General features: G+C 38.6%; 2 protein-coding genes across 2 annotated transcripts; one reads left to right on the top strand and one right to left on the bottom strand.

Moving 5' to 3' along the window:
* Positions 1-39710: 39710 nt before the first annotated feature.
* LOC124285270 lies at positions 39711-41310 on the bottom strand. The gene is made up of 2 exons (XM_046721466.1): positions 41037-41310; positions 39711-39915 (listed from the first exon to the last, which is right to left on the bottom strand). The coding sequence occupies exons 1-2, from the start codon at positions 41135-41137 to the stop codon at positions 39711-39713; spliced, it is 306 nt and encodes a 101-aa protein (XP_046577422.1). The 5' UTR covers positions 41138-41310.
* Positions 41311-57389: 16079 nt separating this feature from the next.
* Positions 57390-58523, top strand: LOC124285269 (putative ankyrin repeat protein RF_0381). The gene has a single exon (XM_046721465.1). It carries the CDS (start codon positions 57390-57392, stop codon positions 58521-58523), a length of 1134 nt encoding a protein of 377 aa, XP_046577421.1.
* The last annotated feature ends 13566 nt before the right edge of the window (positions 58524-72089 follow it).

The following is a 72089-nucleotide window of genomic DNA, read 5'->3' as shown; positions in this document are numbered from 1 at the left end:
TCTAAGTGTATCTTCAAAGACAACAGAGGGACAAGTGAAATTCTTTATTCCTCACTGTAGTTGCTATCTTCATTGGTCCTCTAGAGAGCACAATGAAAATTTGCAGTATGTATCTCAAAAGTTTGCTGATCATTATCTGTTCTATGGTGCATGTTGAAAGTATTACCATTTGTGGGTTAGATACATATATGTAGTTGTGAGTGTTAGCGGTAGTTGAGCTACGCTAGCTGAAGGAAGCACCCATACAATCTTTCAACACTGCCCGCTCGCCGGCTTTACAATGCCCACAGACTAATGCGCTTTCGGTAACATTTGGGTTTTGTGCAGTTTGCATGGATCTTAAAACTCTATAGGTAACCTGTATCCAGGTGTAACGTGTATTCGTGTTACGTGTATATAAACCCGCTCTCGATTCACAAATTCAGTTACAACAGCCTGAGTGTAACAGTGTAATGGATACTGATACAAACTACAGAAGTACGTTAATTGCTGTGAAATCACAAGTTCGCTTGCATCAGCGTGAGAATGAGTGAATGAGTGAATTTAGTTTTACGCTGCACTCAGTAATGTTCCAGCTATATGGCGGCAGTCTGTAAATAATCGAGTCTGGACCAGACAATCCAGTGATTATCAGCATGAACATTGATCTGCGCAATTGGGAACCTATTACATGTGTCAACCAAGCTCAACGTGAGAGAAACAGTGTTGTGGATATTGGTACATGCTACACAAATACAGAGTACGGGCGCTTTGTGTCACATTTCAACTTGGCTGTTGTTGATATTTAAATGGAAATTGTATCTACACTCACCCGAAAATAAACACCATAAACAACAACATTTTCAGTAAAAAGAAATAAATTATTAGCAATAGAACGTGCATTATTCTTTTTCCTTCGAATCTCTAATCAAGCCAACAGCTGTTTCCAAAGCCATAAGTGAAATTACCCATACCATACAACACAATCCTTTGTTTCTAACCCTAAAAACAGAAGAATTCAAAGTTTACTACTTAAGTATTTCTCATTACTGACAGTGATATGATCCATATCAGCTATAGCCTTTACTGCTTTCGACATCTGCATGACAGGTACCAAATGGCTAGAAATTATCCAAGCCAAGGAGCCCTCAATGTTGCTCGCAACTGTAATTACTAGTTTTACATTTATATCTGTGATAATCTATTTGTTTTATTGTCATCCGTTGACAGGTTTTTACATTTTACTTTCAATTACTATATATATCTATAATTTGATTTAGTCACGATATGGCTGAAATATTGCCGATGTGAACTCACTCACCCTCTGGCATTTCCAAAGTCAAATAAACAGTTTTTCGGAAATTCAGAAGTATGATAAAGACAAGGTGAAAATGTAAATCTTGCAACACGACATAATATATTTCAGCTGTGGTCACTCTTTGGGAAAGTTTAATTCAAGTTCAGAATTAAGAATATTGCAAAAGAAAAATGGAACAGGAATCTTGACCTACAAAATGGACCAATTGATCAAATAAAATGCCCGACACTCACTGAACATATATATCTGAAATAAACTATTATTGCTTCAATTTTAGTCTGTCCTACTGGCTATCTCAGCAGACAGGAATATCGAAAATAGGCCAGATATCCGGCAGATATTCATTCTACATCTCATAATCCTCGGTCACTGGGCCACAACCTCAGTCATCACATAGACAATTACATTAGACAAATACATCACGGTCAGCACGCGACAGGACTCTCTGCCATGTTCTCCAATACAGCAACACGGGAAGGCCATGTTGGTGTAAAGTAGTGGGCAGGGCAATTAGGCGACATACACATCTGGTAATTAACAAACACTACGCCACGAGGAAGATCAAAGTGACTCTGTGATGATCAATGTCGAAAATATCATGATTTCCTTAAAACAATTATGGGGCTAGTAGGACCCTGCCCACATTAAAAGTCTTTTGCTAACTTCGTTGCCTAAAATGGTTTTACTTCCTCCTTCCATGCAGACATGACTCAGTATGGGCTGGTGTGGAACCTAAATGGGAAACTGCTAGAAGTATATGAAAGTGCTAATGGAGTGAGTGAGTATTATGTATATTTCGTTATGCTATTCAAGTATTGGAACTGCTGACGATGGCACTTGAAGGGATGGGTGTCAAAGATGATGAAACTTATTGTTCAGCATAAGGCATGTCTAGATGTTTTGATTATGAAAGGGGCATGGTCATGTTTCCGTGTTATTTCCGTTTTCATAACAACTGATTTGTCCTTCCATGTGACGGTAACAGTAAGACAGGATACGATCACCTTCGCGAACACATGATGGTATAGCTTTTGATGAAATGGGAAGGAAGACCATTTAATACATATGTTCATCAAATATTGACCTTTGAGCTATTTTGTATCAATTAGAGCAGTGATAATGGCTACCTTGCATATGCGTAAATGTACACTTGCTTTGGTATTGTATTTTCCCAAGGGACGCAACTCTACACAGCAAATTGCGATGCCATAGACTAGGCCACCCCTGTGATAGAGATATGATATTATCCGTCCGTGAGACAAAGCGGCAGGACCACTCTTAGTTTCGGTCTTTCAGGCTTTCCTACAATGAAAACACAAAATACATTCTGTCGGTATTAAATTTCACAGAAAGTTTAATTCGTCCATAAAATATTAATAAAAGTATGACTTCATCAGAAACTGACTGAAAACATCTGATAGAAATGTTACTTCATAAGGAAAAAAATATATAACAAGTATCTCAGATATGAACAGCAAACTAGACTGCACTGACAGTTTCTGTTCTTCAGCATTAAAATAAGGGCCACAAGAGACGTTGTTGACGTTTCGTGGAATAACTGATTATTGCAGCGCGCGAATGTTTTCCCAGCGGGCACACAACGTTGAATCAACGTTGAATTTTGGTTGTTTGGTTGATCAACCTTTCATAAACGTTGATTCAACGTTTATCATGCGACCAAAGAAAGTTAGTCGAGATTCGTTTAGTTGTCAACGTTGTTTCAACGTAAGGAACCAACAAAATGTCAACTAATTGTTTCCTTGGCAAATTTGATACATAATTCATATTGGTAATAGGTATCCAACTTAGCAACTATCATTTCGGAACATTTATTTCATAAAAGATCAAGATCGAGCTAGTGACACATATAATCTTATATATTGTTTGATTGTGCATCGATCAACGGACGGAAATATTACGTAAATCGCAATTGAAAATGAAAACATCAATGATTTTAGGTATAAAGTCATCAGTTATCCCAATTGCATTACATTTGATATTTTCCCACAAAACTGTCAAAATTGTATAATTCCCGACAATTTGCTTTCAACCACATGCCAGATCGCCTCGTTTGGCCATATCCGGATATGCGCACAATTATCGCGCGCGCAAAGGCAGCTGATCGTTGTCAGTTTACTTTGGCGAAGTTCAACGCAATATCGTTCTATTTTCAACATCCTCACGGCATGCTGGTGTTTATTTGGTAAGTATGTCCTTCATGTATAATGAAAACGTAGGAATGTTGTTTAAATCTAGCAGGTCAATGTAGCAAGAAACTCCGAATTAGGGCTCATGTTTTATCTCACAAGGGTACCGGTATGTCACGTACATGTTTCTGAAATTTAGTGGAAGCCCGTGTTTTCCATGAACTTGTTTTGTTATTTTTCAATATATTTGCATGCATATATTTGGCATTTTATTATATAATCGAAAAAAGATTTCCTTTCGTACCCATCACCTGATTTGAATTTTGCAAATATATATTTTCAAATAATCATTGAAGTACATCAATATAAGGGAGGGGGGGGGGTGTCACCCATTTTGTTCAGGGGAGCTAAGGGGGTCAGCGTGTACACACGCACTATATTTAATATGATGCTTAGAAATTATGGGAAGGGGAGAGGGCGTCTTAGATATTGTACATGACATGCAGGGTGGGGCGTCACTTATTTCGTACATACACTTTACGGTGGGGGGGTGGGGGTGGAGGGTAATTCACATTGTACATCCTTTTTCATAAAAATCATCACCCCCCAAGCCATACATTATGAACGGTCCCTAAGGGCAGCTACACAAAATCGAATAGAGTTTATCAACATTTTATATTGCATCACATTATTATGAACATTTGTTCGTTTGAATAAGTCTATCAGTAAATTATGCATTGAGCACGCTCTGAACCCTGTCAAAATGTGTAACTTCACTAATGATTCTTTGATGGGACAATTAACAAAACTGCACTCACAGACTTTCATTCTTACACTTGTTTGGAAGGGATGTGATGATTCATGTCTCTTAAAGGTTAAAATGTTACATACAAAAGAAGTAATTTAGTAAGGAACATTTAATTATGAAATAAGATATAATTTTAATGGAATTTGCAGAAATCTCATCTTCGAAGACTGGGAGGCATCAATTTTGTGGATCACATATAAGGAGCAATGCTAAGGTAACAAGTTTTTAACATTTCACTTGTTTCCAGTATATCCACCACAAAGGTTGATGTAAGAGAATAATTTGACAATGATTTCTCCCGGAGATGTTTAGTTTAATGAGCACTCCCTTGCTTGGCGCCATATTGTTTTTCGCCGTAAAGAGCTGGATGCGAGAAAGCACGCAAGAGGACATAAGTCATAAATTTATAGAGATATATAGATGTTTATTGCTGGGAGACACACTCTTCAGGTATTTGGTCAGCTGTAGAATTAGAATATGATGTTTCTTTATTATTGTCAAAGTGTAGGTTTTTCATTATTTTGCATGTAAATGTGTGTGCAGTGAAACATACTGAGATTTGGAAGAGTCTATTATTTAGAGTACAGGTATTGTTAGATATCAGCATTTTATGTACATGTTCCCTTGTCAAGATCATCTATCGAGTATATTAGAGAGAAGGTGTATATTTGTAGTGTTTTAAATCAGAGTTATTTTCAGTGTATGACCTACATTTCAATATGTTTTGGCCACCTGTCACCCCTTTGGTCAAATAGAGTAGGACTTCCATTTCTTGGAATTGAGAGTCAGAGATACACTGTTTCCAAGAATTTGCGTGTGCCAGCGATGTTTGTTTACGAGTACATTTAAGTCTTTTTGAGTGTAGATTGGAGTTGTAAGAGATGTTATTCAGTGTCTTATTATTCAGGGTATGATAGATTATTTCTGGCAGTGTAGAGTTTAATCTCATTATTTTATTGTTCATGATTCAGAGAAGCATAGTTATGACGTCGCAGATATTGTAGGCACACATAATTCATTATATAAGAGATTTTCTAAGCGTTCCTATAAGAGATTAAGTGTAAACATTTCTGAATTATGAAGAAGTAATTTATCTGAGTTTTATGAGTGTACAAATGACAAAGAGAGACAATTAGATAATAGGGAATATATTGTATACTTATGAGAGCTCATTATTGTGTCAGAACTCCATGATCCATACTTCCTTGTGTTTGGGAATAAATGGTGTTGGAAGACCTCCCACAATAGACTTGTTCTTTGACCTGTGAACCACCACCCATTTTGTTTTCTTATCATTTAATGTAAAATGGCTTTTGTTACAATTTATGACTCCTGTTAGCAAAATTGCTACATCAGTACAACTCCTATTTAATTTGAAATAATCGTTTCTGAGAATCTCTAAAGAAAACTAAATCTGACAGAATAACAACAATCTTCCATTGTTTTGCAGGAAAATGTCAAACAATTTGATGTCAAGAATGAATGTGGATTGGCAAAACGGTAAGTTTTCTTTTAAGAATACAAGGTTGTATTCAATCATCTCTGGTAATTTAATTACCAAATGCAGCATTTTCATCATGACCATAGCAAATAATATATGACAGTAAAGCATCGTCTAATTCATCCTAATTCATAGTCTAATTGAATAATCAACTTGCAATTGAGGATTTTCTTTGAAAATGTTTAAGAAAACTTCCATTCCTTTAGTTGAAAATATAAATTGTTTACATTTTTCATCACATTTTGTAGTGATGCTGTTCATATGTTCACATGGCAAGTTACAGCAGTGAAATGAACCTTTCAAGTGATTGATTAAACAAATACTTGAATCATTTAAGACAATATATCTTCCATATAAAATTATTCATGTATTTAAATATAAAATTTCAGAATGTGTCCTATCTCATGGGAATGAGATGGGAATGCATCCGAAGCAAATTTCAAGAAAGAGTTAGGCACGTTTCTGAAGTATCCACCTGACAGCCAGGCAGGGAGTGGCAGAAAGAAGAGAAGCTGTATGTCAGTTTAATGCTATATGCAGATGATATTGTGTTATTATCACAACAGAGATCACCTACAGACTATGTCATGTGTGATGTTATACATTATGCTTTAAACCACGTTTCTCGGTTTGCGTTTGTGTTCATAAAGATTTCATAAAAAGTGACTGGTTTTATGTGCTGTCTTCAGGTATAGTTCCTGTTCATCTTGGATCCCTTTCATGGTGAAAGGAATTGCATTGTGTTTATTCCGGGGTCTGTCTAATAGCTGAAATTCAGACAAAATGTCTTCTCGGGACAATTTCCACCTTTTCAAGATAACAAAACAACAGTAAATAGTTTTTCTTAATTTGGAATACTCTTTTCTTCTTACTGGAATTATACGTCCAACTGACATAAAACTTAAATGAACATTATATTGAATGTGGAATTTTAACCAAGTATTTTATCAGGTAAATATTTTTACTGCAATTTTATGTTTGAACACTGTTTATTGCAGGTAGCTTTTTGGGTATTTTAGCTGGATGCATGAGTTTAGTGCTGCTTTAGTGTAGTTTAAAGATGAAATGCGAGTCTATTAAAGGAAAGCGTAATACCTCCCAGACACAACCACGGAACAACCCATTTTCAACGTTAATAATATGTCAAACTTCAACGTTGATTCCACGTTGGATATCTACGTCTAAACAACTTTCATATACAACCACGGAACAAACCATTTTCAACGTTAATAATATGTCAAACTTCAACGTTGATTCCACGTCGGATATCTACGTCTAAAAAACTTTCATATACAACCTTTTTTCAACGTTGATAATAGGTCAAACTTCAACGTTGATTCCACGTCGGACATCTACGTCTAAAAACGTTCATATACAACCTATTTTCAATCTAATTTCAACGTTAAGGACCAACCTATTCTCAACGTTGAAACAACGTTGATGTGCCTGCTGGGTTACTTCTGTCCCAATAGGGAACTGACCATCATGACTGATCAGAAGCACAGTGGTCAGCAGGTGCCCTTTCCTGTATATTTTCGTAGCTAAAAATATGAAAATTCAACCTGAAACAACACCAGCATAGTTGAACCAACATACACCCTTTCATAAGATCAGGCCTTCTGTGTGGTGTGGATAAATACAGTGGCAACGCAAATCTGAAATTTCAACCTAAATTTTCAAAATCTCTTCTGGGAGGCAAAATGGGCACCATATAAATGTCTAAAGCCAAACGCTTTTCAACCTGTTTCAAAATTAAGATTGTATTGAGTGAGTGATTTGGGATAACGTCGTCTCTGTTATACATCTACATTGCTCTACAGCAACTCCGTCTATTGTGTACGTGCGGACATGTCTACCTGTATATTTGCATGCGTGTGCGTGTATCTATGTTTGAGCGTGTGCGTATATGTTTTGGGGGTTATTTCCAATGCGATGCAGATTTCTGGATGATTGTAAAAACTAACGAGCACGGTTTTATTGCCAACTAACCAATAATCATTATTAGAGAGAATCAGTTGCAGCCTGGCTAATCCAAGGAACGCAACTCTGTCAGTTTGCATAACCAATGATGAAATTACCTATGATTGTTTATTAAATCAAGTCAATGTGTTGGGCGCAAATAGGCCTCTTATTGGCCCACGTCGCCCTAAAACTATAAAAACAACCAACCATAACCAATGATAGTATTCAACCAACATGAATTTCAAGAGTTATTTTACGCCCGGATTCTTGGTAGTCGGGACAGAGGTACATGTTACCAACACATGTTAATAGGCAATAAGTGGGAGAAAGGTTAAATTGCGAGTGAAATAGAAATCACGAGTTATAGGTTATATATTTCATAATCCAAAATTTCAACTTTGTGACCAGGTCATATTATTATTTTGCATGTAGTTTCGTTTTCAAAAACTCAAGAAAATGTTGGGTTCCAATACCATAATTGCAGACTCCGTATCAATACTTGCATTACATCAACGAACATGTGTACAATGGTTGACATGTCGTCATGAGCAATGAGTGAACTCATCTTTTCGTCACTTTGTAAAACAGTTGGACAATAAGTCTGAACTAGTTTATCAGCAAAAATCATATCTGTCCTGGTATGGAAACGTGCATTTCTCAAAAAGAAATTATAGTGTGTGCTTATCTATGTATAATGAGTACGGAATTCAACATTTTGAAGAAAAGACTCATACTGTAGAGTGTGGGTACTACTAAAATGGAATGGATATTCCGATTCTCCAATTCAACATTATGCACTGAACTGGTACAAGTGTGCTCTATGACGTGTAAAATTGTTTTGCATTGAAAGTGTATCAGTTCATTAAGTATTGTAATCAGTAAAAACATAGAATGTCTTTAAATTAGAGATTTATGGAAAACTCATTAACTATGAATCAGTAAGTGAGTTTAGTTTTTCGCTGCACTCAGCAATATTCCAGCTATACGGCGACGGGCTGTCAATAATCGTGCCTGCACCAGAAAATCCAGTGATCAACATCATGAGCATCGATCTGCGCAAGTAGGAACAGATGGCATGTGTCAACCAGCCAACGAGCCTGACCACCCGATCCCGATAGTCGCATCTTACGCCAAGCATGGGTTACCGGAGGTTCATTCTAACCCGGACCTTCACGGGTACATTAACTATGAAGTAAAGCGGGACAATTATTTCGGATTACCCACATGGCCAGGTGTCGAGGTTCATTGGTCATTTGGAATTGTCACAATACAAAGAGACTAAGTAATTAAAAGGTTGGAGGCGCATGTAGTGGAGACAACCGAATGAACATTCCTAAATAACCTCTGCAATATGTACGTTTCATGGTGGAATGTATGCACGCTGCTATACAAGGGCAATAATCTTGAAATTAAAACCTATTTCACATCTACTGTATTGTTAAAATGACCTCACTACAGCACAATGCATGATGCAATATGCACTGAATATCATCTGAACCACACTAACTATCTTGTCTAGCACTTAAAAGCATACATTTCGGAAACATATTATGGGGTTTCTCCAGTTCACATTATGGCAGATAGCACAACAGTTTGAAGACAGTGGAAGACACCCTGTTTATACATAATTCTAGCAACGTAAAGGAAACCGTATTTCAGAATCGGCCCTCATGTGTATGCAAGTAGGCATGAAGGGACCCGCCGGTGTGTGGTCATGCAACACTATCCGATATGTCATATACGAAGAAAAGGAATAAGCACAGTGAACCAAAATGGATTTTGGTAAAATAATTGTTATTTACAATGAGTCAGACCTATCAATCCAGTTCAACGTGACCTTTGACTTGAGACGGATAAATCACTGCTGAAGCCACTCTTGCATTCTGCACAATACTTACATGATCCTTCAACAGTGACAATTGGAAAATAATGATCTAGTTGGTAGATATCTCAGTGATCAATGTCATGTGTCCCTTTGTAACATCATACCTCATTAACGTTTTCTATATATTTGTTTGTTTATGTCGTGTCCAGTAAATCATTGCCGTATTCTGGTGTCATTGACGACGTCGTCTGAGCTTCCGATGTATATCAGACAGCTACATTTGTAATTGACAAGCATTCATTTATATGCATGTTTTTGATGTCTTCACAGAAAGAGAGAGACATCTTGCTGTCCAAAGATGTGGTCATGAATTGTTGACGCCTTAAGGTTGGCGCTGTTAGAAGAATTCTCGACATAAAAGAAACTGTCATACGATTTTGTGGATTATGTTATTATCCCCCGCAACGCGTTTCGCGGGGGGTATTAAAATGGACTCCGTCCGTGCGTCCGTCAGTGCACATTTGTCTTTTCCGGAGCAGAACTCTAAAACCGTTCAATGTTTCTTCACCAAACTTGGCACATAGATTGATCTGGTGGTGTACTTGTGCCTTTTGGTAGTTTTGGAATTCTGAATAAAATATGTTTGGCGTTTCCATGGCAACAAGTTCGACTTAGACTGAAATTAGTGGTAGTGCTCTTTTCCGGAACAGAACTTTAAAAATCTTTCATTACTGTCCTTCCACTTTTCTATATACACACCTAAATATTTGACATAATCATAACTCGTAGACATAATCATGAAGAGTATTTTGCCATTGCGGGGGATATTGATGACTTTGTCTTCTTGTTGCAAATCACTCACTCACTCACCCAAATCTTTAAATATCGATCGAAATAGGAAACAGATGGAGCTCTTTCACTTGCAATGAATGGATGGATACAACGACACCCACTCATTTATATCAAACTAGGCTCATTTTGCATGTTAACTGATGGCACATGCATCATTGCTGCAATGGAAATGGTTTTATTTGCAAACGAAATTTAAACTTTTATGAAAAAGCTTAATCAGGAACAACAAAATCACACGTTTCTAACGAAAAAAGCCATAGTTTCAACTTTACTCACTCGATGATATTCCCAAATGTAAATGTTCACATATGGCATCATGATGATATCAAGGGTGAAATATATGTCAGTAAGTGGCAAGAGAGGTAGTAAAAAACGACATGATTTCTGCTTGCAAGTGTAGAAAAGAGACATGAATGAAAAAATTTTGATCGTGTTGGCAAAGGAAAATTATATGCCTCCATCAAGTTCCGAATGTTTTAATGATAATTGAAAAGGGCAATCTGTCATGTTTTATCGTAAAATAATACCAAGATTTCAACAATTTAAGAGGAAACATAGTTCAAAGAGTTAAATTGTGAATGAATGCATTCTTGTTTGATGTTACATCTGTCGTAGTATGAGAGTTGAATATCATTAGCTGGATAAAGGAAAAACATTGTTAGACAAGTTTGTGTGGCACTCTACGAAATACACTTTGGTTTTTCAATTTATGATAGTTTGTTCTATGTTTCGGGTTTAAGCATATGAGAAATATATTTGTGTATATTGCACAAAAAATCATATGCTCAACGAACGTTGTTTGACACGTCAGTAAGCAGTGATACAGCTATGTCAAACGGCATCTAATATCGTGTCTCTATGAAAGTAAAACAATAAAGCGTTCACACCAGGAAGTAACAATAGTCTCGGAACAGATTCCAAACAGCAAAACGGCTCAGCAACTGTTACCACTAGGCCGCTGAAAGGATGGATAGATGACATGCCATCAGTCGATTGACCTCCCTGAGCACCAATCTGTTTGAGTCAGTTCATACAACCAGAATGAGGACGAGGACAGTCTTAAACGAAAGTTGGGTTGTATAATCAAAGGGAGGTTATTGCCTGATAAGGACACATAACCTTGGTAATGGTTAGAACTGCGAGGAAAATATTATTGGCATAGCTTCCCTTGTAAGAGACGAACAGTGACAAAGCCATTACAATATACAGTTCTCCTTGAAACTTGTTTATACCTAAGACCAGGAATTTAGCCATTTTAATACACAACATTGCAAAGTCATTTCTCAGTGGTAAGTGATAGAGTGAGTTTGGTCTTATATCACTTAAAAACGAGTTCAATAAATGTGTGAAATATTTTCCTAGCCTGACGACACAATTGATACATTCTCTAATACCCGTAGCTACCCTACGATCCCTGCTTTGTTCTCATGTAAATGCCATGGAACTTTATACATTCATGTCTCTTTTAACAAAATTGCAAATAGAAAAATACGCGAACAATTCTACATATCCTACCGCCCTAGTTTTTCTGCTGATGGTTCATTGTAAGTACAAGTATTAGGTTTGGGTGTTGAAAGGAAATATGATATTTTGTATTCTAAATGCTTATTTGAGTTGAACCGATGATAAGTGTAAAATGCCCCGAAACATTAACAACTCTGTTTCATGAGACATGGCACCAGGAGCTGGCATCTTTGATTGATATCCATTAATCGACGCATTTGGCGAAATAGCTGACATAATTAAATTTGAAAGCTCATTTATCTCCAATTAATGTGGTTTGTCCGAATCAACCAATAAGGTGGTTCAGTGCATATACGCGCTTTAGCAGCAATTCAAAGGTGATTAATTTATTAAACGGCAATACTGTCATCAAAATGCACTTTCTAATGACTCAATAACGACTAAACCAGATACAATTCATATCTGTTATCAAAGTAAACCCAACAATAGTGAGTGAGTGAGTTAATATTTAACATCACATCGGCAATATTTCAGCCATATCGTGTCGATAACATTTTACATTGAATATGTGTATATTATAGAACCTGTCATTGAAGGACAGAAAAACAACTAGAATATCAAAACTAGATTTAAACCTAGTGTGGAAGGTTAAAACTAATAGCACTATTAGGACAATGCAAGATAAAAACAGGCTATAGATCGCCAACAACTGAAGGTAGATCACCATACTAGGGACCATGGGGACTTACAGTACCTTTGCTAGCTGCATGTACCCGAGCTGGATTTACACCATCCCTTCAGCCATTGACGTTTATACTGAGATTTAGCCATACATTAAAATGACAAAAGTACTACGATTAAAAACCTGGTAGACTTAAATTTACTTGAAATGTTTTGGGACTTACGTACCCTCTCAGGGGGACAATAATTTTACAGTACTTTAACCCCCTTTGAGGGTACAGCCACTAACAATACAAGTTACTAATCTAATGAGTGAGTGAGTGAGTTAATATTTATCGTCACATCGGCAATATTTCAGCCATATCGTGACGAGAACATTTTATAATTATAATAAAGATTAATAAAGTTAGAAATTAAAAAACCTGTTGACGAAGAACAGTAAAACTACTAAGGACAGTAAAACTACTAGTGTATCACAGATATCCATTTAAAACTAGCAATTAAATCTAAAATATTGGAACTAGAAATGACAAGACAATATAAAAACAGGCTGTATCGTGTAGATTGCTAACGACTGAAGGTTGATCACCATACTAGGGACCATGGGGACAGTACATACTAGGGACAGTACATGTGCTTCCTGCATGGACCCTAGCTGGATTTACACCATCCCTTCAGCTGTCAGCAAGTTTAGACAATTTAGCCAAAAGTTAAAATAACACATATTCTACGCTTAAAAATAGTGGTATGTTTAAATTTACTTGGAATATTTTGGGACTTACGTACCCCCACAGGAGGACGATAATTTTACAATGCTTCAACCCATTTCATCTGCATCAATATAAACAGATAGCACTCAGAGCTCTACCTGCCGATTTCGATAGTTGAGTGACGGTTGTTTTAAAGTCCAAATGTTCGACAAACCATAGACCGAGCTGCTTGTAGGACTCACAGTAATGCAATGCAATATCGCAACAATCAAACTTGAATTGGGTGCAATTTCGCGATCTGGTTCTAAAATGAACGATTTAGCCTTTTCACCAATTAACTCAAATCTCCAGTTGAGACACCACCAAGAATACTAATATTTTCTTTATTCACACCAACACCACAGTTCATATTCCGTACAATCCGAGCCGTCATGTAAATGGCGAATAGGGTTGGTGACAGCAAAGATCCTTTTGGAAGCCGTTTGGTACTTTAAACCATGGAGGTAGGACGTTATTCACACGAACATTACAAATCACCCCTACGTATATAGATTGGCTTGCCTTTCTTAAGTGTTCATGTACACCAGAAAACTTCAGTTTATACCATAACTATATCTGTTTACGGTGTGTCGAATTCTGTTCACATGTCGATGATGCAGGCGAACGTCTATTTCATGTTGTTAAGTATTTCGTAGAGTATGTAAATATGGTCCTTACAACTGCAATGCTTTCTGAAACCCTTCTGTTCCTCAACTAGTAAATGGTGGTCCTCGTTGAATCTTGTCAAACTGTTATTCAGAATTTTACAATACACTTTGCAAGGGACCGATATCACTCAGATGCCTCTGTAGATTAAGGATTGTTGGACATCAGTCATGCTGGGTATTACAATGAGGTTAATAATGCCTCTTTTCAAGTACTCATGGGCGTAGCCACTCAGAAAGCAATGTTTGATCAAACCATGAAGAATGTCAATACATACATCATTCTTGATTGCCTCAGATCGGATTGAATCAATACCTGCAGCCTTTCTCAGCTTAGCTCGAATAACAGCGGACTTAATCTCTTCTCGAGTAATGCCCCGGTTGGTAGCTGTTACGTCATCCGCTCATAGGGAGTCTTTTACTGTTTTTACGTGTGCTTCATCAAAGGATATGGAGCTGGTGTGCTCACTGTATAGTTCTTCGTAATCGTCCTTCCACCTTTTCATGATAAGTTCAGGGTCGGATATAACAGCACCATCGTTGTTAACGACTTCTTGCGTTCAGGTCAAATTACTATTTTGTCAAACGACTTCCAAAATACTGACGAGTCACAGTTCGGTAGTTTATCCAACATACACTATTTCCTTTGAGAACAGACATGTCCATGTAGGATTAGCCTTCTGTAAACGGTTGGAAGCTCGGTGCCATTGACGTTCAAGTCGACACGTTTTATCCCACTATAGCTGCAGTTCTGGACCCAAATACGTTTTGCAGGTACGTTTGTTTCATTTACGAGTATAGGCTTTCGATTTCATGGGTCAGGCATGGTGAATTGTTTCAGTGAAAAGACAAAGACACTCGTCGTAGACCGATGTGATATCGGGTTGTGTAGAGAGACGATTCAATATGTTGAATGGTATCCACAACAGTCTCGTGGTCACCGTCCTGTAGGAAGTCACTCGTAATATCTTTCTCATTGAAGCGCCGTACATGCTACATCTGCTGCCCATTCTAATATGGAATGATCAGTTCACTTATGACGCCACTCATGCACTGAGTGCGCCCGTCCCATAACGAAAGGACGCTACATGGGGTAGGTAATATATACAGTAAAAGTAGGTCGCACACTTATTGGTCAGCTTTATCCACAGAATTCCTTAACATTCAGTGTTTAGTACAGAACAATGATAATAACTCAAAAGAGAATTTTCTTAAAAACCCAATTCAACCGGATCCCCTTTTTAGCATGTTTATCTAAATCCAGTCTATCTGCCTGTAACCATCAACTATGAAGTTCTCATAATCACATTAAAAGCTCTCACACAAACCAGTAATGACATAGTTTCCTGCCAGTCTGATATAATTTCAGTTGAGTAATCATTGCCTTTCATATACCTCATACCGCAATTCCAACAGCTCAACCTAAGACTTGATGTCCTAGGGGGTGGTGGGATAGCCTAGTGGTTAAAGCGTTCGCTCGTCACACCGCAGACCCGGGTTCGATTCCCCGCATGGGTACAATGTGTGAAGCCCATTTCTGGTGTCCCCAGCCGTGATATTGCTGGAATATTGCTAAAAGCGGCGTAAAACCATACTCACTCACTCACTCGATGTCCTATTTTCTTTTATCCATACCCATATCTCTCACCAGAGTACAGAGAGAGCCCTCGGACCTATTGTCTTTCAATTCCCTTTTGTTTTGTTTTTCCGACCGCCTCCGTGGTGTAGTGGCTAGAGCGTCCGTCCGGAGAGCGGAAGATCGCGGGTTCGAGTGAGTGAGCGAGTTAAGATTTAAAGTCACATCGGCAATATTTCAGCCATATCGTGACTAAAACTAGTTCTAAATTTATAATACATACATATAAGATATAAAACCCTGTCAACGAAGGACAGTAAAACCACTAGATTATCACAGATTGAGTTAAAACTAGCTGGCATATATCTTTAAAAGTAGAAAATTATTTCTGGACAATACAATGTAAAATTGGGTTATAGATCGCCAACAACTGAAGGTAGCTCACCATACTAGGGACCATGGGGACTTACAGTGACTTTGCTACCTGCATGGACCCTAGTTGGATTTACACCATCCCTTCAGCTGCTGGCGATTGTAGGAAAAGTTTAGTCGAAATTTAAAGGAACTACGTTTAAAAATCGGGTAAGCAAACATTTAACTTTGAAAGTTTTGGGACTTACGTTAACTGATCAGTTAACAAGTCTAATTTTTTTTACAAGGCAATAATTAAATGAGAACGTATATTACTAAAAAGATCCTTCATAGTTTATGATTTGAAATATATATCCCTTGTGATGGAATATTCAACACAGTCAAGCAGGACATGCTTGATCGTGATTCTTTCATCACAAGGGATACAAAACGGAGGATCCTCACCTTTTAATAGGTACTCATGAGTATATCTAGTGTGGCCAATACAACATCGTCGCATGATGACCTCTTCAAATCTGGACTGACAACCCAAGTAGGTGTAACCAATATGGGGTTACATTTCATGTCATTTATTAATACCTACCTGGGTGTCCCACTTCTTTTGCATCACATCCCGGATGTATGTTCTTATGCCAGCTTTGCAATCAGAGTATGGGATCAGAAGTGGTGTTACAGATTTGTTGAGTGCTGCCTTGGCAACAAAATCGGCCATTGTCTTACCAGAAATGCCAACGTGGCTGGGTAACCAACAGAGGACGATGTCGTATTGGCCAGTTGCAAGATCATTATATAATTCTATAATTTCTATTAAAAGTGGATGTTTACAAGAAATATTTTTAATCGCCTGAAGGCAAGTGAGTGAGTGAGTGAGTTATTATTTAACGTCACATCGGCAATATTTCAGCCATATCGTGACGAGAACATTTGACATTGAAATTGAATATATATAGTTATTATAAAAACCTGCCGACGAAGGACAGTAAAAATACTAGATAATCACAGATATCAATATAAAACTAGCGAACAAAGCTAAAATATTCCAATTAAAGAAGACAATAGAATGTAAAAATGGGCTATAGATCGCCAACAACTGAAGGTAGATCACCATAATAAGGCCCATGGGGACTTACATTACTTTTGCTACCTGCATGGACCCTAGCTGGATTAACACCATCCCTTCAGTCATTGGCGTTGATACTGAGATTTAGCCATACATTAAAAACACAAAAATACTACGATTAAAAACCTGGTACACTTAAACTGACTTGAAATGTTTGGGACTTACGTACCCTCGCAGGACAATAATTTTACGCTACTTCAACCCCCTTTGAGAGTACAGCCACTAACAATCTCAGTTACTAATAGAAACTACCAATAATAAAATATATATCTATTTACAAATCAGTTAGCAAGTCTAATTTTTTTAAAAAGGCAATAATTAAATGAGAACTTATATTACTAAAAAGATCCTTCATAGTTTTTACTTCGAAATAAATATCCCTTGTGATGGAATATTCAACACAGTCAAGCAGGATATGCTTGACCGTGATTCTTTCATCACAAGGGATACAAAACGAAGGATCCTCACCTTTTAACAGGTATTCATGAGTATATCTGGTGTGACCAATACGACATCGTCGTATGATGACCTCTTCAAATCTGGACTGACAACCCAAGTAGGTGTAACCGATAGTGGGTTTTATTGCATGTAATTTATTGATACCTACTTGGGCATCCTACTTCTTTTGCATCAGATCACGGATGTAAGTTCTAATGCTTGCTTTGTAATCAGAGTATGGCATCAGAAGTGGTGTCACAGATTTATTGAGTGCTGCCTTGGCAACAAAATCGGCCATTGTCTTACCAGAAATGCCAACGTGGCTGGGTAACCAACAGAGGACGATGTCGTATTGGCCAGTTGCAAGATCATTATATAATTCTATAATTTCTATTAAAAGTGGATGTTTACAAGAAATATTTTTAATCGCCTGAAGGCAAGAAAGAGAGTCAGAAAATATTATATATTGTTTATATTTAGGGTGTCTATTTATATATTTAAGAGCTGTTAGTATTGCGTTTGCTTCTGCTGTGAAAATTGAACTGTCATTGGGTAATCTGGAAGATATTGTTTTGGACCCAATGACAGTGGCACAAGCAACCGCGCCACCATCCTTGGACCCATCTGTAAATAAGGATTTATATGTATTTTATTTACTTTTTAATTGATTATATTCTTGTTTATATTGCAATTCATTAGTTTCTGCTTTCTTAAACTTAGTCAGTGTGAGGTCGACCTGTGGCCTAACCAATTGCCAAGGAGGAGAAGAAAGAAGACGGGAAGGAGATATATTTTCCAGCTCAATGCCGGCAGCAGTAATGAATGGCTTAATCCTGAGCCCAAGAGGCGGAACAAGAGAAGATTTCTTGTTGTACAAGTCCTCATAAAGAGGATTAAAGATGCAGTGAAACGCAGGATTAGACTCGTTAGAATATAGCTTGGTAATATACTGTAATGATAATTTTATACGGCGTTGGGTAAGAGAAGGCTCATCTGCCTCGACGTAGAGACTGTCAACAGGAGATGTTCTAAAGGACCCAAGACAAAGTCTCAGACCTTGATGGTGGACTGAATCTAAGAGTTTTAAGTTGCTTTTACAGGCTCCAACATATACGATGGAGCCATAATCAAGCTTCGAGCGGACAAGTGATCTGTAAAGGTGTAGGAGCGTAGCTTGATCCCCTTCCCACCTTGAATTAGACACGACTTTCAATAAATCGAGTGCCTTCAGGCATTTAGTTTTTAGGGATTTAATATGAGGAAGAAAGGTTAAATGAGAGTCGAAAATGAGACCCAAGAATTTGGCCTCTTTTACAACCTTGATAGGAGTGCCATTTAAAAACAGTTCTGGGTCTTTATGAGGCTTATATTTTCTACAGAAGTGTAGACAATTAGTTTTTGATTTAGAAAATTTAAAGCCGTTTTCGAGACACCATTTATGTATCTTATTTAAACACAACTGTAGTTGCCGTTCTATAGTATGCATATTCTTACCGCGACAAGAAATGTTAAAATCATCCACAAAAAGTGATCCATCAATTGAATCGTTTAAAATCTTGGATAAGCTGTTGATCTTAATGCTAAATAAAGTGACAGACAAAATACTGCCTTGTGGGACACCCTGATCCTGATTATAACGATCAGACAGGGTTGAACCCACTCGGACTTGAAAGTGCCTGTCTTTTAAAAACTGTGATATAAATTGAGGCAAACGGCCTCGTAATCCAAAGTCATGTAAATCTTTCAAAATGCCATGCTTCCAGGTGGTATCGTATGCTTTCTCAAGATCAAAGAATATCGATACTGCATGTTGGTTATTGACTATCGCATTTTTGACAAAGGATTCTAAACATACCAAATGATCAATGGTACTACGATTTTTCCTGAAACCACATTGAATATTTGTTATCAGGTTATTGGTTTCAAGATACCATGTTAACCTATTGTTTACCATTCGTTCCATGGTTTTACAGACACAACTCGTTAAAGAGATTGGTCTATAATTTGACGGATCAGTATGATCCCGACCAGGTTTTGGAATAGGGACTACAATTGCATTACGCCACGAAGGTGGGAAATTCCCTGAAGTCCATATTGTATCAAAAAGAGTTAGAAGAGTTTCCAAACATGATTCTGGTAAATGCTTCAAGAGCTGATAGTGTATATTATCAGCTCCTGTTGCTGTATCATGAGCTTGCTCAAGGGCAGTGTGGAGCTCATGTAATGAAAATAATTCATTATAACCATTGTCCGAGTTAAAATATATTCTCTTCTTCTCCTGTTGTTTCTGGTATTGTTGAAATTCAGGGACGTAATTTGACGAAGAAGAGTGTTTGGCGAGTGTTTCACCAAGCTTATTGGCAATGTCAGACTTACCAGTTAATATATTGTCACCATCCTTCAGATGGTGAACAGTAGATTTTGAACCTTTGCCCTTAATTCTTTGGATCATGTTCCATACCTTCGAAAATTGTGTACGGGAATTTAACTTGGAAACATACTTCCTCCACGACTGACGCTTATTCTGCTTAAATGCGCGTCGAGCCTTGGCATTTAAAATTTTTACTTTATCTAAACTATGGACTGTGGGATGTCGGCGAAAATATTTTTCTGCTTTCTTCCTACTTTTTCTGGCCAGTTTACAGTCATTATTAAACCATGGTTTACGAATATGTGGAATTGCAGAGGACATGGGTATACTTTGATCAGCAATGTCATTTAGTATATCGGAAAACAACTGTATAGGATCCTTGCTGTTCGCAAAAACATCGTGTTTTAAGTGATCATTACATAGTGTTTTATATAATGACCAATCAGCCCTGGCAAAGTTCCTTCTGGATAAAGGTGGATCATCTCCAGGGCTTATTGTTTTGAGAATGGTGGGGAAGTGATCACTCCCACATAGGTCATCATGGACCATCCATTCAAATTCATTATATAAAATGGAGTCAACAAGTGATAGATCCAGGGAAGAATATGTTCCCGTAGCTGGATGTAAATAAGTGACTGAATCGTCATTGCAGATACATAAATTATTGTCAGAAATGAATTCCTCTATCATTTTACCTTTATTATTAGTATGGGCACTTCCCCAAAGCGGGTTGTGTCCGTTCAGATCGCCCATGATAATGCATGGCTTTGGAAGCTGATCATACAGATTCTGAAGATCTGATTTTCGAACATTAGACGACGGAGGTATATACAAACTGCACAGAGTCAATGCAATGTGCAGAGTAAGACGAACAGCTATAGTTTGAAGATTCGTCGCAAGTGGGACAGGGCTATGTATGACACCCTGCCGCACCAAAATGGAAGCACCTCCTGTAGCTTTATCTCCTGGAGGAGAGAAGTAGTGGTAATCATTGTATCGTCTTTGATTAAAAATATCGGTATCTTTGAGATATGTCTCTTGAAGACATATTGCTGACGGTTGGAAATCTTGTAATAATAACTGTATCTCGTTGAAGTTATTTTTGAGTCCTCTGCAATTCCATTGCATTATAGTGGACAATTGGGTCATGATGCCTCAATAGGGGATCTTCCTCGGGAATGCGAGGAGGAGTAGCTCCTCTGCCTGTCCTGAGAGGACAGTGTGACCTCCATGTCCAGAGGTCCAAATGGGTTCTCTAAAGGAACCTGCAAAGGTAAAGGGACAGTAGGAGGTTTGTCTTTGTTGATTTTCTTTCCTTTCTTCTTCTTAATTTTATCTATGTCTGGTTGTGAAGCTGACGTTTCTGATGTTGTTTCGGTCTGAATGTCTGTTTGGGATCCAGACGTAGAGTGCGTAACTACCGGAGAAGATTCACGAGCTGAAACTGAAGCTGTAAGGGTAGGCTGGGTTGATTTTATCCAAGTCAAGTCAGTTTGACATGAAATGGAAGACGTTGCAACTGGGCGACTGACCGCAGCAGCATAGCTGACATTTGACGGAGGTGAACTTTCAGTTGTTAACAGTTTTTTGGCCTCAAGGTATGAAATATGTTTTTCACATTTTAGTTTCATAATTTTAGATTCTCGTTGAAAAACAGGGCAGGATCTTGATGAAGCAGGATGTGCACCATCACAGTTAGCACACTTGTAATTTTTGTCACAGTCAGAGCCGTCATGGTGATCACCACAACGGTGACATACAACGGTGTTACGGCACGATTGTGACCCGTGTCCAAATTGCTGACATTTGTAACACCGGAGTGGATTGGGGATATACACATCCACTCCGATGTTAAAATAATCTGCTTTAATCGTCTGCGGGAGAGATGAACGAGCAAACGTCAATAAATAGGTGTTTGTTTTTGTAATGATTCCTTCTTTTTTAATTGTGAATTGTTTAACAGCTGACACACCCTGATCTTCTAGCTCTGCTGCAATGTCCGCCTCTGACATATCAGAGAGACAACGAGCTCTATCTCTGATTATACCACGGCAAGAGTTTAGTGTCCTGTGCACAGACACAGCAACCTCAATATTGGCAAAGGTCTTGACTGACAAAAGATTGAGAGATTGCTGTTTCCGTGCACACTCCACAAGAAGCGAGCCACTACGGAGACGAGTAACATTTTTTACTTCTCCACAGATGCCGGAGACAGCCTTGGAAATAGCAAACGGGTTTAACTTGATGGGGAGAAAATCTGCAGCTTCAATTACAAGGAAACGTGCCCAAGAGTCACTGTTAGAAGAAGTGTTTCCAGAAGAGAGATCTAAATATTCTAAACGTCTTTTCTTTTCATTTCGAGATGAACCAGAAGCTTGAAGTGCCATGATGAAAGGATATAGATTCAGCACCCCTGCTCCTCACCCACCATGGAGTGTCAACAAGGACGGTGTCAATATGCACTGGATATCCAAAATGCTGACACCAGGGATACAGGGGTGGTATACGCCAGAGACAACAACACAAATAGCTGCATTTATCTACCAATTCCATGCCCGACTGGTTCGGCCCAAGACAAGAAATTAGAGACATACATCATTTGGAGGCCATTATCACCAGATTGACCCATGAGCCACCGCCTTCTGGCATAGGACTCTAGGCAAACATATAAAATATAATTTGTAATATAAACATTCAGTGTCAAAATATGTACAAAAACGTACAGTAATTGCATAGGAATGTTGTCCATGCACAGGGCATGACGTGACCAGCCGATTGGTTGAACCGGGCCAGTTCAACCACCCGTCTAGGTGAAGTAAGGGTCGAAGTGGTGTATTGGGCAAAGGAACGCTGTTCCTGGAGCCCTTGCCCTCAACCACCAGAATCCCGTCCTCCACCGACACAGGGGCGCAACCCACGGCAAACGGGTCTACAACGGGGGGTTGAAGGGCGCTTAGCGTGACCCAGCACCCACCACGAGGAGGTGGCCCTTCATGGGTGCCTAAGCTGCACAGCGTCAATGCAATGTGCAGGGTGATACGAACAGCTACAGTTTGAAGATTTGTATTAAGATGGACAGGGCTATGTATAACACCCTGTCGTACCAAAATGGAAGCACCACCTGTCGCTTTATCTCCAGGCGGAGAAAAAGAGTGATAATCATTGTACTGTCTCAGATTAAAGTTGTCAGTATTTTTTAGATAAGTCTCTTGAAGACATAGTGCTGACGGTTGAAGATATTGTATTAGTAAGTGGATTTCATTGAAGTTATGTTTCAGTCCTCTGCAATTCCATTGCATTAAAGGAGACAACTGAGTCATGGTGGCTCAATTGGTGATCTCCCTCGAGTATGTGAGGAGGAACTATTCCTCCGCTTGTCCTGTGAGGACAGAGTGACTTCCATATCTAGAGGTCCAAAAGGGTTCTCTAGTGGAACCTCTGAAGGTGAAGGAACGCTTGCTGTGTGTTTCCTACTGAATTTTTTCCCTTTCTGTTTTGATGAATGAACAGTGTCAGGCTGTTGGTTAGAAGTCTGTGATGATGTTTCAGGCTGATGTTCAGTCTGTTATCCAGATGTAGACTGTGTGATACGTGATTTCTGTGGTGCGACTGAAGTTGAAATAATGGGCTTGTCTGACTTGACCCATGTCAAGTCAGTCTGGCATGTAACAGAGGATGTTGTCACTGTGCGGGTGACTGCAGCTGAGTAGGTAGTATTTAGTGGAGTATAGGTTTCATTACCAAGTAATTTTTTGGCTTCAAAGTAAGATATATTCTGTTCACACTTTAGTTTCATTATGTTTGATTCCTTCTGCCACACAGGGCAGGATTTAGACGCCGCACCATGAGGACCGAGACAATTTGCACATTTAAAATCTTTGTTGCAGTCTGTGTTCTCGTGACTTTCACCACAACGAGGGCATACCGCAGAGCCACGACAGGAATTTGACCCATGTCCGAACTTTTGACATTTATAACATCGCAAGGGACTAGGGACATACACGTCTACCCTGATGTTAAAATACCCTGCCTTGATTGATGGCGGTAAGGATGTACGGTCAAACGTTATGAGATAGTTATTTGTTTTTACAACAGTACCCTCTTTTTTAACGGTGAAACGTTTCACAGCAGTAACACCCTGATCTTGTAGTTCCTCTGCAATATCGTCTTCCGACATATCAGACAGACAGCGAGCTCGATCTCGAATAATGCCAAGACAGGAATTGAGAGTTCTGTGCACGGACACAGCAACCTCGATATTGGCAAATGTTTTGATTGATAACAGATTGAGAGATTGCTGTCTCCGTGCACATTCCACCAGAAGGGAACCATTACGGAGACGGGTGACATTTTTCACTTCCCCACAAATCCCAGATACTGCCTTGGAAATAGCAAAAGGGTTTAATTTGATGGGAAGAAAATCAACAGCTTCAACTACCAGGAAACGAGGCCAAGAATCAGCATTAGAATGAACAGTTCTAGAAGAGTCATCAACAGTTTCTATGCGTCTCTTCTTTTCATTTCTTGATGAACCAGATGATTGGGGATTCATAATGTAAGAAAAAATGGTTCAGCATCCCTGCTCCCTACCCACCACGGAGTGTCAACAAGGACAATGTCTAACTGCATTGGGTCTCCAAAATGCAAACACCAGGGATACAGGGATGTTATACTCCAGCAAATATGACTTGAATAGCTATATTTGTTTACTAAATTCATTGTCAGGCTGGTCTTGCCCACAACAACAATTGAGAAACATATAGTAATCAGCGGTCAACATCACCAGATTGGCCAATGAGCCACCGCCTTCTGGCATAGGACTCTAGGCAATATATGTATCAGATAATTTCAAATTATAACATTCATTATTAGCATTCCCAAATATGCACATTAATTTCAATATGAATATTTCCATGCACAGGGCATGGCGTGACCAGCCGATCGATAGAACCGGGCCAGTTCTACCACCAGTCTAGGTGAAGTAAGGGCCAAAGTGGAGTGTTGGGCAAAAGGAACACGGTTAAAGGCTCCCAGTGCCCTCAACCATCAGAATCCTGTCCTCCACCGACACAGGGGCGCAACCCACGGCAAACGGGTTGGTGGACCAAATATACCCCCGGGTCCACAACGGGGGGTCGAAGAGCGCTTAGCGTTACCCAGCACCCACCACGAGGAGGTGGCTCTTCACGGGTGCCCCTGAAGGCAAGAAAGAGAGTCAGAAAATATTATATATTGTGTATATTTAGGGTGTCTATTTATATATTTAAGAGCTGTAAGTATTGCATTTGCTTCTGCTGCCAAAATTGAACTGTCATTAGGTAATTTTGAAGATATTGTTTTGGACCCAATGACAGTGGCACAAGCAACCGCGCCACCATCCTTGGACCCATCTGTAAATAAGGATTTATATGTATTATATTTACTTTTTAATTGATTATATTCTTGTTTATATAGTAAGTCATCAGTTTCTGATTTTTTAAATGTGGTTAATGTTAAGTAAAAGTCTGGCCTCACCAATTGCCAAGGAGAAGAAGAAAGAAGATGAGAAGGAGCTATATTTTCCAGCTCAATTCCGGCAGCGGCAATGAATGGATTAATTCTGTGTCCAAGAGGCGGAACAAGAGAAGACGTTTTGTTATACAAATCCTCATAAAGAGGATTGAAGACACAGTTAAATGCAGGGTTAGATTCGTTAGAATATAGTTTGGTAATATATTGTAAAGATAATTTTAAACGGCGTTGGGTAAGAGAAGGCTCATCTGCCTCGACGTAGAGACTGTCAACTGGTCTTAGTCCTTGGTGGTGGATAGAATCAAGTATTTTAAGGTTGCTTGCAAGCCCCGCCATATACGATCGGGCCGTAATCAAGTTTAGATCGCACCAATGATCTATATAAGTGAAGGATGGTAGCTTGATCCCCTCCCCACTTTGAATTGGAAACAACCTTTAACAAATCGAGTGCGTTCAGGCATTTAACTTTAAGGGATTTAACATGTGGCAGGAATGGGAATCGAAAATAAGACCCAAGAATTTCGCATCCTTTACGACTTTGATAGGGGGTGCCATTTAAAAATAGTTCAGGGTCTTTATGCGGTTTGTATTTTCTACAAAAATGAATACAATTAGTTTTCGATTTAGAAAATTTAAACCCGTTTTCAAGACACCATTTATTTATTTTGTTTAAACATAACTACAGTTGCCGTTCAATAGTATGCATATGTTTACCACGACAAGAAATATTAAAATCATCCACAAATAATGATCCATCAATGGAATCATTTAAAACCTTTGTTAAACTATTGATCTTGGTGCTAAACAGTGTGACAGACAAAATACAGCCTTGAGGGACACCTTGATCCTGATTGTAATGATGAGACAGGGTTGAACCCACTCGGACTTGAAATTGTCTGTCTTTTAAAACTGTGATATAAAAAGAGGCAAATGGCCTCTCAAACCAAAATCATGTAAGTCCTTTAAAATGTCATGCTTCCAGGTCGTATCAGAAGCTTTCTCAAGATCAAAGAAAATTGAAACAGCATGTTGTTTAGTTACAATTGCATTTTTAACAAAGGATTCTAAACGTACACAATGATCAATGGTACTACGATTTTTCCTGAAACCACATTGAATATTTGTTATAAGGTCATTGGTTTCAAGATACCAAGTTAATCTATTATTCACCATACGTTCCATGGTTTTACAGACACAGCTAGTTAAAGATATTGGTCTGTAATTCGATGGATCTGTATGATCCCTGCCAGGCTTTGGTATTGGGACTACAATGGCATTACGCCACGAAGGAAGAAATTCTCCAGACGTACACATTTTGTCAAATATATCTAAAAGAGTCATCAGACATGGTTCAGGTAAGTGTTTCAGTAGCTGGTAATGTATATTATCATCACCCGCTGCAGTGTCATGAGCTTGCTCAAGAGCAGTATGTAGCTCATGTAATGAAAACACTTCATTATAATCTTCACCGTTATTTGATTCGAAATTAAGTTTTGTCTTTTCCTGTTGTTTCTGATATCTCTGAAACTCAGGGACATAATTTGCCGATGATGAATTTTTGGCAAGAGTTTCGCCAATTTTATTTGCAATTTTGGACTTGTCGGTAAATAAATTAACAGCAGATTTTGAACCTTTGCCTTTAATTCTTTGAACCATGTTCCATACCTTAGACATTGGCATGCGTGAATTAATCTTGGATACATAAATTCTCCAAGATTGTCGTTTGGTTTGTTTAAAGGTACGACGCGCCTTTGCATTAAGTATTTTAAATATATTTAAGTTATAGACAGTTGGATGATGGGGGAAATAACGCTCTACTTTTTCCTTGCTTTTCTGGCTTGTCTACAATCTGTATTAAACCATGGTTTTCGTACATGTGGAGTCGTAGAGGACTGTGGTATACACTCATCAGCTATTTCAATTAAAAAGTCAGAAAAGGTTTGAATGGGATCAGTTAAATCACTGAAACATTCAGATCGCAATTTCGATTTACAAATAGTTTGATATACAGACCAGTTAGCCTTTGAAAAGTTCCATCTTGTATACGATGGAGAATCAGATGGAGTTATTTCTGAAAGGATAGTTGGGAAGTGGTCACTTCCACAAAGGTCATTATGAACAGACCAATTAAACTCATGCAGGAGGTTAGAATCTGCAAGAGACAAATCCAGAGAAGAATAAGTGCCAATGGGGTTCGCCGGCGATTTTTTCGCACCAGGTGGCGTGCGTGTACTATCGGTTATAGGCGGGAAACCGGAAGTTGAATACTTCATAGCGCTACGCTTTTAACATCACTGACACTGTATAGATTAGTATATTTTTCCGTCGAAAATGCCGCAGTATTGTTCTGTACCTGGTTGTACCAACTCTGGAGGACACAGATACCCATCTGATTCTGATTTACGACTGAAGTGGCGAGTGGCCGTGCGGCGAGTCGATCCAAAGACGAAGAAACTTTGGCAACCCGGAAAAACTGACGTTGTGTGTCAGTCACACTTCACAGCAGATGACTTCACGGTGACATTATTAGGTATGGATCAATAATTTAAATGCAGAATATTTGAAAATTATTGCAATTATTGTTATTCATTTGTTCAGTTCATTCCAATTTGGGCACCCATGAAGGGCCACCTCCTCGTGGTGGGTGCTGGGTCACGCTAAGCGCCCTTCAACCCCCCGTTGTGGACCCGGGGGAATATTAGGTCCACCAACCTGTTTGCCGTGGGTTGTGCCCCTGTGTCGGTGGAGGACGGGAGGCTGGTGGTTGAGGGCACTGGGAGCCTGGAACCGTGTTCCTTTTGCCCAACACACCACTTCGCCCCTTATTTCACCTAGACTGGTGGTAGAACTGGCCCGGTTCTATCAATCGGCTGGTCACGCCATGCCCTGAGCATGGACGACATTCGTCTGAAAATCATGTACTTTACTGTATATCTTGGACACTGAATGTCCGTATTTCAAAATATATTATATATGTTTGCCTAGAGTCTTATGCCAGAAGGCGGTGGCTCATGGGCCAATCTGGAGATATGGACCTCTAAATTCTGAGTTTCTGAAGAGGAATGTCATGGGCCGGACCAGCCTGACATTTATTTTCTTTTAGACATCTTAGCTATTTATGTCTGTATATCTGGAGTATAACATCCCTGTTACTCTGATGGTGCAGTTTGGTTTCCGCTGCAGGATCGTCTTTGTTGACACTCGATGGCGGGTGGAGAGCAGGGATGCTGAACATTGTTAATCTACCATGGCACTAAACCTACTCTCTGGTTCAAAGCAAAATAAGAGAAGACATCTTTCAACATCTTCTGATGATGAAGTGTCTTCAGCAGAAGTGGATTCTTGGCCAAGATTTTTGGTAATTGAAACAGCAGATGGAAGTCCCCTGAAACTAAATCCCTTTGCCATCTCTAAGGGCATCAAAGGTGTCTGTGGAGAGGTTACAAACGTAACAAAGCTTCGTTCTGGTTCACTCCTCATTGAATGTGCCCGAAAGCAACAATCTGTTAACCTGGTTGGGATTACAACAGTTTGTTAACACTCAGGTTGTTGTCTCTGCCCACAGGTCATTGAATACTTGCAGAGGCATCGTTCGAGACCGATCTCGTTGTCTTGCTTATATGTCTGAGGAAGAAATTGTGACAGAACTTAAGCATCAAGGAGTGACTTCTGTAAAGTGGTTTATGAGAAAACAAGATGCTCAGATCATCAACACCCATACTTACCTGTTTACTTTTGGACTGTCTGTTATACCAAAAGCCATTAAAGCTGGTTACTTTAACATCCCAGTGGATGTATACATACCTAATCCACTGAGATGTTTCAAGTGCCAAACATTTGGACACGGTGCCAAGTCTTGCACTCGTAAATCAGTATGCTCCCGTTGCAGTGGGGCTCATGATAACACTGAATGCACAGAAGACATCAGATGTGCCAACTGTAACGGTGAGCACATGGCATCTTCCAAATCCTGTCCAAATTACGAATACGAATCAAAACTGCTTAAAGTAAAAATCACAAACAACCTCTCCTACCAAGAAGCAAAGAAATTAATATCTTCGCAGTCTCAGACTCGAACATATTCATCCACTGTTTCCACCAATGCTCATGCTCATGCTCCTGTTCAAAAGGTTTCCACTTCCTGCCAGACAATTATATCTTGGGTGAAGGACAAACAAATCAATGTAAATGACCAAACTATAGTTTCTCAAAATGAACAAAGCTTGATAACGTCTGCCTCACAGACAGACCCTGACCCCGACCCAGAGATTAAGTCAAAAAAAAAATCAGAACAAGGAAGAGCCCATTTGACGACTAAAGAAAAACAACAGCTGCGAAGAGCAAAAGCTCTCCAGCATTTAGAGGTACCATCTACCTCATCAGCGTCTGTACCGGTTCATAATCCGTTTGAACTTCTCGATATGGAGGTCACTCCTTCACAGCCAGTACATGGGAGGAGACGTTCCTCTCGTTCAAGATCTCCGGTTGAACCGCCATGAACAGCACTAATAATTTAATACAGTGGAATTGCAGAGGACTTAGGAACAATTTTAACGATTTACAGTTATTATCTCAAGATTTTAAACCATCAGCTTTTAGTCTCCAAGAGACATACTTGAAAAATACAGATAGATTTGAATTGCGTCGATACAATTCATTTCATTCATTCTCACCTCCAGGTGATAAAGCCACAGGCAGAGCTTCTATTCTCGTGAGGCAGGGTGTCATCCATAGCCCGGTTCCTCTTAAAACCAATCTTCAGGCTGTTGCTGTCCGCCTTACTTTACAGATAACCTTGACGATGTGCTCTTTATATATTTCTCCTTCTTCAGTTCTTCAGCAGTCCGATCTTCAGGATCTATTCGATCAGCTCCCAAAACCCTGTATCATCATGGGTGATCTTAACGGCCATAACCCTCTGTGGGGTAGTTCCGCAACTAACACTAAAGGTAAACTCCTTGAAGATTTCATTTCAAATAATAATTTATGCATATTTAATGATGGATCAGCCACATATTTGCATCCTGGTACAGGAACATATTCTGCACTTGATCTGTCACTAACAGATCCAAACATTTATAACGAATTTGAATGGTCGGTCCACGACGACCTGTGTGGAAGTGACCATTTTCCGACAATACTTTCAGCAATAAACCCCAATGATGAGCCTCCTACAACAAGGCGGAATTTTAAAAGGCCAATTGGCCTTTATTTCAAACTCTTTGTTCTGACCGATTGAAATCTGACTGTTTTGTCAATGTTATGGATCCTATTCAGTTGTTCTCAGACAAGCTAAATATAATAGCTGATGAAACTATTCCTAAGTCCTCTGCGACACCACACATTCGTAAACCATGGTTTACTGATGATTGCAAACAGGCCAGGAAGTGTAGGAAGAAGGCAGAGAAATACTTTCGCCGGCATCCTACAGTTCATAATTTAAATAATGTTAAAATCACTAGTGCCAAGGCTCGACGTGCTTTTAAACAGAATAAGCGTCAGTCTTGGCGACATTATGTTTCCAAGATAAACTCACGGACACCGATTTCAAAGGTGTGGAACATGATACAAAGGATAAAAGGTAAAGGTTCAAAATCCACTGTTCATCATCTGAAGGATGGTGATACTTTGTTAACTGATCAGACTGACATTGCCAATAAGCTTGGTGAAACTCTCGCCAAACATTCGTCTTCCTCCAATTATGTCCCTGAGTTTCAGAAACATCAGAAACAACAGGAGAAGAAAAGAATAAATTTTACATCAGACAATGGAGAAGACTACAATGAATTATTTTCAATGCATGAGTTACGTACTGCCCTTGAGCAAGCTCATGATACAGCAACAAGAGCTGATAATATACACTATCAGCTCTTGAAGCATTTACCGGAATCATGTTTGGAAACTCTTCTAAATATTTTTGACACAATATGGACTTCAGGGAATTTCCCACCTTCGTGGCGTAATGCCATTGTAGTCCCTATACCAAAGCCTGGCCGGGATCATACTGATCCGTCTAATTACAGACCAATCTCTTTAACGAGTTGCGTCTGCAAAACCATGGAACGAATAATAAATAATCGATTAACATGGTATCTTGAAACCAATAATCTCATAACAAATATTCAATGTGGTTTCAGGAAAAATCGTAGTACCATTGATCATTTGGTACGATTAGAATCCTTTGTCAAAAATGCAATAGTCAATAAACAACATGCAGTATCGCTATTCTTTGATCTCGAGAAAGCGTACGATACCACCTGGAAGCATGGCATTTTAAAGGATTTACATGATTTTGGTTTAAGGGGTCGTTTACCTCTTTTTATATCACGGTTTTTAAAAGACAGGCAATTTCAAGTCCGAGTGGGTTCAACCCTGTCTGACCATTACAATCAGGATCAGGGTGTCCCACAAGGCAGTATTTTGTCTGTCACTTTATTTAGCATTAAGATCAACAGTTTATCCAAGGTTTTAAACGATTCAATAGATGGATCACTTTTTGTGGATGATTTTAACATTTCTTGTCGCGGTAAGAATATGCATACTATTGAACGGCAACTGCAGTTGTGTTTAAATAAAATAAATAAATGGTGTCTTGAAAACGGCTTTAAATTTTCTAAATCAAAAACTAATTGTCTACACTTCTGTAGAAAATATAAGCCTCATAAAGACCCAGAACTGTTTTTAAATGGCACTCCCATCAAGGTTGTAAAAGAGGCCAAATTCTTGGGTCTGATTTTCGACTCCCATTTAACCTTTCTTCCGCATATTAAATCCCTAAAAACTAAATGCCTGAAGGCACTCGATTTATTGAAAGTCGTGTCTAATTCAAGGTGGGGAGGGGATCAAGCTACCCTCCTCCACCTATATCGATCATTGGTACGCTCGAAACTTGATTATGGCTCCATCGTATATGGTGGAGCCTGCAAAAGCAACCTAAAACTACTTGATTCTGTCCACCACCAAGGCCTAAGACTTTGTCTTGGGTCCTTTAGAACCTCTCCTATTGATAGTCTATATGTTGAAGCAGATGAGCCTTCTCTTTCACAACGTCGTATAAAATTATCTTTACAATACATTACTAAACTATATTCTAGCGAGTCTAACCCTGCATTTAACTGTGTTTTCAATCCCCTCTATGAGGATTTATACACCAAAAAACCTTCTCTTGTTCCGCCTCTTGGGCACAGAATTAAGCCCTTCATTTCTGCTGCCGGCATTGAGCTGGAAAATATAGCTCCTTCCCGTCTTCTTTCTTCTCCTCCTTGGCAACTGGTGAGGCCTGAAGTTGACCTAACTCTGACAAAGTTTAAGAAATCTGTAACTAATGACTTACAATATAAACAAGAATATAATCAATTAAAAATAATTATAATACATACAAATCCTTATTTACAGATGGGTCCAAGGATGGTGGCGCGGTGGCTTGTGCCACTGTCATTGATCCAGAACAATCTCCTCTCGATTACCAGATAACAGCTCTATTTTCACAGCAGAAGCAAACGCCATATTAACAGCTCTTAAAATATATTAAAAAATCACCTAAATATCAACAATATATCATCTTTTCTGACTCACTTTCTTGCCTTCAGGCTATTAAAAGTATTACGTGTAAACATCCACTTTTATTAGAAATTATTGAATTATATAATGAGCTTGCTACTGGCCAATGCGACATCGTCTTTTGTTGGTTACCCAGCCACGTTGGCATTTCTGGGAATACAATGGCCGATCTTGCTGCCAAGGCAGCACTCAACAAATCTGTGACACCACTTCTTATTCCTTACTCTGATTACAAAGCTAGCATTAGAACATACATCCGTGATCTGATGCAGAAGAAGTGGGACACCCAAGTAGGTATCAATAAATTACATGAAATAAAACCCTATATCGGTTACACTTACTTGGGTTGTCAGTCCAGATTTGAAGAGGTCATTATGCGACGATGTCGCATTGGCCACACTAGATATACTCACCAATATTTACTGAAAGGCGAAGATCCTCCGTTTTGCATCCCTTGTGATGAAAGAATCACAGTCAAGCATGTCCTGCTTGACTGTGTTGAATATTCCATCACAAGGGATAAGTATTTTAATGTCAAGACATTGAAGGATCTTTTTTATAATGTTAATTTTCATTTAATAGTTGAATTTTTAAAAGAATTAGATTTGTGGACTGATCTGTAAATAGTTAAATATTATATTGTTGGTAGTTTCTATTAGTAACTGAGATTGTTAGTGGCTGTACCCTTAAAGGGGGTTGACGTAGCGTAAAATTATTGTCCTCCTGAGAGGGTACGTAAGTCCCAAAACTTTCAAAGTCAATTTAAACTTGCCAGGATTTTTAAACGTAGTATTCTTGTTCTTTTAATTTTGGCTAACATTTCTTCCAATCGCCAGCAGCTGAAGGGATGGTGTAAATCCAGCTAGGGTCCATGCAGGTAGCAAAAGTAATGTAAGTCCCCATGGTCCCTAGTATGGTGAACTACTTTCAGTTGTTGGTGATCTATAGCCTATTTTTATATTGTGTTGTCCCCTATGGTTAAAATGTTTTAGACTCTATTACTAGTTTTACATGTATATCTGTGATATTCTAGTTGTTTTACTGCCCTTCGTCGGCAGATTTTTATAATTTACATATATTTCATTCCAATATCAAATGTTCTCGTCACGATATGGCTGAAATATTGCCGATGTGACGTTAAATATTAACTCACTCATCAAAATACAAGAATTTCAATTTCAAGAGTCGAAACAGATAAATGCATATACATTGTAATCACTTATTGACACTATTATTTAGCAAAGTAATTTACAGTCATATATCAATCAAATATTAATTGCAACATATTTTATTAAAAATTGTTCAATTTATCTCTCAATAATCGCCTGTGGAAATGTATATGAGATACTGAATTTTATTGCAAGGTTATAATGTTTCAGTGTTAAAATTTTCTCATTGTCTTGTTGTTGTTGCATGAGTTCTTCATTGAGCTTTTATCTTTGCTATGTGTTGGTTTTTCTTTGTTTAGGAAGTTTCTTTCCCAGAACTGGACCCAAGAACACAAAAAGTGGACACACAGGTGCTTTGAGTAACAGATATGTAAATGGTTTTCATGTATTTAATTCTTCATTTTTATTATTTATTCATATTATTTATATATATCTTAAGTCTTAAATGTGAAGATCTTTTAGTATGTCACACAGTTTATTCATAGTAAAATTAACTGAACAAACCAAAAATATTACCTATGATTTTAACCCATATTCAATGTCAGTTGCCAAGTATTTTCAATGAAATAAACAATCAATTTTTTTTTATTTTCTTCCTACAAAATGATGCTATTACTCAATAAGTGACAATCAATATTTAACATGTTTATCATTCATTAACATTCAATGAACTGGGAACAATTAAATTCAGCACTTTAATTATCTTTTAGGAGAGAGAAGACGGTTGAAGCTGGACGCTGTCCCTTCCATCTTCACTCACACGACGCGGACATCATGTCGACCCAAGAGGAAACACCAGCAGAGGGAGACAGAAGCCAGTGATGCCATGGAAGATGTTCAGATGGAAGTGGTTGTGGACTCATCTGATTCTAATGTTTCTACCAGTACCAGTAATGATCCATTGTGTGACAGTGACCTTTGTGGTAGTACATTTCAGGATGAGCAAGTTCAGTGTAACCTTTTGGGTAAATATAGCATTGACATGTATATAAATAATTCTAAGGCTGTCCATTATTATACTGGTTTTCAGAACTATGATCATTTCATGTACTTTTTTCACTCACTTGGGCCAGCTGCTTATGAGCTCAATTATCAATGTGTATCTTTGTCCCCTAAAGACCAATTGTTTTTAACTTTGATGAAGTTGCGTCAGGCAAAGGAAGATGTAGAATTGAGTTTGTTTTCCACAGTATCACAAGTTGTTATCACATGGATAAATTTTTTGTATTTTCAATTAAAAGAAGTTAAAATATGGCCATCAAGAGAGACTGTTGATCACCATATGCCTGAAGATTTTGGTAAAAAGTTTGGTACTACAAGAGTAATATTAGATGCCACTGAAAACCCTATCCAAAAACCATCTTATGTAGATGCTCAGAGTGTAACATGGTCTAGCTATAAGCACCATAATACCATTAAGACCATGATAGGTTGTACACCTAGAGGTGCTGTTTCCTTCATAAGTGATTCATTTGGGGGCTCGTCAAATAATTGAAAAATCTCCCTTACTAGACCCCTCGGTAGGCATGTTTGATGAGAAAGATAGCATAATGGCAGATAGGGGTATATTGGTCCAAGATCTTTTTGCAGCTCAGGATGTACATGTCAATACACCCACAACACTTAAAGGTAGATCCCAACTTGAGCCTCTTGAGATTGTGAAAGATCGCAGAATTGCATCTAAAAGAATTCATGTTGAAAGAATAATTGGTCTCAGCAAAACTTTCAAGATTCTGAAAGTAAATCTTCCACCAAGCAAAGTAATGCTTGGGTCTAGAATTGTGTATGTCTGCTTTGCCATTTCAAATTTCAGAAATTCCATTGTAAATGAGTCTGCTTAGTTTGATTTGTATATACATTGCATTAGTAATGTGACGAAAAATATACCTGCACTTTTCATGACCATATTTATGAAGGACAATTTAAAATGGCAGTGCTGTTGAAAACTGAAAACTCTGTTGTTAGAGATATATCAAATATCTGGAGATTCATGTATAAAGGTATATCATATATCACTATGACCACATCATTTGGTAAAAGTAGGACAAATAATTGATGCCTTCCTTTTTCAGATAACTGAAACAAAACCACAACAAAATTGATAAAAATATAAGACAACTTTATTACAATATTTACTCCAATAATCCAGGTATGGAGCATGATGACATGCAATTGTGAATGCCGCCCCCAATATTACCACCAATATGGTGCCACTGACCAGTTTAATAAGTAAAACTTGAACAAGTGATAACTTCAAAGAAAGGATTGTGATATTGAACATATCAACTTCAAAATGAGGCATCATGGTAGCATTAATGATACAGATTCATGTTAGATTTTTTTATTGCATGCGATCATGATCCTCACCTATTATAGGCAGGGATTTTCCTTCAGTCCTGTATTGGTGTATTCTCTGTCTGCCTGCACTTTAATTGGCTATAAGCAGATAAGGATTAACAGTCTAGTGCTTGCACAATCAGAGTCTGTTCAAGTAAGTGGAGTTCACTTCCCACTCACCTCCAGGCTCACTAACCCACCACACTGAACACAGTTCATAATGATTAGTTAACTCAGTCATTAAAAGTAATCAAATATGACATGTGGCATGGGGTTATAAAACAGCAATTTAGTTTACCAGAAGTCATTCTACAATGACAGGCACATGTTCACTTTGTTCCCAATTCCTGGGGTGCCCAGAGTTAAGTATGCAAGTTTAGAGTCTTAACTGGTACCATCTCACCACTTGTTTATGAAGTTTCTCGTCAGGTGGGATTGTGACTGAGTGTGGTTATTGTCGTATGAAACAAATTATACAATGGTATGTATTTACGTATACTGCTCAGTGCACATAAATATCTATTTCTGGTGTGACATCTATGTCACCGTATTTTCAAAAGACTCATATTTGTATATGAAATGTAAATTGCTGATTAAAAATTTCATCATATTTGTCAGATAATTCATTTTCAAATATTTGTATAAATGCAATATTGTGTATGCATATGATGTTACATGCAATATCAGTAAAATTTGTGTATGGCCATATGCATTAAACAAGATGTGATAAACTTTACTGTTAATTGCTGGCATACTTGCATTTCTACTACAGACTATAGCTTTAATCCCAAGTGTTGTAAGGGTTAGTAATTTTAATCCAGTAATTTTCATCCCTAAATAATATGTGCATGCAAAAAGAGAACACCGTCCTGTATTTGAAGGTCCCTGGTACTCATACTCTTAAATTTTCAGGGGTCCTGGACAACACAATGGGGGTACCAGACACCTTAATATTATTATTAATGTTGTTATATTGTTGTAATTCAGTTACTGTTATTGCATTGTGCATCATGGTCATCACATTGTTACAGTACATTAAATTGCAAATAATACATAACCCGGCTAGTAGCAGACTCTGTAATAACTTCTTGTTACTTGATTGAAATTTTACAAAATGTATTAGGACTCTTTCTGCTTCCCCTTGGAAGCGATATTAATTTTCGTTGCATCCTTTGTCATTTTTATGCTCATAGGATGCAGGAATCTGCATCCAGTAAATCCTGGATAGGTTACGGACCTGAAGTATGTCAGAGGCACAGTCTACTCTGTTACTACTAAATCTGTCAGTGTTAAGTTTTGTAAGTATGTGTTCAAACTTGGGAAATTTACATGTAAAATCATGTATTTATACAACAAAATGTAATGAAGTGCAACACTTAATGTAGACTTTGTGCAGTTACTGAATAAATATTGTTAGTTAAGATCCTTAAGTCTGAACTACTATACTTAACTGTGTAAATAGAGATATCAAGTCAATAAAGTCAATAATACAAAATGACCAAGATTATTTGTTTTTGTTTTATGACACCAGCAGTGTATCCAAACGTCTGTGGATACAGGATTTTACAAGACTGATGCAATGTAAGGTCTAAGATGCTGTTGGTAAAAAAGTTCTAGTTTTGGGAGCATAGAAAGCTGAAAATAGTCATGGTCAAGATCAATCTTTTCAACAAACATATCTCAGAAAGTGTACACAACAAAAAAAAAACATTTTCGTTTGGCAATGTACAATTGTCCTTGAATCTGATGATAATAATTACTTTGATTCGAACAAATCTTCCCTGTGGAATCATACAAAAGATATGGAAATTTCTTGCCTGGTTTGATCATATCATCACGCCCAGCATAAGGACATTTCACTTCAACCAAACAATTGTCATCTATGATTGCATCTGGAGTTGCATCCAAGAAAGGTATGTCTGTATCAATATAAAATCCAGCTTTCTTAGTCTTTATCCCATGCAATTTTTCAAAATGTTTAATAGCTTTTTTCTCATACTGTTTACCATGTATCATAGGTCTTGTACATGTTTGGCCATATAAAAGTGAATGACATAGTTTCTTTTTATTTCTTCTACTTGTCATTTTGGTGACTTCTCCGAACCGTGATGCTGTTAGTCGCCACTTCCTCTCCCTATGCCATCTTTGATTATCACCTTGGTCACTGGTACTCTTCTCTATCTGGACAGCATCATCTTCTGTGACCTGAAGAAACATAAAATCAATTTAGTAAACACTATTGTTAAAGTTGTAAAGATAGCTTCATACAAGTTAAGGCTATATCAGTTACTTATGATTACCATCAAAGTTCACATCACTTAGTAGCTTTATAACATGCTGCTTGTGCAAACTATTTAAGTTTTCAGTTAGCATGATGGTGGTTTTAAATGCGAAATAACATTCTCAAATTTAATCTGGTTGACATTCTATTTACAAAAAATGAACTTTATCAGTGCTAATTCCAGTTTCTGATCATGTCTAGAGTAATTACTGTTGGTTACAAGTGTTATGTTTACCTGCAATGCCCTATCAACCCAGTACTCTGAAAAGGGCTTGTCCAGATAGTCATGGTCCTTCACTGCAGTCTGTAGGTCAGCCTTTGCATGTAAATATCTCAGTGCAAGTTCTTCAGAAGTTGCTGAGCAAAGGTTTACCATCATATTACGAACATGGTTATCAAAGCCAGCCATCCTTCTGTATTTTGGTGGACGCGGGTCTTCCAACATCTTGTCTGACCACTTCCGCTTTGAAGGTAGAGACTCTGCTTTCACTGGAGAACCTTTGTAAGTGGATTTTGGTTTGTGGAAAGTCTGAAGATTCTCTGTGCAGCTCTTCTCCACATGAAGACTGCCTGTTGCAACAAAGTGCTCTGCCATGATCAGGACCGCTGCTATGTGCTTGCAAGTAGCATGGGGACCCTTCCCTGCAAGACACTCACAGTGGGAGATAACGGGAGCACCTGTCTTGTCCACCTTTATTTTATAGTTGTAGCTGACCTTTCGAAAAAAAAGTTTTAGGGAGCGGTGACAAAGATGATTTAGGATTAATAATGGTGATAGGTACATACTTAATAACAAATTAGCTTTGATCAAAAGTTGATCTCTATTTATAAATTTATGCTTAGACATTCACTGTGGAGTTACACTTTTATATTGGAGTTTTTTTAGTAATGTGGAAAATAACTACCTTATTCTTCATAGAAGCGCCAACAATTCCACTGAAGTAAGTGGATGATCCCTCAAAATACACGCTGCAAGCGAGGACCCTGTTGGCTGAGAACATCCTTGCCCCCTTCTCCATAGACTTTAAGTCACTGACAGCCTGATTATCTTCAGCCATGCGAAAAAAAAAAAGTATCCCTCTGTCAGCTCCTTGGAGATTGGAGGTAGGATGCTTTGATGCTTAGGGAGAAGCTGCCTAAATCCTGATGATGGCCACCTTGCATCAAGTGGCTCAGGAAGATGGATGACAGTGCCACGGAAATCATCATTCCGATCATATGCCTTCAGTCTACAAAACAAATATCTTGTGTTGAAGAAAAATTTATCATGATTGATGATGTCACTGCATCAGTTAAATTACTGATGAAATATTATTGTCTGACAGAACAACGTTTAATTTAATCATTGAATGAAGATGTTTAGATACATACAAATACAAATTAAGCCTCTTAGTACTATTGTGATCAATATGAGAAATATGAACATATTTATACAAGTTAACCATATATATATAACTAGTAACTTGTGCAGAAAATTAAATACATGGATTACAAGTAGGTTTTTATTGTTGATTATCTCTTTCAAAAGTTTGTGTTTATTCTGGAATTCAGCTAGGACTAAGAAATAGCTTTTATAAATGCTGAAACTGCATGGGATATTACTTTCCACAAATATTTTTAAATTGCTATTTGTTTAAACAATACACAAGTAATTTACTGAGGAGTTTTCGACTATTGATGTTTATGTAAACGTTGGATTTTGTTCAATGTGGCTCAATGCGTAGGAAAGCAAAAATGATGTTATTCTCGTATATTAAAGACGAAGTGCAGAAATGACAGTTTCATCTCAATATGGATTGTGAACGGCTTCGTGATTGGCCTACAACAAAACGTCGACCAATCAGACAGCTTAAAAGACCCTGCATGGCTCCGCACATCAACAAACATTCACAGTGCGTCAAGCTATCGATGAAAAAGGATATTCATTACCCACAATACGAATAATATTGAGTTATCGGTTTTCTGAAATTGATTCCGTGATGTATTGACCTAAGACAATGAGTCGTAGAAAATATATGTTTCATACAATGAATAAGGACATTTCTCTATCTTTGCCCCGTGTTCAAAGTGACAAGTGCCAAGGTTGTACAGTGCACACACCCTACCGTTTGAGTGATATGGCAGTAATGTGTGACAATGCAACTATGTTCGAAAAAATCGCCAATGTATTAGGTCTGTATCTATCAAACACATATCACCGTTACATATATGATCTAGCGTACAAAAATCTGAGTGGAAGACATGATATACGACGGCCGACATTGACAAGTCAGCAGTGAGACACAAATGGAATAAGAAACGCTTTCTAGGTCTGTTGTATTGTTGTTACACTTTCAAAGCAAATAAATACCTTTCGACAAGATCAGTCTTTCTGCCAGTGGTTGCTGCCTGTCTTCTGATCAGCTCCTGCTTTAACTTCTGAACTGTGAGCGCTTCGTAAGTTGCAGCCATATCGCGTCAGTAGTAACCGAGCTTGGTTTCCGCTCTCGATTCCGCTGAGTTCTGCACGGTGACTGGCGCAACGTTGGCGCAGCGCATAGGCCATAATGAACCAGTACAAGATCAGCGCCACAATAACCGATAGTACACCCGCGCCCCCAAGCGGATTAGTGTGGCGGCGAACCCCATTGCAGGATGCAGATAGGTGCTTGAATCATTATTAAATATGCACAGGTCATTATTGGAATTAAAATCATCAAGTATTTTGCCTTTAGTATTAGTGTTAGTATTGCCCCAGAGTGGGTTGTGACTGTTTAGGTCACCCATGATAACGCATGGCTTCGGGAGTTGATCATAGAGTGATTGAAGATCAGTCAGCTGAAGGTTCGATGAAGGTGGAATATACAGAGAGCATAACGTAAATGCTACACCCAGAGTAAGTCGCACTGCAACAGCTTGGAGATGAGTGGTAAGTGTAACAGGGCTATGAATAACATCCTGTCGTATTAGGATAGTAGAACCTCCAGTGGCTCTATCACCTGGAGGGGGAAAATAATGATAGGCATCAAACTGACGTAAGCTAAAATTATCTGTCTGCTTCAGATACGTTTCTTGCAGACAGAACGCTGATGGTGTTAAAACCTGGATTAATAACTGTATTTCATTAAAATTTGTCTGTAGTCCTCTACAGTTCCACTGCATGATATGTTTAAATAGACCTATCTTTTAGGTGGATTAATAGGGGATCTACCCAGCAACTGTTTCAAGGGCGACAAGCTATGTGCCCTAGAATGTCCATGTCCTCAAGTTATCCGTATTTGTTATATAATTTGATCTTATCATCTGACCCTTTGGGGGCTCTGCCACTTTGTTTTTTCCAAGAATCTGGCTTCGGTTTGTTTTGCTTTTGACGATTTGCTTGGATTGAGTCATTTGAGATGCCTGAGAGGATGTATCACGTTCAGAAGATGGTTCTGATTGGGTTTGGGGCGTGCCAGGAAGACTTAGTGGTTCCACAGTTTGTGTAGACATTGCAGGTGATACAATTTGAGGAGACTCGGTTTTGAGCCATGTCAAGTACGTCTGACAGCTTGCAGAGGACTTGGTATCTGTAGGAGTTATTACACATTAATTCCTAAAAAAGCGATGGCTTTCAGCTGCAACGAGCCCCTCGGGAGTATGCATAACAGACATACATGATAATACCAACATTTCCTGACTATCTGATTAAATTTTATGACCCGAAAAGACTTTTTGAAAACAAGCGAGGGATAAGGAATGTTTTTGAGATAAATTCAATTTTTTCAGCACAGTTAACTATGTATAAAAATGTACACTGTCCAAAGTATATTTAAGCTCTGCAATATTTTGAACAGAATTATAATATCAGTACTTGTTAAACTTGAAATATTCATCGGTTTAGAATCACTTTGGAATAGTTATAAAAATCGTAAGTTTTGAAAACTCTCAAACTTGATAAGAGCATGTCACCCAATGTACATGTAGGTGACATGACGAAATAGGCCATTAAATGTTTCCGGGTCCTGCATTAACCGACTTTGGACTTTGTAGGTAATTTCTCACACCATGCGTCTGAACTGAATGACCATGATGCAAAGTCCACGATGTACATGTATTTGTGCGTTATTTAGTGTTGGTATAGAACATTGTCCAATATGTCAGAGCTGTAGAGACGCATACGAAGGTGTGAGTATCAGTTAATGCTGCTCTGAATTATCCAGCAATAACACTGCAAGAATGGCTTCACTTGGTATATCCATGTGAGGAACTCAACCTGGGTCTTAGGCATGAATCGAGGAAGGATGAAATCAGGACGTATTTCATGGATTACAACGTCTCTTATTTCGTGAGTGCAACGTCTCAACACAGAATCTTATCCCGTTGTAAACAGGGAGATCTGAGTGGCATTTTAGAAGTTGGAATCGGAATTTAGCGTTATACTTCGATACGTGCGACAACGTCTTACTGCTCGGAAATATTCCTTCACAGAGTTCTTTTCCTTCCACTGTGCCTCCTCACAACATTGGAAACCAATGTCAAGAAATATTTTGGACCGATTGAAATACGAATGACGAACAATTAAGAATCAATTAAAGACACTTTCCCGAGGAAATGATGTTTCTGGTTTACGATGCTATTGATTAAATTTCCTGAAGATTGTGAGAGTCCCAACAGAGGCTACTGTGTCCTCGCGCCGCACCCTTGTTCAGCTCGATGGCGCATGCCGTTCTCATATATATTTGTTACGAGTGATTGAAGCGAGCTTGAAGATGCTTTATTCCGGAATTGGGCACCAAGGAGGGTAATAGTATGGTTTCTGATTACATAGGTCGATGCTCAATGCCAGATCAAGTCATGTAGCTGCCTAGTGCAGCGTTAAATCCTAACTATAATTGCCTCTGATCACCACAGGCTATGATAAGTCAGTTACATTTACACAATAAGAGCGATTGACATACTGGTTATTCTGATTGAATTTGGAAGCTTTAGGCTTGCAGAGGCATGAATATGAGTCGATATAAAAGTGTTCGTCTACCAGATGCATGACTCTAATTTAATATTAAAACGTTCGACTGGCAGACGCATGGTTCTGATCCAATCAAAATAAGATGGGGTTAGGCGGACTAAAAGTGTTAATATGTTATCTGTTGGTCTCGTGTGCCAACGGTTTAGAGAGTGAGACGCTTGCTTCAGAATCACTAGCGAACATGTGCTTATCACACATCAGGCGCAAGTAATCGTTAAGGTTGGCAATCAGTCCACAGGTGGGATACATCTGTTGTTAGAAACAGTTTACATTGGTATAGGGGGATAGTGCATTTGCCTGGCGGAAGAAGGCTAGGTGGTTTAATCTCATGTCCTCGTCACACCAAAAATACGTTAACAGATGGTACTTGTGGTTACCCAACCTGACGCTCGACATGAAAGTGAGAAGCCCAGAACTCGGACTCTGTGTGATGTGTCTGTGTGGGTGTGTTAACACTATACGACAGTACCAACAGGTTGCAATATACGAGCAGTAAATGTGCGGTTGCAACAAGGATGCTCCCTTATGTTGCTCTACATTGTGTGTGGATCCGGGTCAATTATGTGGTATTTCACGGCAACAAAACATACAGACGAACATGTCCTTAAATGTAGTCTCTATCCAAAGAACGTTAGGTTCATGTCAAACGAACCAAGGGTCTGTTTCACGTATATGTAAAGGGGTACCCGGTTGTGTGAGAGTTTAATCAGTGTGCACAATATTCAACAAGATAACACCCTCATGCATTGCCACACATAATTATTGTGTGTGATAATCAGTAACGCCACCAATATATTTTTCAGTGATCAATTTACAAAAGGCTCATCTGCTTCTTGAAATAACGAGTACATACATACATACTAACATTTGTATAGCGCCGATATCCAGCTCAGCTCAGCTGCTCAAAGGCGCTTTGTTTTTCCCTCGTTCACTGGATGTCAATCTCAACGGCACATCGTATTGTCAATTTCAACTCCCTGGGGAGCATACAACTCTTGCAGCCACTAGGCGCACCGAGTTAGTGTGGCATTCCCATCCTTACGAGGTACCCATTTACAGCTGGGTGGACTGGGACACATAGTCACAGTATATGTTCCATATTTCCTACATAATTACTTGAAATTTAGCTGCTCCAAATTTCACCCCAGTGTGGGGCCGCATATTTATAAAGTCTGTGAAATGACCCCTGAAAACAAAGTAGTGCCATATCGTAATTATATCAAAATATATTGGTGGAATCTTCCAAACCAATAACTCTCAAAGCAATCCTGAACCACATCTCCTGGGAGACGCCGCTCACTGTAGCACTTAACCGCTCTCGACTCCAGTTGACCCCTGTCTCTCTCTCCAAGTTTCATGGAGAATGTGTGCATTCAGGCAAACACTGCAAGACATATTTGTCCCTTAGGAACGTTTTACAGCAATGAATTAATACAGCCAAAGACGGTGTGCCACAATGCTGTTCCGTGGACTTTATGAACTTTTCTGGACATTAAGACACAATGGAGCACCATACGTGTTTTGTCCGATACTGGGACGAGGATGATATATGATGGCGATGTCTAGACTGATGTTCTCCTTGAATAAGCAGATATGTCAATACAAACTGCAGGGCAGCTGTTTTTATGGATGCTTGTAAATGGTAACGATTGATTCAGATTGCATGTTCGTGGTCTGTTAGACCTCATCCTTATATCCTCTTTTCCCCACATGATATAAATACAGTAACTGTAGGATGTTACTTAATGAGTTGTTTTTTCAGATTTGTCTTTATTGGCAATATTTAGGTTTATGGACGTACAAATGGATAATATACGCCCCTTAGGGGACGTAGACTATTTGTTTTTACACACATATTGTACACCCAATGGTGTTCTGCGCATAATAAGTTACAGTTGTGGGAAGATATTCATGTCCTATTCAAGTGCGTAAATTGTGTGCAGCAAATTTCTGGGATCTCGTGCCATGATATATCTGAGATATTGCTAAACGCCGCGCAAGTCGTAGTCACTCACCCTCGTTATTTCAAGAACCGATACTTGATAACATTTTGCATGGTTTACTGTTATTTTGTTTGTTGTTGACATTAACAAGCATAGTCAGGATGTAAGTGTATGTAAGTATCTCGTGTGGACAGACAATTCAGTGATGAAGGTAATACACAGCGACTCACGAGGATAGGTTATTCTCAAAACTAATTCCCTGAGCCTGACCATCCGATACACTCAGTCATCTATTATACCGACACATGTGTTTATGGGTGTACAGGGGCTTGGAATTATTCCAAGCCCCTGTACTTGCACAGGGAACAGAAATAGGAAACCACCAATTTAACAAGGTCTAATTTGCTGCGCGAACTTTGTATTAGCAGAGGACGTGTTTAAACATGCGCCGTTAAACAACAAACCTCCATACTAATCTACCTTGTGGAGAACTTCATCATTTTCAGGAACTGTGACGGTGACGTTGTAGATGCGCATGTGTCGGTAGTATCAATGGGAAGCGGAGACACGAACAAAACTGAGTTGCGTCGTTCAGTTCCTCAATAGACGCTATTCTTGCGTCCAGATAAAGAACTCTCTAATGACTGCGGACTGTGTTGCCTTGCAAATTCGTGCCCTTAAGTAGATACGTATATGGTAACAGAGAAAGAACATTAACTTCCAAGCATCATTTCGATGAATATATGCATAAATGGACCCAAGAGATTGTGTTGTTTGAGTGCAGTTATTAACGAATATTCATTAAATAAAACTATGGGCATCAAAGGAGAAGCCAAATACTTGTATATTAGTGTATACACGTACGTATTCATGAGAAAATCGTTAGGCAAGAAACGAACACTTACTTTTGCATGGAAATTGTGTGATTTACTTGATCACCAGTAGACCAGGATCCGTTCATCATATTTGCAAATACGTGATGTCAGTAAATTTAAATGCCTTTTTAATGTACACTTTTTTTAATGAAACGTTTTTGAATGAATATTCAGTGGCGTTCACGTTTTTGTGATATCGTATCACTTACAGTATAGAATTATGTAATGTCTGACTGCCTCAAAATAACATAGCAATTATTTGCATTAATCACAAATTAACTTTCAATCAATCAAAGTATTTTGTCTCAGTTAGACATGAAATCTGATGCTTTCACGTACATGATTTTGTTGTAGATGTGTCATTCCTACTGAACACGTTATTGCTGTGACAGCATTGGAACAGATTGGATATGTTCACATCGACAAATGCAAAGCAGGTATTCCAGGCAAAAGACATGAAGACATAGCAAACAGATCTATGTACATGTTTGGTCTATCGATTAACGTCGAATATAGGTTATCTGGAGTCCACGACTGAACCAGGTTTGATACACACGTGTGGGTGTCTGTCGATCCATCCATCCATGCAACCATCCTCCGACCCATCCAGTCATGACCAGCAAATGAGCTTGCAGTAAGATTTATCGATGTTTCATACATACGAGTGGGCTTACGTCCATCGATATAACTCACCGATCCATCCATTTGTGACCAGTAGAATAGCCTCATCTGTTTCCTATTCAATCCATTGCAATCCGATTTGGAGTGACAAACATAATCCACAGTACTGTACGACAAGGAATGTTTCAACTTTCTAATTGTCAGTTCCCTTGAAATCGAGCATGTTCTAGGGTCTATGCAGGAAGCAAAAATACTGTAAGTCCCCATGGTTCCTAACATGGTGATCTACCTTCAGTTGTTGGCGATCAATAGCCTGTTTTTACATTGAATTGTCCAAAAATATTTTTCTTCTCTTAAAGATACATGCTAGCTAGTTTTAACTCATTTTGTGATAACCTAGTAATTTTACTGTCCTTCGTTGACAGGGTTTTATATGTTGTATGTATGTATTATGAATTTTGAAGTAGTTTTAGTCACGATATGGCTGAAATATTGCCGATGTGCCTTAAAATCCTAACTCACTCACTCTTTCTGGGAATGATATACATTTATTGAACGCTTAGTTAATAACAGAAGAAGTTACCACCAGAATAATCTTCCCTTTGTCGTGAAAGGATGACTGTGATCGTGGACTCTAATAGCAGATTAATCATGAGTATATCTCTTGCCTTGTCATCAAGGAGGTTTTAAACAGCCCATATCCCTTTTCCCCTACTGACACTTCATGTTATACTAGTAAACGAAATATATACAGTTTAAGTCTCATGTCTTACACAGCGATACTCTCGTATGATCTACAGAAGACTACGTGCCTGTGATAGATAATATAACCATCATCTGGATACGAAATAACAACAAATACATAGACGACGTTAATGAGATATAATGTTAAACAGAGATGCATCGCATTGATCAGTAGGGTATCTACTAACTGGATCATTATTTTCCAAATGTCAGTGTAGGGAACAGTTGTGGAAGGCAATGTAAGTATTGTGCAGAAAACACGAATGTCTTCAGTAGTGATGTCTTAGTATCAACTCAAAGTACATGTTGAACTGGATTGATAGATGTAACTGAGAGTAAGTACATGCATACTTACATGCACGCACGCACGCACGCACACACACACACACACACACACACACACACACACACACACACACACATACATTTGTATAGCGCCGATATCCAGCACCGAGATATTGCGGCTTTCTGCACGTTGTTTGTACGTATTCATGTGGCCATCATCTGGTCATTTACCAACGGATTCGTGGGTTCGTTTAAGTGCACAGGGTTGTGTACAACACTGAAAGAGTCTGCACACAAAGTTGACTCCAAGGTTTTTGCACCCGATCACAGGTGAGCTCGATCCCGTCACCTCAAGCTCGCTGGGTCACTAGTCCGGCGCTTTAACCAGTTCGCCCACAACGCCCCCAAAATAACTAATATTCTACCAACATCCATTGCTGTTGTCTCTGCTTGACTGTATTAATTTGCCCATAACAAGAGATAATTATTTCAATATCAAAACAGTCCATGTTCTTTTTGCAAATGTAAACTTCATTTAATATTGTGCTTTTTAAACTGAATAGAATGAATACATAATTGTTTCTGTTCATAATTAAATATTTTATACAACGGTAGTGTATGGTTATTAACTGTGATTGTTAGTGACCATTCCCTTGATGGGGGTGAAGGTACTGTAAGATAGTCCCCCTGAAGGAGTATGTAATACCACATCCCTCAAAGAATAGTTATGTCTTCCACCGTTGTCAATCGTAGTATGTATGGAAATGTTAGATAAATGGATAACTTACAGTCAATAATAGTTGATTTCCCAGGAAGGTTAAATCCAGCTGCTTCTATGAAGATTGTGTCGACACTAAGAGTGTCTTCAGCTGTGATTTCTAAGTCCAACATGAAACACCCGTGAAGGTCCGGGATAGACTTGATCTTCAGTAACCCATGTTTGTCGTAAGAGGCGACTCAGGGGATCGGGTGGTCAGACTAGCTCACTTAGTTGACACATGTCATCGCATCCCAGTTGCGTAGATCGATGTTCATGCTGTTGATCCCTTGATTGTCTGGTCCAGACTCAATGAATAATTTACTTCTAACGAAGTCCACGAGACAGTGCGACTCTTTGCTTCATCCTGGGGGCGCGGTGGGTGAGCTGGCTAAGGCGCCAGGCTAGTGATCCAGCGAGGTTTAGGTGTCGTGATCGAGCCCACCTGTGACCGGGTGTATAAACCTTGGAGTCAACTTTGTGTGTAGACTTTCAGTGTTGTCACAACCCCTAGTGTACAGTACACAACCCTGTGCACTTGAAAGAACCCACGAATCCGTTGGTATATTTCGAGATGGTTGCGAAATGAATGCGTGCAAACACCTATAGTTTGGCATGAAATGCATGTGGACCCGGTTTTTTGTAAATATCTCTTCATCCAATGACCCAATCGATGTCAAACTGTGCAAGTGGATGTTTTGTCAGACAACCTAATCACATTGTAAATCACCGATTTTATGCATTTGTATTAAAGAATCTGTCTATGTAACTGTCAACAAAATAAACAGCAGAACGCAGAAGGCTTGCAGAGGGAGGGAGCCAATGACCTGTAACAGCGGCGGTGTTGGGTCATAACGGTAAATGCACGACTGACAAAAAAAAGATTTTCTTTCACTAAATAACAGTTGTGCCTTATAGAAAACATTGACATTGAATTAATAACATCTCTTAGGAATGCATACTAAATTCATACTATCATTGCCTATTTTCCGAGAAATTCTCATGTGAAAGCTATAACTTATTTTCTGAATGTTACATACATTATGCTTTGAGAATAAATATGTATAGAACTACGAATTATCCTTTATTTTGAAAATAATGTGAAGAAAATTTTGGGTTTAAAAAATAATGTGGGGTCATTCTGGCAGACAAGAAATTGAATGGGGTCATAGGCAGACCTCCATAACTACTATCTCATACTGCTATTGATAATGTGTTTGCAGCTACTATTTAATGGGGTGTTGTTAATAAATTGTTAATTGATGTGTGCAAGGTGAAATATGCCCAGACCAAAACATAATGTACATTGGCGCTTTACTAAGTACTATTTAAAACTCTTTTAGCTGCATATTTCTAATTATACATTGCACGTATTAAACAGTGTTTATTTTGAAAGTTCTTTGGAATATCAGTGTACATTTTCAGGATTCATTAACTTGAATTTTTTTCAAATAAGGTATTCCTTAAATTTTAACCTGTGTAACATTAGAATTGAGAACGATTAGAATTTACTTAGACATCTGAATCTTTTGTTGTTCTTTGCGGACAAAGGCCTCTGCTTTCCCACTTCTTTGTGTTCTAGGTGAACGAACCCTCCGTTCGTCCAAAACCGCCAAACTGCTTCTGAAAGGAGATGTGTATAAGTGGAAAATATTTCCAGTTGGAAGTTACGAAAATAGTGTTTGTGTAATTTTTATGTATTTTTCTGATTCATAGGATTTACATTATTTGGATATTTTATGTACATCATTTACTGAAGGGTTTGGATTACACATACCTGTTGCAGGTCAAAATCAGTTAGTCATCTTCAGTTTTTCCAACACTGCCCCAATGGAATGCTGGAAATGTAGACATTAAGGGGAAAATCAGGAACTTGCTAAGTGATATTGTACTCTTGATAACAATAAGGCATGAAAATAGAAGAATAAATATCAATTTGCCAAGGTGTAGATATGCTAATATCAAAAGAGGCAAAATTAACAAGTTCATATAATTTTAGGTTGGCAATGTACATCAATGTATCCCCAACATATCCTATTAAACGTTCTATATATCCAACTTTCTTTACAAACTTCTTTTGTGGATCTAACAAAATCCACATCTCTTCATTCAGAGTTAAATATCTTGACATTCTAAGTGTAAAATTGTTTACATCAGATGATTAACTTAAATTACCTCATACATCAGTAACCTATCCTATACTGACTTGAAAACCTTTTAAAAAACAGCTTCCAAAAATATAATGTTGACAATTTATCCACTCAACAGCGTTATAGTATCATGATAAATATCGTCTTAAAAGTTGCCTGAAAAATATTGTCGATTTTTTTGGCCATAGGCTGTCTTGTAATTCTAATAACTAGACAAAGAATTTTGAAACTTCACTCTAACCATGCACCAAATCTGGTTAGAGAATTCCTATAATTACAAAATGACTCACTATCCCCCACTGTATTGTTTTCAGTGGTACAAATATCAAAAGCAATTTTCAATAACAAACTTTGAAATAGAACTTCCAATCATTGGATTTCTTGCAATAATATTCGAATACTTCTAAATACTTTTGGAAGTTATCTTGAGTCGTGACATTGCTGGATATATTTGTGGTTCATATTGTTCTTGCAAAGATAATATTTCATACATTACGATAATAAACCATTTAGTCGTATGTGACCTGATCCAAATCACGATCGAGTTCTTGAGTTGACTAAGTAAAGGAAGCCATATCTCTTGCCAACATTTCGACACCCAATTGCATATCGAGTTCCATCAAGTCTAAAAAATTGTAATTTCATATTTACTGTCCTAGCTACTTATGTACATTAAACGTTACACATAACATGAGCTATTGCTTAATTCAAGAAATTTACACTGTACCTGACATGGTCGTGGAATGTTCCCTTTCTCCATCCGCGATCGACGACTGCTCCTGTCTTCAAGTTTTCACGTACCCGAGCCTCCAAAGCTTCTAGTGTAACTCGCATTGCCATTTTCTTGATTCAGATAACATGGACAAGCGAAGGAATAATTCCTTGTGCTGGGTTCCTTGTTGTGTGGGAGACACTTTGGCCCCCTTTCAAAACAACTTCTCATGAGATCAAGTGACAAAATGGCAGCATTGTGGGTAATAACAAATGCCTAATCCCTTTTCGATTGGCAGGTATGAAAACATTATCTGACCCAATTTGGTTGTGATTTCAAGACATAAAAGACGAAAATGACCGCTTCAGTACATAAAACCATTGCTTTTATAAAATGTCACGAGTTCACGCGTGCCCACGGATTACCGACTCATAAATTCTACAGCCATTTAATTTTGATAATAGGTGCCCGTTAAGACGAGACAACCCCAAGGAAGCCAACACACATACCCCGACATACAAATGACATGACACTGATTGTTTGTCAAGTACTAGTACTTGAACTCACTGTCAAAGCATACTAACTTTAAATGCTTTTAATGGTAAACATTACTCACAACCTCTATTCATAGTACAATTCCCTGATATTCTAGTTATTGAGAAATCCGTAATGTATGTACCGGATTGACAATTGTTTGAATTACATTATACTAAACTTCCTAAATGCTTATACTCTTTCACATTCTCAAGCAAACATAATTAAACAGATTTTTCCCTCAAATTTCACTTTTTGACGTTTAAGATTTTTCATTACTACAGTGAAAATTGTTACTCATCGTAGAATATCATCCATCTATTTAGATTTTCAAATTCCCAATCAAATGAAATGCCAGGATGGTCAACATCATGCCAAATACTTGCAAATTTTAAGTTACTCAGTTCAAAACAGTGCACAGGAAACCAACATGAAACTACATTATCTGGTTTTATGTTGGTTTCCATTTAATGAAACTTCAATTGCAAATTCCAGGAATGGAAACCAACAATAAACCTCTAAACCTTAGTTTCTTGTTGGTTTCCATTTACAGACATGTAAAAATCAAAGAATCCAAAATGGAATCTACTTAGTTGGAAACTCAGTTACTCAGTTTCAGTGAATGGAAACCAACTGGATTCCCAAATTACCCAGTATACGGATGGTTTCCAGGTTTCAGGAAACCAAGTCATTTTTGTAGTGCTACATCCATGGGCTGTAAAATGTGTGAAGTATGGGCGGGAAGTACAAACAAAATCAAGTTCCGTTCTCTTGCCAATTCACACAAGGCCACTGAAACGATGGCCATCAAACAAAATCAAGACAGGATTCTCCCTAGTGACTGGGATGCTGTATTTCAGGAAATGGTCACTGAGATAGATCCTTCAAGGAGATCCTCCCTCATTCTCTGTCCCTTGAACATAAAGAAATGTGGTAAAGCATTCCCAATAGCATTAGCACATGCAATCATAGTTGTAGTACTTGATTTTGGAAGTACAACGGCACTTGGGGTCACATCACTTGATGAGACGACTTTTGGGTGTGTGTGTGTGATGCTCCATCAAACTTTTCTCATCTAGATTATAAATCCTCTCTGGACTCTTCTTTAGATCGTACAAATCCAGTATGGTTTCAAGGTGAGAGTAGTAATTGGCCACATTTTCTTCAGACGTAGCTTTCGCTCTTTGAAGTTCCAGTGATCTTGGCTGTTGAACTTTTAAGTCGGGCCACCTCTTCAAGAAAGCATAAAACCATCGCAGTGACAGCTGCCTTCCATCCTTTATTTTCCCAAGGGAAACTCAAAGGCATGTTGCTATGGTGATGACATCGTTGCGTGTATAGCCAAATCCATATGATTCCATACTTTTTACATGATCAACCGACTTTTCCTCTTCCTGTCTGTTAAATAGATGTTCAGGACATGCTCTTGTGCATGTTATGTCGATCTTGCCACTTATTCTATCACGGAGAGTAGATACAGGGATCCCAAACAATCTTGCAGCTTTCCTGATTGCCATACCCTCCTTCAGCACAGCTGAATATGCCTAAGTTATAGTTTCATCAGTATAACCCATATACATCGTTTTCTCAGGTGAAGGGATAACCTGAAAGAGAATTTTTAAAAATTGTCCCCAAAATTCCAAATTGATTACATAGAAATCGTCACATACCCTATCATTAATTTATAATTTTGACAGTTTCCCGCTGTTGACAAGTCAACATTGCAGACGACGCTTCACATTGAGGTTTGCGTGGTATTTCTAAGATATCCTTACATTTGATAATTGATGTGCATTCAAGAAAAGGATGCATGCATAAATTGCACTATGTTTACAATATTTTCAAAGTGAAACTTACCTTTGGAAGCTTGACGCGAAGTATTTTGTCGGAGCTGATGCGAGGGAATTCCTGCTGTCAATTCGGCTGCTCGGTGACGTCACATCACTCGTTATAACTCGAGAAATCGTGAACAAAATGGCCGTTCGAAAATAGTAATCGTTCGAAAACAGGTTACTCGACGATAAGTTATTGTTTTCCACATTAATCAGTTATCTACCATTCGTTCCATGGTTTTACAGAAACAACTCGTTAAAAATATTGGTTGTTCATTGGAAGGATCGGTATGATCCCGGTCATGCTTTGGAATAGGGACTACAATGGCATTATGCCACGAAAATTCCCTGAAGTCCATATTTGATAAAAAAATGTCTAAACGGATTTCGAGACATGAATCAGGTACATGTTTCAAGCGGTGATAGTGAATATTATCTGCCCCTGTTGCGGTATCATAAGCTTGCTCAAGGGTTGTATATATAGCTCATGTAATGAAAATAATTCATTAATATCTTCACCATAGTCTGAGTTAAAATTATTATTTTTCTTCTCCTGTTGTTTCTGATGTATTTGAAATACGGGAACATAATTGGACGAAGAAGAATCCTTGGCGAGAGTTTCACCAAGTTTATTCGCAATGTCAGGTTTATCAGTTAATAAACTGTTACCATCCTTCAGATGGGGAACAGTGAAATTTGAACCTTTGCCCTCAATCCTTTGTATCATGTACCACACCTTTGAAGTCGGTGTACGGGACATTATTTTGGAAACATACTTTCTCCAAGACTGAACAGTTTCGTGCCGAGTCGTGGCTCTCTTGCTACACTTTTTGGCCTGTTTGCATTCATGATTAAACAATCGTTTACGAATATGTGAAGTTGCAGAAGACTAAGGACTTGTGTCAACAATGCCATCAAGTATATCGAAAAACAACTGTATAGGATCTTTACTGTTCCTGAAGAGGTCATGCTTCATGTGTTCAATACACAGAGTCTTTAAAACTAAATTTGCTGGTTTTGAATTACGATGAATCGCGGAAATTTCACAAACGTAACTATTAATCGTGAGGGTTTTAAATTGAACATTTAGCGATCTTAAACCAACGATAAAGGGCCGCAAACTTGAAAACAATAGTAGCTTTATCTTCTTTCTAGCACGACTGATAACCGTTTTAAAACCGGACTCTTTGGCGCGCAAGAACACAATGCGCGAAGGGGACCTTTTCCTGGAAATCGCTTGGAATCGTCCTTTTGAGGGACAGGCTGTGTAATGAACAAAATAAGACATTTTCAGCAACATGAATGCTTTATTTCAGGAAGCAATATGCTTGTATTTGTAACAAGTAGCATAAATAGATTTAATAAAGCAAGTACAATTATTTGATTTTTCTCAAGCGAATTATTAATCTCCCCTACTGTATGGGAATCGACTCGCCCCAATTCAAGCCAAGAACTCACTTAGTTTAGTCGTCGCTAACTTTATTCACGAAAGTAATTGTGTCGACATGTGTTGTCGACGTCCTGCCCTCTGGATCTGGACCCGGTTTGAAGTATGGCGGAATTCTGCCGCTTTTGTTTTGAAGGTTATCTGTGGGATTAGACTGTAATCATACCGGTGAATCGGTCACTTTAATTAGCGGTCTTAAACTGCCATTTAAGTACGGTTTTGATGAGCTCTCAGCCAATCAGAATCGAGTATTACACAATGTCGTGCTTGAATAATAATTAAAATTGTTAAAAAGGTCCTAAATTGAAACTGAAGTATTTATCCCATATGATGGAAAAATCAACACAGTCAAGCAGGAGATGCTTGACCGTGATTCTTGCATCACCAAGAATACAAAACGGAGGATGCTCGCCTTTCAATAAATATCCGTGTGTATATCTAGTATGGTCAATGTGACATCGTCGCATAATGACCTCCTCAAATCTGGACAGACAACAGAAGTAGGTGTAACCGATGATTGGTTTTATTTCATGTAGTTTATTAATGCCTACCTGGGTGTCCCACTTCTTTTGCATCAGATCACGGATGTGAGATTTACGAGCTTTGCAATCAGAGTATGGAATGAGAAGTGGTGTTACAGATTTGTTGAGTGCTGCCTCAGCAAGCAAAGTCGGTCATGGTGTTACCCGAAATTCCAACGTGGCTTGGTAACCAACAGAGGACAATGTCGTATTGACCAGTAGCAAGGTCATTATACAATTCAATAATTTCTGTTGAAAGTGGGTGTTTACAAGAATCGTTTTTAATAATTTCGTGAAGATACGAAAGAGAGTCAGAAAAGAATATTAAATTGTTTGCATTAAGGGTGTTTTTAATATATTTTAGAAGTGTTAATATATGTAAAAATAGAGCTGCTATCCGGTATTCTAGAAGATACTGTTCTGGATCCTATTCTGAAGTGCTAAGAGTTAGCTAAGAAGAATAGCAGAGTAAAACCATTGCTGGTTTGCTTGAAAATAGAAACTAGCTGTACAATTATTCAATCGAGTTACTCTTCCTGGAGAATTTTCCATTCAACCAGTACATGTAAACTATCATGTCTATCATCCAATAAGTAACCTTCATTTGAATCAGAAAGTATATGTAAGCTATTTTCCTGTCAAACATGTAAGCGTTCCAATAAGTAAATTTCATTTGAATCACACGAGTATTTGCGTTTGTCCAATTGTTTTAGGAGGAGGACTCAACTCACCGATAATCATTAATAATTTTGCCATTTTTGTTGAATATACTAGAGGTATTTGTGTCTTTGAATAAATGTATAGTCATATGACATGTCTTGTGAGACTAGCGTCCACTGTGCGAAATCCATGTGTTTAAAATTCACAATCAAATTGTGATGATACAAAGAGCTGGCCAAAAAGCTGAGGGCAATCTGCCACTCCAGTTGTTCCAATAACAAGACGTGCAAAGGCAAGTTAACAAATCTTCCTGCCTGAAATGGATCTACAACCCTTTACCTTTAATGTTTTATACGTTTCATTTCAAAAACCAAATATTAACAAATCTGTCGAATAAAATTATAATTGAGGTGTTGGAGATGATAATACATGCTTTCTACATATGCGTTACCATGTTTCTAGGATATGATTTGTTCAGGTTTTATCGAATGATTGTTTGTTTTCCTCCAGAAAAATGGAATCATAGTGAATTAAACACTACTCTCCTAGATGCCTGCACGGTTGGAGATTTGGCCCGAACCAAGAACCTTTTGTCTGAAGGCCAGGCAAATATCAACTCAATGGGGAGGGGCAACATGACACCGGTGATGCACGCAGCAAAAGCGGGACATAGAGAAGTGTTTGACCTACTTGTCAGGGAAGGTGCCAACCTGTCTTTAGTGGATCATCGAAACCGGAACATTCTCTTTTTCGCTTGTTTTGGGGGAAATGTTGAAATCGTCAGGTATGTCCTCGAACAGAATATTGCAAGCATCAACAGCCGAGATATGGATAGGCAGACGCCAGCAATGAATGCAGCGTTATACAAAAGACAAGACGTGTTTTATTTACTGGTGGAGGCAGGAGCAGATCTGTTACTGGTGGATGATTTCAAACAAACCATCCTTCATGTGGCCTGTCAAGGGGGTAATGTTGAGATAGTCAAGGCTATCCTCACACACCACACTGTGGACATCAACAGTCGTGCAATGAGCGGCTGGACACCCGTAATGTATGCAGTAAGTGATGGACAAAAGGATGTGTTTGATGTTCTTGTGGAGGAAGGGGCAGATCTGTCACAAGTGAGTAATGACAAAGAAAGCATCCTTCATATGGCCTGTGGAGGGGGTAATGTTGAGATAGTAAAGTATCTCCTGACACTTTCAGTTCTGGACATTGACAATCGAGACATCTACGGCCGGACACCAGTAATGCATGCAGTAAGTAAGGGACGTAAGGGTGCGTTTGACGTTCTTGTGGAAGCAGGAGCAGATCTGTCACTAATTACTAATGGCGCAGAAACCCTCCTTCATTCGGCCTGTGGAGGGGGTAATGTTGGGATACTCCAGTACCTCCTGAAACATGGCGTTGTGGACATCGACAGTCAAGATGTGGATGGATGGACACCAGTAATGCATGCAGTCAATGCTGGACATAAGGATGCTTTAGCCTTTCTTGTTGAACAAGGTGCAGATCTGTTATTAGTGAATAATGACAAAGAAACCATCCTTCATGTGGGGACTGTTGAAATAATCAAGTACCTCCTGAAACTTGGCATTGTGGACATAGACAGTCGAGATATCAACGGATGGACACCAGTGATGCGTGCAGCCAGTGTTGGAGAAAAAGATGTGTTTGACGTTCTTGTGGAAGCAGGAGCAGATCTGTCACAAGTGGGCAATAATAAAGAAACCATCCTTCATGTGTCTTGTAAAAAGAGAAACTGTTGAGATAATCAAGGTACCTCCTGACACATGAAATTGTCGACATCGACAGTCGGGCAGTCAACGGTTGGACACCAGCAATGTATGCAGCCAGTGAAGGACGTAAAGATGTGTTTGACGTTCTTGTGGAGGCAGGAGCAGATCTGTCACTAGTGAGTACTGACAATGAAACCATACTTCATGTATCCTGTGAAAACGGAAATGTTGAGATAATCAAGTATCTCTTGAAACATGAGCTAGTTCTGGACATCGACAGTCGGAATATGGACGGTTGGACACCAATAATGCAAGCAACCTGTGAAGGACATAAAGATGTGTTTGACGTTCTTGTGCAGAAGGGGAGCTGATCTGTGTCTTGTAAAAGAGAAAACGTTGAGATAATCAAGTACCTCCTGAAACGTGAAATTGTCGACATCGACAGTCGAGATATGGACGGTTGGACACCAGCAATGCGTGCAGCCAGTGAAGGATGTAAAGATGTGTTTGACGTTCTTGTCGAGGCAGGAGCAGATCTGTCACTAGTGAGTACTAACAATGAAACCATACTTCATGTTTCCTGTGAAGAAGGAAATGTTGAGATAATCAAGTACCTCTTGACACATGAAATTGTCGACATCGACAGTCGGGATATGAACGGTTGGACACCAATAATGCACGCAACCTGTGTAGGACAAAAAGATGTGTTTGACGTTCTTGTGGAAGGGGGAGCTGATCTGTCACTGTTGGATGAAAACAACGACAACATCCTTCATATGGCCTGTTATCACGACAGTCTCGGCATAATCAAGCAACTCCTGACACACAAACTTGTGGATATTAACAGTCGAGATGAGGACGACTGCACGTCAGCAATAATAAAATGCAGATTTCTTCATGCGCCTTTTCCACGTCAGCAGATATGCTCAAGGCGCAACAATGACAGATTAAAAGAGTCTCCCACATTTATACAGCAATATGTACACGTCCAAAATAGAGTTCCTACTAATACATTGAAAACAGGTGTTTTGAGTCCTGACTTGAATGTGGCAATACTATCAGAAACTTTCAGATTGTATGGGAGTGAATTCCACAAGGTTGGGGCTGCATATGAATAAGTCCGGTTTCCAAAAGTTTTAAGCTTGAAGTTTGGCACGAACAGAAACTCCTGATTGGATGATCGAAGGCAGCGCTTGTTTGAGTAAGGAGTAAGCAGGTCAGAGATATAGAGAGTCCGTGACGGGCCATGTAGGTCAAGCAGAGGATTTTGTAGTCGCTTCTTGCCTTGATGGGGAGCCAGTGCTGTTTAAGAACAGGTGTGATGTGGCCATGTTTGGGAATGCGACTGATATATACGTGCGGCCGTGTTCTGCACCTTCTGTAACTTATCCAATAGCCTCTGACTGATCCCAAACAACAAGCTGTTGCAGTAGTCGAGCCTTGAAAGCACAAGCGCCCGGACTAAGGCATGGGTGGCTTCAACTGTAAGATATTGTCGGATGTTGCTGATGGAGCGAAGATGGAAATAGCAAGTCTTACAGATGTTGTTCACCTGTGTTTCCATTGACAGTGATGTATCAAAGTATATGCCTAGATCTTTGACAGATGAGCTTATAGGAACAACTGCATCGGCGATGGTTAGGTTCTTAATGGGACATCTTGAAATTTGGTGACTTGTTCCTACCAGAAGTGCCTCAGTCTTCGTGTCATTGAGTTTAAGCATATGAGTTGTCATCCAGGACTTGATTTCCCCTGTGCAGTTTGTGAGTTCTTGAAGTGACTGATTTAGATTTTGCAGTGGTATTTTCTTGAGGAGTTGGGTGTCATCTGCGTAAGAGTGATGCGACATGTTGTGGACTGATGTGATGTTGGCAACATGACCAGTATACAGCAGGAACAGCAACGGTCCCAAAACAGATCCCTGTGGTACTCCATGTTTGAGAGTAATGCTGTCAGATCTGTCTTCCCCTATTATTACACACTGCCGTCTGTCACAGAGATAGGAGCTTATCCAGTTCAGTACTATGCCGTCAATTCCATACTGGGTTTTCAGCAGATTTAAAAGGATACTATGGTCTATCGTATCAAATGCTGAGGAGAGGTCTAAAAGGACCAATGCTGCTATGTCACCCCCATCTACATTCCGTTTCAACTCATCACTAACTTGTACTAAAGCTGTTTCAGTACTATGACATTGTCGGTATGCAGACTGATGCTTGTCCAATAGGTTATGATTGTCCAAGTGTTCCTTCAGCCTGATACTGACAGCCCTTTCCACAACTTTTGAAGAAAAAAGAGATTCGATACCGGGCGGAAATTCTTGAAATCACTACTATCCAAATTAGGTTTCTTCAGTAAAGGCTTAACAAAAGAGTTCTTGAATTCCTGAGGAAAATATCCGCTTCCGAGGCTTTTGTTTACAATGTCTGTTACAGTTGGCAAAAACAGATCAATATTTTCTAGAAGGAACTTGGTGGGAACTGGATCAGAGGGGCAGGATGTTGGTTTTGATTTGGTCATAATAGTTCTGATCTCATCCTCGGAAAAAGGATAAAACCTATCGACTCTCTCACCTGTGAAATGTGGAATTTCGACAGGAGATGATTGTTCCATGTCAGCTGACAGTCCTTCACGAATTTTGTCAATTTTGTTGACGAAGAATTCATTTATTTATTTTATGCAATGATTGCAGCACGTGATGGACAGGAGGCTGTCTTTAAAATACTTGTTGAGAATGAGGCTGATCTAACAATCACAAATGATGCCGGTGATAACATCCTAAATCTTGCTTGTGAAGGAGGAAATGTACATATAGTGAAGTATGTTTCCACACGACAGATCGTTGAGGGGCCATAGAGGGAGGACGATCCATGTTAAAGGAATCCCTATCATATGTAAAGAAATGTTTTTGAACGATTTCTTTCATCGTTGTTTGATAAATCAATCCTTTGATCAATGGGCTTTGGTATTGATTGAATTCAAACGTAATAGGGGTATTAATCATTTATGCCAGAAATGAACATCTAAATAAGCACCAAGTGCTCTCCCTACTTTTATAGTCTGGAATTTCTGGCTTTATTGCAAATTCATAACAGGACTTTACCTTCAGCATTGGGTATAATGATGTTCTGACATCAATGAATGATTGTCATGTTTAGATTTGAGCTTGAACCCTAAAAACTCCCCAGAATGATGTGTACTTATTCATCATTTATTCCTGCAACAGTTTGCAGAAGATAATGTGTGGTGTGATAATTTAGTGTGTAAAACATAATGGCTTCCTGAAGAGTGTTCGTAATAAGTACAGATATCCGGGCATTTGTATTATACTCATTTAATGAAACAGGTGTTGGATGGCAATATTTCTGAACTTCAGAGTAGAGTATTGTGGATTCCATACCCTCCAAAGTGACAGTAATTCTTTTCTTTTTTTAAAAAGTCTCAACTTGACTAGAAAAAAGGACTAATGTCTCAAGTAACATTTAATTTTCACAACTGATATTAGTTACATTGGACATAAAATGACTTCTGACATGATAGTAATTTGACCAATAATTAAAAGCACCTAAGCACAAACATAACATGCACAAAGCAAAACAAATAAACAATAAAACTGAAAAAAACGTTTCAGAAAACACTAGCCAAACTGAAATCTGAACAATGCTAACAAGTACGTACATTCATTAAACTTGCCTTAACTGAACTGATAAAAGCCAATTGAAACATTATAACACTCCTCAAGACAAGTGTGACCAAGGTTATGCGTCATCTCTCAGTTCAACAACTAAAGATACTGAGATATCTTAGACGTTGAAACTTATGAAGATTACTGTTACACCCTCTTAACCTATCAGCGGATCAGTTTACTTATACTCTTGAGCCTGATATTGACAAATGTGCGCTGAGTCAAACAGTTTGAGTCAATACCTACCTGCCTACCTACCTACCTACCTACAGCGGAGACATTTTTCATGTTCTTAATAAGTCAGTTTGGTTTAGTTGTATAAAACTATTTTATAATTATTGCATATAAAATTGTGCTTTATTGTTTCCAAGTAAAATAAGTTTAAAAATATTATATAAGTTATAAAAAGTTTAAGCATATGTCAATCATATTGACATTTGGTTGTATTTGTCAAGTATATCAGATGAATTTCAGGTCAGGTTTATTTTCATATGTCAATATATATATATATATACATATATATATGTATATATATATATATATTGCATATAAAATTGGGCTTTATTGTTTCCAAGTAAAATAAGATTAAAAATATTATATAAGTTATAAAAAGTTTAAGCATATGTCAATCATATTGACATTTGGTTGTATTTGTCAAGTATTTCAGATGAATTTCAGGTCAGGTTTATTTTCATATGTCAATATATATATATATTTAATGTACGCCTTTCATGTAACCTTTGAGGGTTATCAAATAGTTATCTAGGCTGTATGCCATGTTAACTGTGAACCTTTTGTCTGTCAGATATATGTGTACATTTTGTTTTACATTTGAATTATTTTTTGGGCAAAATGTTATTTAGCAATTAATTATCTACCTTGGTGGCACAACCAATGTTGTTAATAGTTTCATATGGTTATTATCTCCCTTTGTGTCACAACCAATGTTGTGCATATAATTTCATTTGATCGTTTTCTCCCTTGGCGTAGTGACAATATAGAATGTTGTGGTATAATTTATATGTGTATTTGGTAGACTATAGAATTAATTGTGATAAACTAATTGTGATACCTGTGTAAAACGTTATGTAATGTGCAACCATTTCTAAGACTGTTATGTGTGTTACAGGGCTTGTGTATTACATGTCTTGATCTGACAAAACCGCACCTCACCCCTACAGCGAGACATATGATTAATGAAGTATTACTTCATACATGCATGTGGCTCGCTGACTTGGTTTACACATGTCATCGGTTCCCAATTGCGCAGATCGATGCTCATGCTGTTGATCGCTGGATTGTCTGGTCCAGACTCGATTATTTACAGACCTACGCAACTAGGATACGATGGCATGTGTCAACCAAGCCAGCGAGTGTGACCACCCGATCCCATTAGTCGCCTATTACAAGCATGGGTTGCTGAAGGCCAATTCTAATCCTGATCTTCACGGGTCCGTGCCCCTTTTGAAAAGTTAGAGATGGAAGAACATTACAACGACGTGGTGCCTTAGACGATTGGATCTCATCAACACCCAAAGAAAAGAGGTCCATCAGATGGCACCAAACATGAGATACAAGTTGTAGTTTGTAACGTAAAAGAAGCGTGGTAGGGGGCAAGTTAAATGTATTCTTGCCCATTTCACAATGAACACTAAATCGTACCCACATAGATTAAAATGCTACACGAACACCATCTATGCAACTGATATCCATGTACACGTCCATATCTCATATCTGATGCAGTCTAATACCACATTAGGTCAGGCTCCAGCAATCTCCACAGTGGATATTAAAGACTGCATATATAATCAGCTGTGCTGTCTTCATGGGAGAGACGTTTGGATGACCAGAACGACTGGACAATCCAACAGGAAGGTTGATCATGCTTTGGCGATTTAGGAAACATCGTTTTAGTCTGCATTAAATGTGGAAAATCTAATCTAAATCTATTAACTCGGTTTTCTGTTTCTGGCTGTTCTTCAATTTATCAACAAGGTTATCGTCCAATTTTGCTGCAAGTGCATATAGGTTTTATTTCCCAAAATTGAGCCCTGCAATAAATTAGCACAAATGATTATTCTGTACTGTTTTTGGCATTTCTATTTATTCATATTCCTATTTGGATTTTTTTATGTTTCAATATATACCTGGCACTGATGACACTTACGGCAAAATCACGAAAGAGTGCTAAAATTTAGAAGTTTTAAAAATTCACAGACAATCGTTCTTGACATTTCTTGTTTCATGATGGCGGAGGCAAATTTATACACTATAGGTAATAGGAGCATACCACTCAGACACCTAAGCAAACAACAATAAATCAGGAATATAAAAAAAACTAAGGTTAGAACAATTCCATGTACTTCAACAGACAAAAATTAACATGTGCAATGTTCACTTTATTCACATTTTCTGATAAATATATTGTTGACTCGCCCTCATTAGGTCGTATGATAAAGCAAAGATCTACTGTTCATCACACTTTTATTTTAGGCACATGTTAGCAAGATTTATATTTGTATGGTATACCTGTATTAACTAAGCATGTCAAATGGTTAGTTTTCCAAATAACTGGTTTTCATATGAAATATAATTGAAGATTGGTCATTTACACTTTGCTAACGATGTTAGATTGATAGTCTGTACTCATTACATTTTCGGAGGAAAGTCCAATAAAACGTATTATTTACAATTAACATTTATTATATGTGAAAATGCCAAAGGCTGTAAACAGCTGATAAATAGTGGCAAATTTATCATCAACATCAAGGATTACAATTTATTACATAAATGTGCGTGCGTGCGTGCGTGCGTGCGTGCGTGCGTGCGTGCGTGCGTGCGTGCGTGCGTGCGTGCGTGTCCTCTGAAGCCAGAAGTACAATTTTGCCATACATGTAATATGAAACCACAATGTATTGAACCATCTCCAATTTCGCAAGAAACTATAATTAAAAAGATGCTTTAGTATTTATGAATATATGCATCATGCAGTTGCGAACATTTTAACACATTCAAAAAAGCATAAATGTTATTTTGAAACACGAATTTTGTCACGCCCATTTTGACCTTCCTGTTTTTTTAGGCCCATCTTCACCGATATCTGTAGACATTGTTGCGTCGGTCATAGTGAAATAAACAAAAAAACAACAACACCAATACACCTTTTTATGATATGTCTTACCTACATATACATTTTCCGGTGTCCCCGCCGTGATATTGCTGGAATATTGCTAAAAGAGGTGTTAAACCAAACTCACTCACTCCCTCACTTACCTACATACTCAGTTTCGAATCAACTGATGGTCCCAAATTTAACAAAAGATACAACAGAAGCGAAATTGACTGTTACTTGTTAAGTTCACAGTCCTCATGTGTTAATACACAGGATCAACCAGCCCACTGACATCCGGAACATCGATCTACGCACATGTGATACAACGATGTGCATCAGTTACATTTTTATGCTACCCATACACATTCTGTTTACAGACAGACGGACATAGATAGATAAAGATATATACATATGTTCTGTTGTTCAACTGATGAGTAAACATGCATGCAAAATTGGTTGGTTGTTGCTTAAAACTGCATTCAACAATATTCCAGCTATATGTCGATGCGTGATTGGTACAGCATACATTTTGACCAAAACAAAAATATGCTTATTTCTTTCTATATCAACTGTCTTTTCATTGGAACATGTGTCGAAGATGGGTTTGAAGATGCATCAGTATTGAGTGAGTGAGTTAGGTTAATAGTCCCGTGGAATAATTACTCTCACAATTTGCAGTTAACACATCATGTCTTCTATACATTTCAAAACGTGAGTGAGAGAGTTTAGTTGTACGCCTCACTTAGGAATATTTCAGCTATATGACGGTGGTCTCTAAATAATCGAGTCTAGACCAGACAATCCAGTGATCAACTGCATGAGTATCGATCTATGCAGCTGTGGTATGGTGACATGTGTCAACCAAGTTAGCGGGCTTGACCACCCGATCCCCTTAATCGCCTCTTACGGCAAGCATGGGTTACTGAGGACCAATTCTAACCCGGATCTTCACGGGTTCCGGCATTATGGAGGGCAATGAGAAATTATACAGTCAACGGAATCAACAGCTTGTTATCCTACACGACTACCAAGTTATCGGAGACATTCCTGGTGAAAATTGTTGCAAATACAATTTCCAGTAACTGTTTCAGGCCAAAATTCTAAAATTTGGACAACAGGTTATTTGCCAAAAAAATAGAAGAATTAAGATCGATATTTTCTCAAAATAACCTTATAAAACCAGCCAATAGTGGTTTCACACCAAACAGACAAACTTTAGACCATGATCTACATTTAAAACAAGATGTCATAGTTGCACAAGCAAATAAAATACTACACAATGGCCATCTTTTATTTCATTTCAGCAAAGCTTTCAACATGATCTGGCACAACGGCCTACAAGAAATGTAACAAAAAACTGTCATAAATCGAAGAAGTATAAACTTTATTCACTTTTTACTACCATACGGAATTGTTACAGTAAAATCAAATCATACACATTCGGACAATTCCCCCTGGAATATGCATATGGCACCCAACAAAGAATCATCCTCTCCCTAACTTTATTTAACTTCATGATTGCCGGCATTTCTCCTAAAGATAGCCCAATAAGCAATAGGTCAATTCAACCCAAACCATGCAACCTATTTAACTGACCTACAAAATGTCTTACAAAACCACAACGTACAAGACACCCGACATGCACCCAAAAACGGTGGTTGCATACTAGACAAAGACACCCCCGCCACATATACCCATGGCGCCACCCTGCATACATCCTTCCAACACCTCCTCAAGCTCACCCCCAAAGACAAATGTATCCTCGGCTGTTTAAGGTGTTTCGGGTCCTCAGGTCCGCAGGATTCAGGGGTTTAAAGTCACAATGACAACCAAACACATTTATTTCAAACTCAACTAATATATATCATAAAGTCAACAATAAACTAAGATACATAAACAGCAAAAATAATAAGGCCTCCAAGGATCCTAAGAAAAGTGAAAACCCTATTAAATATACCTATACTATTGCCCCTTATCTCAACTTAGTTCCCAAAAATAATATTCCCTGCAAAATCAAAATTAGCTTCCTAACATTATCTAACCAAAACTTTATGTCTTCTTTAAACTAAAACTGAAAGAACTTAAAACTATGTTTGCCCAGTCTACTGAAACAATAGTGAATTTCTCACCTTTGTTGGCTCTGTAAGACCCCAGAGTGCAGAGAAAAAATCATCTGCCCTTTTATACCCCTAACCTATAACTCTTACCCAATAAAACCCATGCTCTAAAAATTACCCAATAAATGCCTACATAAGAAAAGTTCAGTGGACTGATCCCTCTGCTCATGAGATGCTCATGCACTGGCCTATCCCATTGCATAACAATGGGAAAGAAGCATACTAGGCACATGCCTATTGGGTACTTACCCCTCAAGAGCTAAATGGACCAGCCCACTGAAGTCTAAGCCTGGTGTATTATTTTTAGCCTAGCCTATGTCTAACCCTGTCCCAACCCTAAAAACAAGCCTAATTTCTACTGAGACAATACCCTACCATTACATTCCCCCCTTCTTAAGATCTTTGATAAAAAAAACCCCCAAACCCCCAACAAAACAACAAAAACAAAAGCAACGGGATTGATAATATGTTTTGCTTGCTTTTTTTTTCTTTCAAAGTCTCTTCCTTATTTACCATGTCCACTCCGCGAATACAGGAGAGAAGTAGTCCTGAGCATAGGGTTGCACAAGGGGAGGCAGAGGCGGCATCCTACTCACCACAATGATACACCTATCAGTTCCATCATACAGAGGTCTGTCCTCCGTGTCCCTGGGTGTCCCTGGACCAGACATGGGTATCAAAGGCTGTTCGTCTGCCTTCCTTGCAATGACTTCTCTTGATAATTGGGCTAGCTCCCTAGGTGTTAAGTGGCGGTTGACATCTACCTCTGGTGTTTCTTTTTTATCTGTCTGGATATTATGCTTAAGCTTCAAGTGGCGATGGAGGTCTGTCCTCGCCCGAAATCTCCTTCCACATGCTATGCATGAGAATAAATGAACAAATGTTGTGTTATACTTTTTCACATGGCGCCTCTGGGCCCTTGCTGAAGAAAATGCTCCAGCACTGCAAACACCACATGGTCGGGAGTCATGGTCCCCTTCAAGCTCATCAAGCTCTTCTTGAGTTACGCCAATATCTAAGATGTCGCTCATCTGTAAGGGATTGACGTAGCACAAGAAATCATGTCACAGGCATTTCTTATTCTGAACCCGAAGTTATGTATACGTTAGCACCCTCCTCAAGGGTGATATGGATTTCAACGCTCGAACCGTCAGGCGAGAGCGTTGAATCCATATCACCCGCAGAGTGGGGGGTGCTAACCTACTTATACCACGTGGGCGCCGAATGGACTCGTACATTGCTTGTTGCGCGTGCGTTTCCTGCACCGCCAAGGTTGTTATCCACATATCAACCTCTGCACGTGCAGATAGAAGGTTGATACACAGAAAATCAACCTGCCAGAACAATGGACATAACATACCCTAGTGGTATAAATAACGCTATACCCCCTTATGAAATCTGTTTCAGTTTCTCTACATGATTGTTTATGTTGAGTCACTTACGGAACCATGTCCATGGTTACTCTCAGTGAACTTATTCGTGCAACCCTTCCTCCTCACAAGATATAGGTCTATCCAGATACAAGCACTGCCCCAAATTAGCTTGCTGAAAAGTTTAAGGACAGTATCTTTGGCGTGGCCTGACAGTACGTCCACAACGTGTCCGTTTGACTTCCTCAACATCCACACCAATGTCCTCAAGACCAGCTTCCAAATCGGAAACATGATGTTCATGTTGAGAGCACACACTACTGGATTCATCAGCTGAGCTATCACCTGCAGGTCAATCAAGCCAAGCATCAGGAGTTGTCCTCCCTTCATATGCCTTCAAGTGATCTACATGTACAACTATAGGCTTTGCAAAAGTACTTCTCTCGGAAGTCACCTTCCTAACAATCTTGTATGGTCCTATCCATCCTAATGATAAAGGGCAATCGGCAGTAGGTAAGCGCCATCTCCAAACAAAGTCATCAGCAAGAAAACTATGAGGTTTTAAACCCCGATCATAGTATTTCTTTTGTCCGGAGGCAGCGACTTCCAAATGCTGTTGCGCAAAAGAAAAGCAGTGATTCATGCTGTGCCGTAGCCATTGAACATAAGCAACAGGACACAGGTCAGGTTGCAACAGAGGCGGTTTTCCCACCATAATGTCCAGAGGGCAAGATATTTCACGTCCAAATAAAAGGAGGTATGGAGATTATCCAGTACTTTCATGAACTGAAGATCTATACGCCATAAGAACTTGAGGTAGATGATCATCTCAGTTATTTCGGTGGCTATTAGAAAACGAACTTAGCATTTGCTTCAGGGGTCTGTTAAACCATTCAACCAATCAATCTGATTGCAGTCGATATGGAGTTGTACGAGTTTTTTCTATGCCCATTTGGAACACATTTCAGAAAACAGCAGTGATTCAAATTCTCTCCCTTGATCTGTTTGTATTTGCATTGGACATCCAAATCTACAAACAATCTCAGTGACCACTTTATCTGCAACCGTTAATGCTGTGTGATTTTGAATAGCAAATGCTTCTTTCCATTTTGTATAATAATCTCCAACTACTAGAATATATCCGTTCCCATTCTCAGTTGTAGGCAACGGTCCAACTACAACAAGTGCAATCCTATCAAAAGGTGCCCCAATGTTTGATTGTTTCAACTCTGATTTTGCTTTCCCTGGACCTGGTTTCCTTTGGGCACAAACAATACATTGTCTACACCACAAAGTTATTTCTGCTGTCATTCCTGGCCAAAAGAATCTTCTTTTAACAGCTTTCAAAGTTTTCTCCCTGCCTAAATACCCTGATGTTATGTTGTCATGAAGCATGCGCATGATCTCCTCCTTTTTCGCAACTGGAGCAACCAGCAAATATCTTTCATCACCCATAATGCCATGAATAGTCTTGAAGTACAAGATTCTGTCAATTATCTCAAGAGATTCCCATAATCCCCACATGGTCCTGACCTGCTGAGAACAGTTTGCCACTAGCACTTTAGATGGTTTTTCCTGAAATCCTTTCTTTAATGATATAAAAACCTTCACAGTCCCATCGTCATTCTGCCACTGTTCTATGGAATGTATGTCCCAAGTCTCAATCCAGTTACTGACAATGTTTTCATTAACTGTATCAGTACAATCATCATCACTATCATCAGCGTCTGAGGAATGAATTGTAACTTGAGCAACAGGGTGATTACAGCTTTTTTTACGTGTTACATGACATTCTGAGCAATCAATGTTTTTACACTTTCTGTGAGGTTTCTGATGCTGAGAACCGCTCCTGTGTTTCAATTCATAGTCTTAGATGTCTTGAACAGAAATCCAACGAGCAACCATTCCTTCAGGATTTTTAAAGTTCTTTAGCCATGTAAGAGATGCATGATCAGATCTGATGGCAAACATCTTCCTTATCAAATAATGCCTGAAATGCTTCACAAAAGTAATAACAGCCAATAACTCTTTGTAGGTGGGACAATATCTTTCCTGCGACCTATTGAGGGTTTTACTTACATATGCAATAACCTTTTCTTCACCATCCTGCATTTGTGAGAGAACAGCCCCAATCCCTCTTTGACTAGCATCAGTATCTAAGATAAATTGTCCCTCTTGAGATGGAAATGCTAGAATAGGTGCTGTTATTAACATACTTTTCAGTTCCTCAAAGGCCTTATTGCACTTTTCAGCCCACACAAACTTTTGATTCTTTCTGGTGAGAACATGTAATGGTGCAGCTATGTGTGAGAAGTTCTGAATTAACCGTCTATAATAGCTAGCAAGACATAAGAAACTCCTAACTTCATGAACACTGGCAGGAGTTGGCCAGTTCTTTACACTCTCAATTTTGCTTGGATCACAGCCAACACCTTTTGGTTAAAACTACATGTTCCAGGAAAGCAACTTCCCTTTTGAACAGAGAACATTTCTTTGGTTTCAGTTTAAGGCTGGCCTGCTTTAGCCTATCCATAACTAGCTGAAGATTATCTAAAGTATCTTCGAAAGATTTTCCAAATACAATGATGCCATCTATGTTAGCCTTTTCCCACAATAATCCTCGAAGATCCAACTCCATCAGGCTTTCAAATGTTGCAGGAGCATTACAAAGTCCAACAGGAAGAACTTTAAACTGATAAAGCCCTTTGTGAGTAGCAAATGCAGTTTTGATATTATCAGCCTTTTTCATTTCACACTGCCAATAGCCAGAAGCTAAGTCAAGGGTACAGAACCATTGTGAACCAGCTAATGCATCTATGGATTCATGAATCAACGGTAGGGGTACGCATATTTAATAGTAACGTTTACTCTACGATAATCAACACAGAATCTTATGGAACCATCCTTTTTGGTCACCAATAAGATTGGAGAGGCCCAAGGACTGTTGCTCGGTTCTATGATGTCTTCTGCCAACATGCGAGAAATTTCTTTCTCTGCACCATCCCTCTGATGTACCTCTGAGGTGGTAATTTGATAGGCCTGGCACTCCCAGTATCTATTTCATATTTGACTACCTTTGTTCTACCCAGCTGACCATCAAGACCCATAAAGACATTTTGATTTTTTGACAGAAATTTTCTCAGTACCTGCCTCTGCTCAGACGGTAAGTGTGAGTTATCTACCAAAAGTTCCAAATGAGAAGGTAACTCACTAGTCTCGCAATTAGACTTAGATTCTGTAAAATTCAGCTCCTCAATTGCCTCGACACAGTGTGTTTTGCAATCTTTATAGGTCTACCTGTAATGCTTACCA

This window comes from Haliotis rubra, unplaced genomic scaffold (assembly GCF_003918875.1).
Source record: "Haliotis rubra isolate DU_JTF1 unplaced genomic scaffold, ASM391887v1 Scf357, whole genome shotgun sequence".
Lineage (NCBI taxonomy): Eukaryota > Metazoa > Mollusca > Gastropoda > Lepetellida > Haliotidae > Haliotis > Haliotis rubra.
The sequence above is the reverse complement of the archived record's forward strand: the minus strand, read 5'-3'. Positions and strand labels throughout refer to the sequence as shown.

What these genes read in the sequence shown, in the direction of transcription:
- LOC124285270 (XM_046721466.1), bottom strand. Translation starts at nt 41,137, where the DNA reads ATGGCTGCAACTTACGAAGCGCTCACAGTTCAGAAGTTAAAGCAGGAG. An exon ending in AAGACTGATCTTGTCGAAAG is followed by an intron (nt 39,916 to 41,036) that starts GTATTTATTTGC and finishes TTTGTTTTGTAG; the next exon opens with ACTGAAGGCATATGATCGGA.
- LOC124285269 (XM_046721465.1), top strand. Translation starts at nt 57,390, where the DNA reads ATGACACCGGTGATGCACGCAGCAAAAGCGGGACATAGAGAAGTGTTT.